Source organism: Mobula hypostoma, chromosome 22 (assembly GCF_963921235.1).
Source record: "Mobula hypostoma chromosome 22, sMobHyp1.1, whole genome shotgun sequence".
NCBI lineage: Eukaryota > Metazoa > Chordata > Chondrichthyes > Myliobatiformes > Myliobatidae > Mobula > Mobula hypostoma.
In genome coordinates this window covers 21,582,618-21,654,706 of record NC_086118.1, presented here as the reverse complement: position 1 = coordinate 21,654,706, position 72,089 = coordinate 21,582,618, and positions in this window count along the sequence as shown.

Here is a 72,089-nt window from a genome sequence, read left to right as displayed (position 1 = left end):
TAGCGGTGGCTGGCCCTGGCATTTTCCGGGAACTTGCAGGGCGGGTGACAACGGTGGGCTTCTGTGCCCCACCGCTGGTGGTAGAAACACCACTGTTCATTGGCCTCCTCATTCCTGCCTCTGGGTTGTGTTGCCGGGCCTGGTCTGGTCTGCTGTTGGGCGTGTGACTTGGTAATCTGTCCGACGGATGCCCCGCTCTCCCTCTTGGCTTTCCACAGCATGTCTGCCTGGGCCGCCACCTTCCGGGGGTCACTGAAATCTGTGTCGGCCAGCAGCAGATGTATGTCCTTGGGCAGTTGCTCTAGGAACGCCTGCTCAAACATAAGGCAGGGCTTGTGTCCTTCAACCAGGGCCAGCATCTCATTCATTAACGCTGACAGCATCTGTCTCCCAAACCGTCCAGGTGCAGCAAGCGGGCACCTCACTCACGCTGTGAGAGGCCAAAGGTCTCTATGAGCAGCGCTTTGAATGCTGCATATTTGCCTTCTTCCAGGGGTGACTGTACGAAATCCTCAACCTGGGCGGCTGTCTCCTGGTCAAGGGAGCTCACCACGTAATAGTAACGTGTGGAATCAGAAGATATCTGCTGAATCTGGAACTGGGCTTCTGCTTGGTCAAACCACACGCGTGGTCGCAGCGTCCAGAAAGTTGGCAGTTTTAGCAAAACTGCGTGAACTGATGAAGAGTCAATCATCTTTGGACCAAATCCCGTTTGGACCATCGGGGTCACCAATGTAGCGATGTGCTACACACAGAGCTAGAAATAACGACACGCAGTCTGTAAGTTGCACTCGAGACTAGTTTATTCATACTTCACGGCACTGGCTTTTACGCAGTTCTGTTCCCGTCCTCTCCGGGCAGAAATGACGTCAGAGATGCATTACAAAAGTCTCTTCCTGTGCACAGGCTTTCTCCCCTTGCTGGTGAAGAAGACGGCCCAGAGCCATTTTGGGGCAGGCCTCTCTGCCGACGCGCCCACCATTTTGTGAGCCGGTTCGCCTGCGTAGAAAGTGGGTCGTCACAATATATTATTTTCATTGCAGAGTCAACAGAGTTCGGTAGTATGAATATGATCTTATTCACAGGAAAATAATATTCCTAATTTCAAAATGAATATTACAGGTTTCTACCATTGTACATACAATGGAATTTTGTGTAATTTTTGAGGCACAGAAGTACAGGGAGTGAGAAATATCTTTCTATACAAAAGCTCTACCTTTCAAGTGTAGGACATGAAAATGACAAGAACATATAAAAATATCGAAACAATCCATGACAATTCAGGAACATCAATGCACAGGGGAAAATCTGCAATAAGTCTTCACTAAGTAAGTATGAGTTCATCAAATAATAGGGAAATCCATAGTACCATTCCTACAGCCTTATGATCACATCCTTTAGAATCCAGTATGAATCTTACAAGGATTTGCATTTACAGTGTCGTAGCGTAATACTGCACAGAAACAGGCCCTTTGGCTCAACTCATCCAGGCTCCCACCAAGCTGTCGCCATTTGCCTGTATCCCTCCAAACCCCTTCTATCCATGTACTTATCAAAATGTCTTTCAAATGTTGTTATTGTGTCTGCCTCAACCATTTCCTCGAACAGATCATTCTATATATGCACACCCCCTGCATGAAGCAGTCACCACTCAGGTCCCTTTTAAATCTTTCACCTATGCCCACTGCTTCTTAGTTCACCTCCCCTAAGAAAAGACAATGCATGTTGACCCCATCTGTACCTCTCATGAGTTTATATGTCTAAAGTCACCTCTCAATCTCCTGCATTCCAAGAAATAAAGTCGTAGCCTTCCTAACCTCTCCCTATAACTCAAGTGCTTGAATCCTGGAATATCCTCATAAACCTTCTCTGCACTCTTCTCAGTTTAATGGTGCCTTTCCTATAAAAGGATAAACAAAACTGGACACAGTATTCTAAGTGTGGTCTCACCACTTGTGAAGGAGGCCAGGTACCTCGGATTGAGGGGAGTGCTAAAGTATAATTGACTAAAGTCAAATGAAAAATACCTGTTTAGTTAGAGCCGCAGAATGCTGAAACAATCAGAAGCTGTGGAGTGAAGTTGCACAATATCCAGGATGACAGGGTGGTGCAGCTAGTAGGGTTGCAACCATACAATTCCAGAGATCCACGTTCAATCCCGACCTCAGGCCCGGTCATGTTCACTCTTCGACTGTCTGCATTTCCCCTGGGGGGCCCTGTTTCCTCCTGCATCCCAAAGGCATGCAGATTGGAAGATAAATAGTTAACTGTAAATTCAACCAAGTGCGTGGGTGAGTGATGGCTTGGGAAACTGATGAGAATGTGATGACAGTAAAATATGATATTGATGTAGGATTAGTGCAGAGTTAGTGGAGATTGATCGTCACTGTTGACTCAGGAAGCAAAAGGGCTGTTTCCATGCTGTTTCAATCTCTATAACCCTGGTCGATATCAGAGGGCATTTATAGTTCCCACAGGGGAAGGCACAAAGTTAACTAATCTTCATGGGTAGGTAGTGAGGAGAGAGTACAGACGGGCATTACTCAAGATAAGCAGCAATTCATTCAACATTTTTGTCAGAGTAGTTTTTCTCCAAAGGGGAGAAAAACAAGCTGTAACTTCTAAAACTGCAGCACAATAATATGAAGTGACCCATTTTGCACTGTCAATTCTTGGTGAGGATGCTACTCTTTGCATATGTTAGGTCAGCAATTCGAACAAGTTGATGTGGCAAAGTTAAAGCAACAATAATATCTATCTGTGTTGTAGTGATGCATGATTCTGGATGTGATGGGATCCCGTGAAGTTACTTGTTTTGTTCCACTCGGCAAAAGGTTCCCAGGGTGCTGTTGAAGTAATTCTGAGCTCTGAGTTAAGTGATTCCTTCCAAAAAGTACGCTCACTTTAATTCAGCCTTGTGACAAATCACACCCTCTTACTGAATCATGTGGAAGAAAGAAGAAATCTTGTCCATTAAGACTTTTCTTGCTTTATATCCAAACATGTGGCATGCCAAAAGACAGACTCGTAGGTCTGTGGTGAAGTTCAGTATTCAGTGCATGCAATAGACCTTCCATGTCTTGCTGACTCCAGGAAAATGCTTGGGAAGGAATAACTCAAGGAAGTCTCAATGGTGAGAGAATACAACTGTGAAGGGAATATTTAATTTGTGACTAAATTAAGTTTTTGGCAATGAAACAAAGTGATAATCAGTACAACTTCTCTGTTTGTGCAAGTTAAACAGAGAGGTGACACCATACTAAAATGAATGTTATATCCTCATTTGAGGGAATCCAGGACTTTTACTTGGGATGTAGTCCAAGTTCTAGTATTTCACACAATTTGCAGACTTTTTTCTACAGAATGAATATTTTTGCCTAAATTGGAGTTGAAAAGCTGATCACACACAGGACTGAAATGAACTAAATTAAATGGTGGTCCCAGAAGAACATTAGCAAAGTCAAAAGTTTGAATGGTTCAAATACTTGGCAAAACCAAACATAGTCATACGTTCTGCCTTATAATATATTTTTGTACTGGACCACTTGTAGAACTTTAAAATCCGCACTCACATCTTTGGAATTGTAAAATACAACCGAGAATTATTTTACGGAAAAAAATAAACTTCTCTTGCCAATGAGTAGTTAAGTTAAGAAAGTAAATAATCAGTTCAAACACAATTGATATCCTACAATCTTTTTACATCTCTACTCTTTTTTTGAGGTATCTCAGTGCCATGCATTCTTTCCTGCCGTGAAGTCAAGCAAGATACTCCACAAACTCCATCACACAAACATAGCCCTGACCCCAAGATGGAAATCTGCATCTCTTTTGATGTAGATATTAAATATCTCTCTTGAGTCATCAACTCATCCATATAAAGCTGTTTTGAGGGAGTGCATATTTTCCATCTCTTGCTCATGAACAAAACGAGAGCGAAGGAACCACCAAATACGAAAATGATTGGCTGAAGCTTTGGCATTTTAACCTGTTAAGGTACAGGACTTGTATGACAATAGTCCTCTTCTCCCCGGGATGATAACTAAGAAATTACAAGTACCTCTTTCTACTGTTCCAATGGCTTTTCTCTTTTGCACAGCTTGGCATAACTCCCACTGTGGCCTTCGCAAATACCCTGCGTGTTTCATCATTGGCTTCTTGTTCTTGTTCATTCTAGTTTCAATGGAATGTAACAAAAGATTCAATTTAATGACACTACACATATGAAACATCCATTAAGTTTTAAAATCCTTAATTAATCTGAAGTTTGCTGAGGTAAATGGTAAGACTTATTTAAGAACTTCTATTGAAAGATTACTAAGACTCAAGAAGCAGGTCAGTTACATATGTGGATAACAATTCCACATATTCATGCCAGAGTGCATTGGCTGAAAGCTTCAATGTGCTCCTTTCAGTCATCCACATGACATACAACTGAAACAATTACATTATAAAACAATGACTCATTTTGGTGTTCTGTCCTATCCAAAGGGTTGAATTTCTCAGTTTATGGACTGTATCAGGCCTGTTATTCAAGCCAGATGTCTGGGCTCAGAATCAATAAATACTGGGGAAAATACGGAGCATTCAAATGAACGAAGTGTTCTGTGTCATTTTCTGAGTATCTGAATAACAAACTATAACCAAAGGAATGGCTGTTTCAATGTTCTTACCTATGTTTTATGTTAGCCTTTCCTTTTCCCTTAGCTTGATATAAATCAGTCAATCATTTTACAATCACATACATCTCTTTCACTGAGGTCCAATAAAACACAGACCTCTCTTGTCCAATATTTTTTTCTGGAGGCCACAGCACTGAATTAATTTTCTTGCTGAAAATTAATAATTATGCCACATCTCATAAAATACAACTTCTATATGTCCCAGCTTGTGCATTTTTGAGGTAATGGAATGCACTACACTAAATCACCTTCCCCAAGACATGATGGAGGAGTTGAAGATGAGGCTGGAGAGAATTTTATACACTGAAGGGGAACTGATATGATTTTAAACAGCAAAGTTTGCAAGGAACCCTCCACAACACTTAAATATACTGTAGCTTTGGCTGCCCTAGTTCTGTCATGACTGTCTCAAACCTTTACCGTAACTGACGACTTTTCTCCTCATTCACACTCTCCAGTCTGACTGAAGACTACCCTGTGGCCACAGGGGAGCTCCAGAAGCTGATTCTCCTATACAATTCTAAATATGCATCCAACCACTCTCCAAATTTCACAAATGTCATCTGTAGTGGTAAAGCAAATACTCTGGGGAGATGGGGGTGGAAATGAATGTTACTTAAGATGAAAAATTTATGGAATCATTGGACTTCATAGCAGAGAAATCCATCTTATTCTTCAAACTAGCTACTTTATTGGTTCTCCTTTCAGCTCCTTGGCTTTTATTTTTGCTGTTTGATTTATTATGGCATGGTACTTAGATACACTAAAAAACTTGTATTGCATACTGCTCATACAGATCAAATCATTACGCTGTGCATTGAGCTAGAATAAAGTAAGTCAATAACAATGCAAAATAAAGTGTAAAAGCTACCAAAAAAGTGCAGTGCAGGCAAACAATAAAGTGCAAGATTATAATGAGGTAAACTGTAAAGCCAAGAGGCCATCTTATCGAAAAGAAGCCCATTCAAGAGTCTGCTAACAGTGGGATAGTTGCTGTCCTTAAGTCTGATGGTCCATGCTTTCAGGTTTCTGTATCTTCTGGCCAATGAGAGGAGGAGAAGGGAGAATGTTCGGAGCGGTTGAGGTCTTTGGATATGCTGACTGCTTTACTGCGGTAATGAGAGGTATGCACAGAGTCCATAAAGGGGACACTGGTGCCTGTGATGTACTGAGCTCTGTCCACAACTCTCTGCAATTTCTTGTGGTCACACAAAGAGAGGGCTATACAACCCATTCTGCATCCAGACAGAATGTTTTCCATGGTGCATCAATAAAAATTGGTACGAGTCAATGGGTGGGGGCTGAATTTCTTTAGCCTCCTGAGGAAGTAGAGGTGCTGGTGAACTTTCTTGGCCATGGCATCAATGTGATTGGGTCAGCACAGGCTATTGGTGATGTCCACACCTGGGAATTTGTAGCTCTCAAACAACATCGATGTAGATAGGAGCATGTGCACTACCTCCTTTCCAAAGTCAATAACCTTCTCTTTCATTTTGTTAACATTGAGTGAAACGTAGTTGTCATGACACCATATCAACATAACCTTGCAAATTATCCTTTTGCAAACATGTTTGCCAAGTCTGTTATCTGTGGTTATTGACCCTCCTGTCAGTGGAAACAGTTTTCCTTCTTAAGTCAAAATCCCTCATCTTTTCTAGCCTCTCTCTTAGGGCTCTTCAAACCTTCACTACTCTGAAGAGGACTCATCACCAATAACAAGCCTTGCACCCAGTGTTCCCTCTGAGGTGTGCACGTGTACATGCGCACACACCTTTTGCTACTAGCGCACAAAAGAATTTAATCTGCGCACAAAAGAGGTTGTCACCCTCTACCTCGTTGGCATGTTAAGTATATTTCACGTTCGTACACAATCACATTTCCTTTTCTGGTTTCTGATGCAGATGATGTTGATAACATAGAGTTTGCGATGATTTGTCTGCAGGTTTTAGAACTGTCTTATTTATAATGCTTTTATTGAAGAAAGTATTCAGTGTGCACCTGTCACTGGGCAAAAAATTGCTCAGTGCAGGACTTTTGCACACACTGGTCATTACAAATTAGAGGGAATACTGCTTGCACCCTCCCCATTCTCTTAACATGCTTTTTGAACATTTTATTCAGACTGAAGTCATTGGAAGTGGAAACTAGGAGAGATGTAAGGTGGATGCTGCTTCATAATCTGCCATCTTAAATGCAACATCAGATCCATCCTACTATGCTGGCAGCTTATAAAGGCATTAATTCCTTGCTTCTTATATTTATCAAGATATTACTTTTTTTTTAAAATTGTTTGCTCAATCAAAAGTTTACATCCCCAATTCTGTTTGCTTTTGAAGCCTCTTTAAAAATGTACTAATTACTTCTCTTTACTATTGTGTCCTCTTACATAATGTATTACATTATGATAGATATTATTCTGTCCTTTGGCAAATATCTCATTCTACATACATATGCTGTGATTGCCAGATTCCCACACTTCTCAAGCAATTATATGCATTTAGGATGAGAGCCAAACTAAACTGAATGAACACAGTGACCTATTGAATTGAGGTTGGATTGTTCCTTAAATGTCATGACTATACATAATGAATTGACCAAAAAGAAATTTGCATGAATTGCTTTGTTTCCAGCCTGAAGAAAGTGGAAAACGAAAGGTCACTGTACTAAAAATAACAACTTGCATATGCTAAGTACCTTTAACACTATAAAGCAACCCAAGGTACCTCTGAGGAACCTGATCAAACAAAATTTGACTAAGACTTGCACATGATGATATGAGGGCAAATGACTAAAAGAAATAAAAACAAAAAAATGCTGGGAATACTCAGCAGGGCAGGCAGCATCTATAGAAAGAGAAACCTTTCCCATGTAATATCCAGGACCCTTCATAAGAACTTCACCAGAGCAGATTAATTCTTTTTCCACAGCGGCCTGCTCTTCAATCATTTTCTGTTTTTATTTCAAATGTTCAGCATCTGCAGTTCTTTTGATGACCAAGGGAGGTCATTTTAATTGATATCTTGAGTCATGGACGGCACGTCCTCCACTGATGAACCTGGAGGAAGAATCTTAGAAGAGTACAGGGAGCAACAAAACATCTGCTGAAGAAATCACAGGTGTATTCCCGTGTGAAGCTGGAGACTCAATCCGGTGCACGGCAGCTGATGCAGAGTTTGCATAATGTGATACCTAAAAGTGTAAACAGCAGCACCGCACACTACCTCAGTGAGCTCAGTGCTTCTTATGCACACCTTGAAAGGGAGAATGACACTACACCATAGTCACCAAAGCATCCGGCAGCCCATGACCTCTGTCTAGGAGACCAATGTTAGAACATCCTTCAAGGGAGTGAACCCTCATGAGGCCTCCGTCTCCAGCGGTGCAGCTGACTGGGGTGTTCAAGACATCTTCAGCCTCTCACTACTGCAGTCAAAGGTTTTCACCTGCTTCAAAGTGATCATACTGATGCCCAAGAAGAGCAGGGTGAGCTGCCTCAGTGATAATTGCCTGGTGGCACTCACATCTACTGCGATGAAGTGCTTTGAGAGGTTGGTTATGGCTAGAATTAACTCCCAGCCTGAGCAAGGACCTGAACCCACTGCAATTCACCTGTGTCACAACAATTTCACTGCCTCTCTGCTCCGCTTTGGAACATCTAGACAACCACAAAATATACATCAAGCTGTTGGTTATCAACCACAGCTCATCATTCAACACCACCAGTCCCTCAGTATTTTTCATTAAGTTTCAAAACCCCTGTACCTCCCTCTGCAACTGGATCCAAAACATCCTTATTGCAAGACCACCTGATAGCATCTCCTCCAATTTGCAAGCAATCAACACAAGTGCACCTCAAGAATCCTTGCTTAGTCCACCGTTCTACTCTCTCTACACTCTTGACTGGGTGGCTAAGTGCAGCGCAAAAGTCATTTACGGTATAAACTTACCCGTGACGCCACTGCTCACAGAATCTCAGATGATGACGAGAGACAGATTGTCTAGTCAAGCAGCGTCACAGTGTCAACTTCACACCCAACATCAGCAAGATCACAGAATTGACTGCCTACTTCAGAAAGGGAGAAGCCGAGAGGACATGCACCAATCCTCACTGAGTGGTCAGCAGTGAAAAGGGTGAGCAGCTTCAGGTTCCCGGGTGACACCATCTCTGAGCATCTGTCCTGGGCCTAGCGCATTGACGCAATCATGAAGAGGTCCTGCTAGTACCGCAGCTCTACTTCAATAGACATTTGAGGAGATTTGATGAAATGAAATGAAGTATCTTTATGGTCATTGCTTAGTACAATTTGTCATGCACCAATACAGCGAAAACGAGTTTGCAACTCTTGCACTCAATGCTAAAAACAACAAATAAAATAAATAAACAATAAATAAAATCAAGTAACCAGCCAGTACAAGCAACGCCCAGCAGTACAAAAGCACAACTCAGATGCATGGCAGCCATAAAACCAGTATTAAAGTAGCAATATAACAATTTATGGATGATGCTTGATCGATTGGTTCAGAGCAATTATAGCTCTGGGGAAAAGACTATTTTTCAGTCTGGAAGTGCGGGCATAGAAAATCGTATAACGTCTGCCAGATGGAACAAATCAAACAGATGATTGTCCTTACAGATGCTTGTAGCTTTCCTTAGGCAGCGTGAGCTGTAGGTGGCCTCCAGGGCTGGGAGCTGTGTCCCGATGATCTTCTGTGCGCTACAGACGACCTGCTGAAGTGCTTTCCTATCAGCTGCTGAACTGAGATACCACGCAGAGATGCAGTATGCTAAGATGCTCTCAATGGTGCAGCAGTAAAAGGTCACCAGCATCTGTCCGGGTGATACGTCATCAAAGTCTTTTGTAAATGCCTACACATGTATGATGGAGGTAGTTCTGCGCGGCTGCGTTGCAATCCAGTACAGAGCTCCAGTGCACACATTTGCGAGAGGCTGCTGAGGGCTACAGACGCAGCCAACTCCATCATGGACACAATCCCTCCCCACTATCGAGGGCATCTCGAAGAGGCGGTGCCTCAAGAAGATACCATTCATTACAAAACGCCTGGGACACAATCTCTTCTCACTACTGCCATCAAGGAGGAGGTACAGTGGCCTAAAGACCCGCACTCAATAAATTAGGAACAACTTCTTCCCCTTCACCGTCAGATTTCTGAAAACTACCTCAGTACTCCTTTCATTCGCTCCATTTATTTATGTCTGCAATTTATTGTAACCTTTGCACGGTACTGCTGCCGTAAAACAACAATCCTCATCCTGATTCTGAAGAAATAGACAATCTGCGGGAGCTCAGGGGAATAGAGTTAGGAGTGAAACAGATTGTCTGGTCAAGCAGCGTCACAATGATAACCTCACACTCAACATCAGCAAGATCGCGGAAATGATTCAGGACAGAGATGAGAAGAATTACTTTTCCCAGAGATAGCGAATCTGTGGAATTCTCAGCCCAGGGAAGCAGTAGAGGCAACCTCATTAAATATATTTATGAAACAGTTAGGTGGATTTCTGCATAGCGGGGGAATTAAGGCCTATGGGGAAAAGACAGGAAGGTGGAGCTGATTCCTTGACTAGATCAGCCATGATCTTATTGAATGGCTGAGCAGCTTTGATGGGCCTCATGGACTACTCTTGCTCCTGCTTCTTATGCTCTTTTGCTGGAGTTTTTTGCTCCAGAATACAGCATCTGAAATCTCTTTGGTCTCCAGAAATACAGGGACGTTATCTCTTTTTCCCCTTAACTCCACAAATATTTGGTTGAGTATAACTGTGAACCTGTTGACCAAGGTAGCAGGGATTGAATCCAAGGCACTTCTCCAGTCCCAAGCTAAATAAACAGCTGAAAGCTAAATTTCAGCACATCTTCAAAACTAGATTAGCAATGTCACTCAAAGTAAACAATTTCTTCTGGATAGAAATATATCACAAATGCAAATGTAGCATTCAAATTTTGCATTATATGTTTATTTTGCAACAGATTCTAGGTAGTTAAGTTAGTCTAGTAAAAGATTTTGTCTATATTTGAATGGGACCAACTCCAGGAATGAAAGAGTCAAATATAGAGGAAAACTTTTCATAGAACTTTAAGTAAACAAGAGAGTTCTCAATAAAACATGCTGACATTATGTAAGAAATGCACTACCATGAGAATATTTTCAGGTGCTGGAAATCCATAGCAATACATACAAAATGCTGGAGAAACTCAGCAGGCCAGGCAGCATCTATGGAAAAGAGTAAACAGTTTATATTTTGGGCCAAGACTCTTCATCAGGACTGATGACCCTGAAACGCCAGGGATAGGGTGTTAAAGAATAAAGGGTTTTATGTGTGTTGCTTGTGTGTGGGTGTCTGAGAGAGAGAGAGAGAGAGGGAGAGAGGGATGAGAATATGACAAGTACATAGGTCAGCAGGGAGAACAAAGGAAAACCACATAGAGAGAACTTAGAGGAAATAGAGGTAACAAGTGCAATGCACAGTACTCAATGGAACTCCGCATTCAATATTAAACTGGAGTTGTTGTATCATAGAATCAGAGTCATTCAACACACAAAAAAAAAGCCTTTTGGGCCAATTCCTCAATACCAAGCAAGATGTCTGTCTGAGGTAGTCCCATTTACCTGTGTTAAGCCCATGTCATAGCAAAGCCATTTTCTGTCATGAATATAAACAACTCATGCCACAAGTGCAAATTTAACATTCAGATTTTGCATTTAGGTGTGTATTTTGTAACATGACAGTGGCCCTAAAATTTTAGCTCAGGGGGTGACTAGTTCCAGTACCGAGTAACAAAAAGTGTTCCCTTTCAGGATCATGGAACAAGCATTATATCAGATACTACTCAGCATGAGAAGCTGTAACGTTGACATTTAAAATTTGAGTTTAGAGTGGATTGATGGATCATATATCCAGATTATGCACAAATAAATGCAATCAGGCTTTTATCCTTTTATGTGTTACATAGAGCACTTCTCCAAGGGTAATATTTAGTAATTATTCCCACAACAATGTTCTTTTGACTGATTCCAGATGACAACATTACTGCAGCTGTATGGAGTGGACGCAGGTTGTGCCAAAGTACATCAGAATGGCAGTACTTGGATTGTCAACAATAAATAGATGTTAAATGTCATTCATGTCTATTGTATATTTAATATTTCATTAATACTTGAATAATATTGTAAATATATTGTTTGATTGAGCATCCTTTGTTGTTTCCATCATTCTTTCTGGGTTAAATGTAAAAGCATGTGATTGGCATACGTCATTACACCATTACTTCATACGTGTGGGCCTCACTAAAGCAAAAAAAGAAAAAATGAAGGAGACACATTTTTCCGGATTCCCGTGTTTTTCTTTTGATTAGACCTGGAGTTACAAAACTTAACAGTGTTGTGTCCCTCCAATTCAGAAATACAGGAATGAAACAATTGTGTGGCCCTTTTATCTTCCACTTTTCTAGTTCACGACGTGATTTTCTTGTTAATTGTGGCTCCTTTGAGGAATACGTAAATAGAACATTTCTAGCACAGAGGAGGGTGATTTGGTCCACCGTGTCCACACCTGTCAAAAGAGAGTCAGCCAGACTATTTGCTTCTTCCAGAGTGAGTCACACTCTTTTAGTATACTTCCAAGCATTATTTAAAGGTGAAAAGGTTTTCTGTCCTTACACTCTTTCCAGAGTTCTAGATGCTTACATCCCCTGAGGTTAAAAAAAACCTAAATTCTACTTTAATCCTTCTATAAAGTCCCTTGTTTATTGGCCCCTCTGAATCTTCCTTTTATTCTTTCTCGGACTCTAATAATTTTGAACAACTCAATTAAATCTCTCTTTAGTTTCTCTGTTTTGAACAAAAACATGCTCGACCTAATCAATCTTAACTCATTTCTAAAAATTTCCAGTTCTGGCAACATCCCTGTAAAAACCCTCCAGACCAATCAAATTACACACATCAAAATTGCTGGTGAACGCAGCAGGCCAGGCAGCATCTATAGGAAGAGGCGCAGTTGACGTTTCAGGCCGAGACCCTTCGTCAGGACTAACTGAAGGAAGAGTGAGTAAGGGATTTGAAAGTTGGAGGGGGAGGGGGAGATCCAAAATGATAGGAGAAGACAGGAGGGGGAGGGATGGAGCCAAGAGCTGGACAGGTGATTGGCAAAAGGGGTATGAGAGGATCATGGGACAGGAGGTTCAGGAAGAAAGACAAGGAAATTCCTCCTTTAAGGATATGACAAGACCTGTGGACAACACAAAAGCTGCCTCCTAACGAGTGCTGTAGTTCTAGCATCATGTCCCTGTTCTAATTTTTTCAAACCTCAACTAAGGAAAGCATTTTGTGTTTATTTTTAACTATCTTAATTACTGTTTTGCTACCTTTAAGAATCTGTGAATATATACTCCAAGCTGCCATTATTCCTACAGATCTCTCGGTATCCTTCCATTTTTTATGCATTGCCTTACCTTCTTACACCTACCCAAATGAAATACCTCATATCTCTCCAATTAAGTTCCATTTGCTACTTTTCTGACCAACTGACCAGACCATCTGTATATTCCTTCTCACCGTGAACATGACCAATTTCTGTACCAAACATTGGAACTTCTTATCAAGTCCTTGAAGTGTAATTCATTAAGATAACCCACAAAAAGTAAGGGCAGAATACTAGTCTCTAGCATTCCCACAAGTAACAGCCTTCCTGTTGCAAAACCACCCGGCACTCATCTTCCCACAGGCCAATCTGTACATTGAGACTATGTTAGTTCTCAGAACATGTCAGCGCCTCCAGCTGAATTCTGCCTTCTTGTGTGTTTTCCCCCCTAGCCGTCTGTCTGTGGTTTTGTATTGCCATGTGCTCTTGTTTGTTTTCATGCCCCATGTGCTCCTGTCCCTGCTCCTGCTCCTGCTCCTCCTCTACTCCGGCCCCGGTATTACTGAGTACTCAGCCTCTCACCTGTTTCTCATTATTACCTGTTTTGCTGCCACCTGTGTCTCATTGTGCTCCACCTATCATCCGCCTCTCTGTTTATTGCTCAGTGTATTTCAGTCCTGTGTTTTCACCTGTTTGTTGCCAGATTGTGCCAGTGAATTTTCCTGAGCTGTTCCAACATTTGTATCTGAACTCTGTCTGTCCAAATATCAACTCTGCCTGTTTCCCGATTCTGGTTTTTGGATTTCTCTGGAATTTTTGATCTCTGCTTGAACTTTGACACTGACTTTGTTGCCCCTCTGGATTTGCTACTCAGTAAATATCACAGTGTGTACAGTACTGGGTCTGCGATTGGGTTCCTGCTTCAGCATGCTGACAGAACAATCTGGCCAGAATGGATCCAGCAGACCCTGGTCATCTGAGAGCTGTCCTGGAACAACAGGGAGTGATGCTGGGGAGACACCAGAACCAGCTGGACTCTATGTTCAGGGCAGTGGAGTCACTTTCTGCCAATGTAGCCGATCTTGTGGCCCAGACTCAGTCACTCCAACTGTCCCAGAGCCCAGAGCGCCCATCAATATTCTGCGACTGCACCTTCTGCCCCGCCCTCTGTGTTCTCGCTCACCCCTCCTGTCCAAGAGCCCCATCTGCCTCCTCCAGAAAAGTATGCAGGTGAGCCCGGTACCTGCTGCTCTTTTCTTGCCCAGCGCACCCTCATTTTTGAATTACAATCGACAACATTTCCGACTGATTGAGCCAAGGTGGCATACATCATCACCCAACTGTCCGGTTGGGTGAAAGAATGGGGAACAGCCGTCTGGGAGGCAGGCTCCCCTTTCTGCATCAGTTTTCAGTTATTTTCTCAGGAGGTGAGAGAAGTGTTTGATTGCCCCAAACGTGGGAGAGAGGCTGCCCGTGAAATGCTACACATGCACCAGGGGTGCAGATCTGTGTCAGATTATGCCATAGAGTTCTGTACCCTAGCCACCTCTAGTGGCTGGAACTCAGAGGCACAGCACGACACCTTCCTGATTGGCCTCTCAGAAGACATTAAAGAAGAGCTGGTCACCCAGGACCTTCCTGCCACCTTTGAAGCCCTTGATGTTTACCTTCAGCAGTGCCACAGAGGGAGGGGTTCCAGAGGGTCCCTGGGGGCACTGGGTGAGTTTCAAGCTCCTCATCAGTCTACATTGTCCTGCCATTTGCCCCATCTACAAGTCCTGTACCAGAGGCCGAAGCTATGAAGGTTGACTGCACCCGACAGAAAGACAAAGGAGAATCAGCACCTATGCCTGTCTGTACTGTGGCCAACCAGCCCACTTCATCTCCACCTGCCCAGCAAAAGCCAAGAGCTCACCAGTAGGACGAAGATTACTGGTGAGCGTGACCCCTGTCCGGTCCTGCTGGATGCCACTCATTCTCATACCTGCTTCTCTGGAATGGCGAGCAGTCTCCGTCTTGGTCAATTCTGGTGCGGAAGGGTGTTTTATCAATTCCAGCTTGGCTGCCCAATGGGGATTACCCACTTCCGCTCTCCAGTCACCATTGGTGGCCAATGCCTTGAACAGTCAGAGACTGGCTAAAATCACCCATGTCACGGCCCTGGTGAGTCTCAGTTTATCCGGCAACAATCATGAACAGTTAACCCTTTATGTTATTGACGCTCCTCAAGCTCCGATTGTCCTGGGCCATCCATGGTTAGTTCAACACGACCTCCCACGTTGACTGGCTCAGTCACAAGATTGTGGGCTGGAGTACATTCTGTCACTCCCACTGCCCCGCCATGCTCAGATCCCCTTGTCTCCAAGCCCAGATCCGCCTGAGGAATTTCCAGACCTTAGTGTCATCCCTCCAGAATACATGGACCTCAAGGCTGTGTTCAGTAAGTCCAGGGCCACTTCCCTGCCGCCTCATCGTCCATATGATTGCGCCAGTGACCTCTTGCCTGGCACATCTCCCCCAAGGGGCCGCCTGTATTCCCTGTCCATACCTGAAACAGAAACCATGAGTAAGTACATTCAAGAGTCTCTGGCTGCAGGCATCATCCGGCTGTCTTCCTCCCCGACTGGTGTCAGTTTTTCTCTTTGTTGAAAAGAAGGACGGCTCCTTGCGTCCATGCATTGGTTACCGGGGACTGAATGAAGTCGCTGTTAAGAACGGTTACCCTCTTCCACTCGTGACCTTGGCATTTGAACTACTGCAAAGAGCCTTAGTTTTCACCAAGCTTAATGTCCGTAATGCCTACCATCTTGCCCGCATCCGTGAAGGGGACGAGTGGAAGACGGCCTTCAACACCACCTCAGGCCATTGCGAGTATCTGGTCATGCCATTCAGTCTCCCCAATGCCCCCACCGTCTTCCAAGCCCTGGTAAAAGACGTTCTCAGGGACATGCTGAACCAATTTGTTTTTGTGTATCTTGACGACATACTGATTTTTTTTTTAAGTCCCCTGCTGAACACACAGGTCACGTCCACAGAGTTCTCCAGCACCTTCTGGAGAACCAGCTCTTTGTGAAGGCTGAGAAATGAGTTTCATTGCAATACAGTCTCCTTCCTGGGGTATGTAATTTCAGGCAGTTCCATTCAGATGGACCAACAGAAGGTCAAGGCGGTGGTCGAATGGCCCCAACCTTCAACTCATTGAGAGTTGCAATGCTTCTTGGACTTTGCTAACTTCTATCACCGCTTCATCAGAAATTACAGTACATTGGCTGCACCACTCACTCCTCTTGCCTCATCTGCTATCAGATTCTCCTGGTCCCCTGCTGCTGAAAAAGCATTCTCTGATCTGAAGCAAGGTTTCACCTCTGCCCCCATTCTGATTCAACCCGACACCGATCGGCAGTTCATTGCGGAGGTGGATGCATCTGACATTGGCGTAGGAGCTGTTCTCTCTCAGCGCTCGGCCAAGAATGAGATGGTACACCCCTGCACCACCTTCTCTCACCACCTCACTCCCACAGAGCGGATTATGACGTCGGGAGCTACTGGCTGTGAAGCTAGCTCTGGAGGAGTGGAGGCATTGACTGGAGGGAGCCAAGGTGCCATTCTTAGTCTGGACTGATCACAAGAATCTAGAATATCCATACTGCCAAGCATCTCAACTCGCATCAAGCTCATTGGTCCCTGTTTTTCTCAAGATTCAATTTTACTCTGTCCTTCCGCCTCAGTTCCAAGAATGGAAAACCTGATGCCCTCTCCTGAAGATTCCCGTCCTCTGAGACCCCTGAGGTACCTGATGTCATCCTCCCTGCTCACTGTCTTGTGGGTGCAGCGCAATGGGACATTGAATCCGTCGTGCAAGCTGCTCAATAGAGCGAGGCAGCCCCTAGTCAATGCCCCGCTAACTGCGTTTATGTTCCCAGCTCTGTCCGCACACAGGTATTGCAGTGAGGTCATTCTTCCCAGTTATCCTGTCACCCTGGAACCAAGTGTACTCAGCCTTCATCAGTCGGTGGTTCTGGTGGCCCTCCATGGGAGATGACATCTGCAATTTTGTCTCAGCCTGCTTGGTCTGTGCTCAAGGCAAGAACTCTAACCAGTCACCCACTGGTTGGTTACAACCTCTGTCTATCCTCAAGAGGCCTTGGTCCCACATTGCCCTGGATTTTGTCACCGGTCTTCCCCATCAGATGGTAACATCACCATTCTCACAGTAGTTGATCGTTTCTTCAAGTCTGTACATTTCATTCTTTTACCTAAACTCCCCTCTGCCAAAGAAACAGCCAAATTACTAGTACTGCATGTTTTTAAATTGCATGGTTTACCTGTAGACGTTGTGTCAGACAGGGGCTCTCAATTCACATCCAACTTCTGGAGGGCATTCTGTAATCTTCTGGGTGCCTCTGTGAGTCTGTCTTCAGGATTCCACCCACAGACCAATGGCCGGACCGAGTGAGCCAACCAACAGCTAGAGACAGTATTGCAGTGTCTGGTCTCCCAGAACCCCTCTGTGTGGAGTCAGCAGCTACCCTGGGCCGAGTACGCCATGAACTCTTATCCGTCCTCATCCACCGGTCTGTCCCCCTTCGAGTGCTGCCTTGGCTACCAACCTCCACTGTTTCCTGCCCGGGAGGAGGAGGTTGGCGTTCCATCTGTCGATGCATTCATCCGCCATTGTCAGCGGACGTGGAGGCACACTCGCTCCACCCTTTTCCATTCTTCTGCGTCGAGCTGACCACCATCGTTCCGAAGCCCCAGTTACTGCCAGGGACAGCATGTGTGGCTTTCAACCTGAGACCTGCCCCTCAAGGTGGATTCCCGCAAGCTCACCCCCTGCTTCATCAGCCCCTTTCCCATTTCTAAATTCATCAGCCCTGCTGCCGTCCACCTCAAGCTCCCCTCCACTCTCTGCCGCATTCATCCCACCTTCCATGTGTCCTGCATCAAGCCTTTCATAAGCCCCCCCCCCGTGTCCTGTCCTCAAACCCCCCCTCCCCCCATGGCTCATCGATGGGTCAGAGGCCTTCATAGTGCGTCAACTGCTAGATGTTCATCGCCAGGGCCATGGCCTCCAGGACCTTGTGGACTGGGAGGGCCATGGTCCTGAGGAGAGGTGCTGGGTCCCCGCCCATAACATCGTGGACTCCTCCCTCATCAGGAACTTTCATCGCCAGCACCCAGCTCTACCTGCCGTGACGCCAGAAGGCGTCCGTAGAGGGTGTGGGGAGGGGTACTGTCAGTGCCTCCAGTTGAGCTCTGTCTTTTTGTGTGTTTTCCCCCTGGCCGTCAGTCTGTGGTTTTGTATTGCCATGTGTTCTTGTTTGTTTTCATGCCCCATGTGCTCCTGCTCCTGTCCTGCTCCTGCTCTACTCCGGCCCTGGTATTACTGAGTACTCAGCCTCTCACCTGTTTCTCATTATTACCTGTTTTGCTGTCACCTGTGTCTCATTGTGCTCCATCTATCATCTGCGCCTCTGTATATTGCTCAGTGTATTTCAGTCCTGTGTTTTCACCTGTTTGTTGCCAGATTGTGCCAGTGAGTTTTCCTGAGCCTTTCCAGCATTTGTATCTGTACTCTGTCTGTTTGAATATCGACTCTGCCTGTTTCCCGATTCTGGTTTTTAGATTTCTCCGGAATTTTTGATCTCCGCCTGAACTTTAATGCTGACCTTGTTGCCCCTCTGGATTTGCTGTTCAGTAAACACCACCGTGCACGCAGTCCTTGGTCTGCAATTGGGTCCCTGTTTCAGCGTCTTGACAGAACAATAACATCAGTCCAACTCCCCACATGTTTCCCAATCATCTACTCTCGCTCATGTACCTATCAGTTCTCTGCACTGCTGCTTTAGGGGTAATTTACCACTGCCAATTATCTTGTCAGCCAGAATATCTTTAGATTGCAGGAGGAAAGCAGAGCATCTAGGAGAAACTCATATGTAAAGCAATTACTCTTTCCTATCATTGAGGCAATAAAAGATCTCAGTCCTACTTGCTTTTGGATCCCATTGGCATTCATTCTTTCGATCAACCTGCTCTGGGGACTTTTTCAAAAGCCGAAGTTCCATGTTGAAAATGACAGCTCTTATCAACCCTTCTTGTTGCCTCCTCAGAAGTTTTTTTTTCCAAGCTGGGCAGACAAATTCCAAATTGCCAGTCCTGTCCCTTGAAATAGATCCCAATAATTAGCCCATCACCAGCTAACCTAATTGACCTGTAATTACAGTTTATCCATTCCTTCCTTTTTAGGCAATGTACAATGTGTGCAGTCCAGTAATTATCTGACACCACGCCTTTAGTCAGGGATCATGAGCCTTTGCAATTTTTTCACTTCCTTATTTGTTCTCATACATCTGTGATTTATTTCATCATGTCCTGACAACTTAAACTTTCAAAACATTTAAAACTGGAATTAGAATTGAAATTGGTTTATTAGTGTCATGTGTACTGAGATACAGTAAAAAAAAGTTGTCTTACATACTGTTCATACCAGATCAGATACAATATATTGAGGTAGAACAAGATAACACAATAATGATGCAGAATTAAATGTAACAGCTACAAGAGAAAGTTCAGTGCAGGTAAATGTCTCTTAGTTCATCCAGCATTCTCAATCAACATCAACACCCTCCATCTCTATTGTGAAGATATACATAGTATTCATTGAGAACTATCTGTGACCAATGCATCCACATTTTGATCCCTTATAGGCTCCAGTTTCCTTGACTATCCTCTTGACTTTAGCAAACTTGGAAAAGTTACAACAGCCAGGCTAACTTTTCTGTCAATTTTTGTAAGTTATTAATGTTTCAGGATGTGAACATTGTTAATAAACGCAACACCTATTGCCAATTCCTATTGGCCGTGCTGGGTCTCCCTACTGAAGTACTGCAATTGTTTGGATTAAGACAATTCCACAGGTTTTTGTGAGCAGGCAGCTCCTGGATTTAAGCCTAGCTATGATGAAGGAACATTGAAATACTTCCAAATCAGGATTGTGTGTGATTTGGAGGGAAAACGGTGGCTGGTGGTGTTTCCCTAGACGTGCTGCCCTTGTCCTGCTGGATGGCAGAGGTCCTTTAAACTAACCAGTTCCCAAAAGCAACAACGACTGACTTCTCACCTATAAATCCCAGAATTTAGACCCATCATTTCCAAAGAAAGCCTCAGCATCTCTAGCCAACCAATCAGAATCTGGGGCCTAAAGCCTTGAGTAAAATAAATTTAATCTGCAATCAACCAACTCAAGGAAAAGATCAAATGAAGAAGTTTGAGAAAGTGGGACAGAAATGAGAAAACAATTATAAGGTTGACGTGTTGTGGTGTATTAAATTTTGTTAAAATATTAGATGAAAGTCTGAACAATTTGAAGTGACAGTTTAGCTCTTTGTGAGTTTGCAGCATGCATGGTGTCTGTAGATTGGCTAAAGGGAAACAAAGCTGGAGACACGGAAGAAAGAAAGGGGGAGGGGAGCACCAGAGGAAGATGGAGAGCAGGCAAGGAATGATTGTGAGAGGGAAAGAGAGAGAGAAAAAAAAGGGGGAAATAAATGAATAAATAAAATAGGGGATGGGGTAAGAAGGGGAGGAGGGGCATTAGCAGAAGTTAGATAAATCAATGTTCATGCCATCAGGTTGGAGGCTACTCAGACAGAATATAAGGTGTTGTTCCTCCAACCTGAGTGTGGCTTCATCCCGACAGCAGAGGAGGCCATGGATTGACATATCAGAATGAGAATGGGACGTGGATTTAAAATGTGTGGCCACTGGGAGATCCTGCTTTCTCTGGCAGACAGAGCGTAGGTGTTCAGCGAAACGTTCTCCCAGTCTGCGTCAGGGCTCACCAATATACAGAAGGGAGCACCGGACACAGTAAACAACAGGAATTCTGCAGATGCTGGAAATTCAAGCAACACACATCAAAGTTGCTGGTGAACGCAGCAGGCCAGGCAGCATCTATAGGAAGAGGCGCAGTCGACGTTTCAGGCCGAGACCCTTCGTCAGGACTAACTGAAGGAAGAGTGAGTGAGGGATTTGAAAGCTGGAGGGGGAGGGGGAGATGCAAAATGATAGGAGAAGACAGGAGGGGGAGGGATAGAGCCGAGAGCTGGACAGGTGATAGGCAAAAGGGGATACGAGAGGATCATGGGACAGGAGGTCCAGGAAGAAAGACGGGGGGGGGGGTGACCCAGAGGATGGGAAAGAGGTATATTCAGAGGGACAGAGGGAGAAAAAGGAGAGTGAGAGAAAGAATGTGTGCATAAAAAAGAGTAACAGATGGGGTACGAGGGGGAGGTGGGGCCTAGCGGAAGTTAGAGAAGTCAATGTTCATGCCATCAGGTTGGAGGCTACCCATACGGAATATAAGGTGTTGTTCCTCCAACCTGAGTGTGGCTTCATCTTTACAGTACAGGAGGCCGTGGATAGACATGTCAGAATGGGAATGGGATGTGGAATTAAAATGTGTGGCCACTGGGAGATCCTGCTTTCTCTGGCGGACAGAGCGTAGATGTTCAGCAAAGCGGTCTCCCAGTCTGCGTCGGGTCTCACCAATATATAAAAGGCCACATCGGGAGCACCGGACGCAGTATATCACCCCAGTCGACTCACAGGTGAAGTGATGCCTCACCTGGAAGGACTGTTTGGGGCCCTGAATGGTGGTAAGGGAGGAAGTGTAAGGGCATGTGTAGCACTTGTTCCGCTTACACGGATAAGTGCCAGGAGGGAGATCAGTGGGGAGGGATGGGGGGGACGAATGGACAAGGGAGTTGTGTAGGGAGCGATCCCTGCGGAATGCAGAGAGGGGGGGGAGGGAAAGATATGCTTAGTGGTGGGATCCCGTTGGAGGTGGCGGAAGTTACGGAGAATAATATGTTGGACCCGGAGGCTGGTGGGGTGGTAGGTGAGGATCAGGGGAACCCTATTCCTAGTGGGGTGGTGGGAGGATGGAGTGAGAGCAGATGTACGTGAAATGGGGGAGATGCGTTTAAGAGCAGAGTTGATAGTGGAGGAAGGGAAGCCCCTTTCTTTAAAAAATGAAGACATCTCCCTCGTCCTAGAATGAAAAGCCTCATCCTGAGAGCAGATGCGGTGGAGACGGAGGAATTGCGAGAAGGGGATGGCATTTTTGCAAGAGACAGGGTGAGAAGAGGAATAGTCCAGATAGCTGTGAGAGTCTGTGGGCTTATAGTAGACATCAGTAGATAAGCTGTCTCCAGAGATAGAGATAGAAAGAGCAAGAAAGGGGAGGGAGGTGTCAGAATTGGACCAGGTAAATTTGAGGGCAGAGTGAAAGTTGGAGGCAAAGTTAATGGTCAATTAGCTCAGCATGCATGCAGGAAGCAGCTCCAATGCAGTTGTTGATGTAGCGAAGGAGAAGTGTGGGGACGGATACCGGTATAGCTTGGAACATGGACTGTTCCACTTAACCAACGAAAAGGCAGGCATATCTGGGACCCATACGAGTGCCCATGGCTTCACCTTTGTTTTGGAGGAAGTGGGAGGAGCCAAAGGAGAAATTATTAAGAGTAAGGACTAATTCCGCTAGACGGAGCAGAGTGGTGGTAGAGGGGAACTGGTTAGGTCTGGAATCCAAAAAGAAGCGGAGAGCTTTGAGACCTTCCTGATGGGGGATGGAAGTATATAGGGACTGGACATCCATGGTGAAAATAAGACGGTGGGGGCCAGAATTTATCTGTCTCTTTGTGTCTCTCAATGCTTGTGAACCCCTATTGATTGAGGCACCTTTCACTGAGTCCTTAAGACTTCACCGAGACCAAGGCTCGTGATTAATAGGTGCCTAGAATGGACCCAGGGTGATTTCTCAAGTTGGAATTCAGAGATCCCCCTGACAATCAAGTGGCAGCTGAGAACTGTGGATTCTGAAACCCTTGTGTAAATCTTTTTTAACTTATTACGTAGTATTTAGTGTGGTTTATTTGTGCTTTTTTTTGTTAATAAATTAGGTTTAATTTACTTTGTTATGCTTGTATGCTTATTACCACATTTCCTGGACACTCGAACTGGTTTGGGTCCTATGGATCTGATCAAGTTGGCCCGTTGTAGTTTGTCAAAAAGAAACAATAAAAAAAATCAAGAGGGAAAAGGAAACAAGAAAATAGAGCAGGAGAAAGAGCAAAAGGAAATGGAGAAAACAACAAGCAACCTATCTGAGATAGCCATGGTGTTCCACTCACTCTTCCTTCAGTTGGCGCTGACGAAGGGTCTCGGCCTGGGACGTGGACTGCACCTCTTCCTACAGATGCTGCCTGGCCTGCTGCATTCACCAGCAACTTTGATGTGTGTTGCTTTACCCTAGAGGGAGTTTTGTGCTGTGAATGCTTCCTTACAGCAGGGGTCCCCAACTTTTTTTGCACTGTGGACTGGTTTCATATTGACAATATTCTTGCGGACCGGCCGACCGGGGTGGGCGGGGGGAGGGGTGGTTGCCAACGGACAAGAGTAGCAGTCAAATACGTTGCGTTTACCCAAAAAAGACTACAATGACCACGAAGCCTTGCGCGGGCACCAGTGCACATGCGTGACTTGCACGTGCCGTTTTTTTACAAATCGTTTTTCGCGATTCTGTTCGCGCAGGGTGGGGTAGTTAATCACGACTGGAATATTGGTGATAAGTAGCTAATACACTCAATTTTTGTTTCTAAAGGGGTTCATCTAACGAATTTAATATTAAACACACAGTGCATATTTTCCTTGCATAAATGTAGTGATAAGTCAGTTATCAGGGGAGGACAGGGGAGCTTGAAGTAAGTGTTGAATGAACTTCCAGTAGAAGTGGCAGAAGCAGGTTAGATATTATGATTTAAAGTTAAATTGGATAGGTATATGGACAGGAAAGGAATGGAGGGTTATGGGCTGAGTGCAGGTCGGTGGGACGAGGTGAGAGTAGCGTTCGGTACGGACTAAAAGGGCCGAGATCGCCTGTTTCCGTGCTGTAATTGTTACATGGTTATATAAGTAAGTCAATAGCATCATAACATTTTAAGTAACGTTTGGATATTCAGTACACAGCACATATTTTCCCTGTATGAACATACAAAATCATTGCAACACACCAATATCGCTGAATCAGTGGGAGCCCTGGGCTTGTTTTCCTGCAACAGGACGGTCCTATCGAGGGGAGACAGGAGACAGCGATACTCGAACGGGGTTCCTTATGTCCAGTCTATTCCGCAATTTAGTTTTTGTTGCATTCATTGCAGAGATATGTTGGAAATGGAAGCAACGTTTTCAGTGCTTTCGTGGCTATCTCAGGATATTCACCCTTGACTTTCATCCGGAATGCGGACAGACATGTTATGTCAAACATACTTTTCAGCCCGCCGTCATTTGCAAGCTTGAGGAGTTGATCTCCTTCCCACGCTGACATGGATGACGCGCGCGTAATGATCTCGCATGCGTTCCAGCTCAGCAGTGCATGACAGGGAATGAGGAAAGATGCAGCTGACTCATATCGCCAAATCATATCGTTTCCTCGCGGCCCGGTAGCACATGCCTTGCAGCCCGGTGGTTGGGGACCGCTGCCTTACAGTGACTAAGTCCCCTCTTTGTGAATCGAAACCTAGACACTAGAAGTGGAAGATTAGTATTGTTACTACCTTTGCTATACCTATTCGTGGTTGTGACATTCTTCTTTAGGGCAAGTCTTCATATGTCCAACTCTTTTAGCTTTTCCCTCATATCCAGCAATCCACTGGTTCCTATCAGATGAGCTGATCAACACAGTTGGGCAGATTAATGTACAGCTCGAGATTTTCAAACCATAGCTCAATGTATGCTCGTAATTAATTGCATTCAAGGATCAAAACATCACATTTGTGCAACATGGAACAGATGTAGGAGGTGGATCAACTTCAACAAATGCTGGCAGAGAGAGGAGACGAGAAGAGCTCCGATCTGTAAATAATGGAGATACTTTCCCTCAGTCTGATTTACTATTGTTTACCATTTAAAGATTCTGTGAATGGTAAGTTCATTACTTTAATGTTAGAAAAGTTCAGGAGTTTCCATCTGAGACTGATTTATGTGAAGTGGATTAAGGAGATTCCACCAGCTGCCCAGCCCCCCATCTGTCCCTCGCCTCACCATCCTTTCTCCATTTCATTCAGTCGATAGCAGTAAATGTACTAATCCAGGTCAAACAAATGAGACACAAACCAGGCCAGAACAAGTCATTCATTAGCCTTTCATGAGGCAAGTTTCCAGAACCTCAGGAGAAAGCAATTATACACTGCCAAAGAACAATGTTAATCCAGATATGAAATGCAAACTGAACAACTATATATATATAATCAAACATTAAATAACTGTGGGTTCTTCATTCAAATGTTTAGAAGTTAACCTGTCAGCATTATCCAAACTTTCCCAGCATTATATTCTGTGTAGGAAACTCCAGAGTTTGTAACTTTAAGGAATCTCCACTATTGGCAAACGTTCCCACGTGTATCATACCCTGTTTCACCACCACTGATCCACAGCCAATTCTTTCATACTTCTATCCCAGAGTGTGGGAAGCTTCAAATTATTGTGAGCAGGCAGATTACCTCAGAGATTCAATGGGAGGACATCAACTTTAATGGCCAAACCTTGATTATGTGACTGCTGGCTATTATATTGGTCAAGGTAGCCAGGAAGAAGCTACTCAGCAATAGGAACCTGAGTTAGAGACTGCTGGCTCTCAAAGAGGCGTCATGGGTTCAAGAGTGCTTCAAGTTTAGAAAGAGAGTGAAGTTGCTGCCTCACCCTTTTCAAAAGACTGCTCTGCTCATTAGCACTGTACGCTAAAACAGACCCAATTCATTTTCACTGTGGAGCATGCAAACTAAAATAATTAGTGAGTGGGTTTGGGACTGAAACCTGGTAGCAAATCGTACTCTGGATTGTCTCCGCACACAACCTCCAACAGGCAGGTGGGGATAAATTCCTTCACAATCCCCACCATGTGTCTGGATGAGCATTCAAAGTTCAAAGTAAATTTATTATCAAAGTGCATATACGTCATCATATGCAACCCTGAGATTTATTTTCTTGCAGGCATATACAGTAAACGAAAGACCATGCTCAACAGGACAGACAACCAACCAACCAATGTGCAAAAGACAACAAACTGTACCCACAAAGGAGAAAATAAAAATAATGATGAATTAATTATTTAGTAAGCAATAGACATGAAGAACATGGGAGGAAGAGTCCTTGAAAGTGAGTTCATAGTTTGTGGGAACAGTTCAGCGATAGGGTGAGTGAAATTGAGTGAAGTTATCACCTCTGGTTCGAGAGCCTGATGGTTGAGGGATAATAGTTGTTCCTGAACCTTGTGTGTGGGTCCTGAGGCTCCCATACCTTCTTCTTGATGGCAGCATGACCTGGGTGGTTGGGATCCTTGAGGATGGATGTTGCTTACCAACTATAGGATCCCGCCGGCATTCAACAAGAGCAAACCTAACGAAGGCTGGAGAATGAAATTGAAATGTGGACTTGAGTTATGCAGCTCAAGAAGAAGAAGCACATTCCGTGTAGATGTGTTTAATGGTGGGGAGGCCTTTACTCACGATGGACCGGGCTGTATCCACTACTTTTTGTCGGATTTTCAATTCAAGTGCATTGACGTTTCCTTACCAGACCCTGTATCTGTCAATAAACTGAATTTTTGCCAGATGGAATGATTCATTATACTGAAAGTTCAACACATCAGAAGCCCAAAACCACTTGAGACAAAAGATCAGAGAACAACATTCCAACTGACTGTTACACCATACAGGGTTGTTCTTTTGTGAGCTGACTTTTCTTTCAGTCAGGGTTTTCCCTTGCTTTTCACTCTAGTTGGCCTTGGGGAAAAGTTTTGAAACTTAGTAGCTTTTCACATTGCAGCCTACGTCTGAAATTGAGTCTCGTTAGCTTAACCACAAACATATTTGAGGTTCACAAGACAATACTGCTAATGTTAGATGATGTAGCCAAGGACAAAGTTCTACCACCATGACTTTTTGCCGCAGTGTGTACTGTAGATGATCTTGAATCAGGTAGTTTGGGACTTCAGGCTTCTGTACCACCTGCCCGAAGGTAGCTGCAAGAAGATGGCATGGCCTAGATGTTAGGGATCTTTGATGATGGATGTACTTCCCTGAGGCAATGCCTCCTGTAGATACCTCTGATGTTGGGGATGGGTGTGTCCATATTGTGCTGAGTCTTCCACTTCGATCTGCCTAACACTATAACAGCAGATAGAGTCATAGAAAAGTACAGCACAGAAACAGGCCCTTTGGCCCATCTAGTCCATACCAAACCATTTAAACTGCCTACTCCCATCGATCAGCACCCAGAGCTTAGTCATTCATACCCCTACCATCCATGTACCTACTCAAACTTCTCTTAAACATTGAAATCGAGCTTGCATGCTCCACTTCTGCCAGCAGCTCGTTCCACACTCTCACGAGTGAAGAAGTTTCCCCACATGTTCCCCTTAAACTTTTCACCTTTCACCCTTAACTTGTGACCTCTGGTTGTAGTCCCACCCATCCTCAGTGGGAAAAAGCCTGCTTGCATTTACCCTTTGCTGAGTTCTGTTCATTTCAGCAATGGAAGCATTTAGGTGAGATGGGCATATGCGCAAGGGGGTTAGGGGAATTGTGGGTAAGAAAATGGCAGCCCTTGTGTACCTAACGTGAAAAGAGAAAGTAAAGTTGTTCAAATGAAAGAAAATCTCGTCTTTGTTGTTTTAGTATTAATAGCAGTAGCAGAGAATGGTTATCAACTATAAATCCAACAGGCAATCAACAAGAGCAAGTTTTACAAAAGTTGGAAAACGGACATTGGAATATGGACTTGGGTTATGCAGTTCAAGGCAAAGAAGCGAGCCCTTGCAGTTGTACTGTCGTTTTTGGGAAGAGTGAGAGAGACCACAATGGGAATTTCGGTGGAAGAATTGAACAAAGATCATGATATGGATGTGCTAATCAATGCACTTGACTCAGTTTTTTTGAAGGAAAAGGATTGGATTTATGAGGCATATTCAGACTTTGACAAAATTTCCAGAGACAGTTCCAGAAATCTAGCTGATTATATTTTTAGTTTTGAATAAAAGTATGATTGCATGTGTAGAAACAAACTGGAATTTCCTGATGCAGTGTTAGTCTCATCCTTTATGTGTCTAGACATAAAGAACTGACAGCTAGCATTAGCTGTATGTGCAGAACCTACATTCACATCGATGAAATCAGCACTGAAGAAGAGAAAGGGCCACCAAGAATTAGTTTGAATCAGGAAACAGCATAATTCATTGAGCAGAAATGAGAGTGTAGCAAGCGTAAGTCCCAAAGTACGCAGATGATGGTAACATTACCTGGCATAAATCCACTAAACAAGTATGGCATGAGATCAAAATGTGTGGCATGTCAAAGTACTCACCATTGAGCAAAATACTGTCCACACAGAACCAAACTAGTTAAGCTAACTGAAGCAAATAAGAATTCTGAAGATGTAAATCTGCTGTTATTGATACAGCATGCACATGCACAGCGTGTGGGGGAAAAAATGGCTTGAAAGCTATGTAAGTGAACGAAACCAGAATGAAATGCATAAACTGGTGAACACAGATACACACAGCTACAAAGCATTCACATTTGGAGATGGAAAGATTGCACATTCTACCAAAAGAGTGAAAATTCCTGCAAAAATAGGGCAGACAAAATGTTACATTGATACGGAGGTGGTACTAGTGAACATTCCATTACTCTCGAGTAAAACTTTCCTAAAGAAAGTGGGAGCAGTATGTACTGGAGATGGAGAATGACCAAACAACAATGTTTCAGCAGCCTGTGTCCCTTGAGCTCACCAGCTCTGGAGATTCTATATAAATTCATTATTGAGAATCAGTGTGAGAATGATTAGAAGATTAGAAGTGCAAAACGTTGCTCTCACTTCACTAGCAGTTTGAACACACTTTGAATGATAAGCTTCAGGAGCTCAGGGAACAGAGATGCAGACTGTTTTTCCAATCTAAAGCCGATAATTGACAGCTGTCAGACATGCTGGAAGTTTGGATGCCACTAGCATCTGAATACAATGAAACAGTAGCCATAGACCTATAGAAACTGGAGCAAGGAGTGTGGTATCTCCATATCATTGACATGTTCACATGTTCAGTGCCAGTAGCACTGTAAACACAAAGAGATCCTCGGGAACTGTAAACATCTTCATCCATCCCTGATAAGTGTGCATGGCCTACCTCAGAAAGTATTCAGTGATAATGATGGCAAATTTAACAATGATGAATTCAGGGCCGGCTGGTGGCGCAATGACATCAGCACTAGACCCGGGGGTTCCCGGGTTCGAAACCAGTCGGGTCCACTCCCGAGTACGCCTTCCATCCACACTGGGTTGAGTGTCGAGCCTCGTAAAACAAAGGGAAAATACTGTGAGTGTCTCTCTCTCATTCCACACACCTTGTAAAAAGCCATGAAGAAGATATCATCACGCACGCATGCACATGCACGGACGTGCACGCACAGACTCGCACGTAGGCACACGCCAAAAAAAAATGATGAATGCAGAGATATGGCAGAGAACTTTAACACTGTATCAAAGACAACAGCAGCATACATCTTTGGTGTAATGGACTTCTGGAGTGACACAATCAAACGCTTACTGAAATAATGCTGAAGGTAAAGAAAAGCAATGGCTGCAATTGGAACCCAGCCCTGCGCTGAGCCCCTGTGGTGAAGGATACCATGCACAGTGTACATGCCTATAGCTCATCTCAACTTGTGTTCAGCCAGAATCCAAACCTCCCCTCTGTACTGGTTGTGGTGCCCACCTGCTCTAGATGGCACTACATGGAGTGAGTGGGTTGGGAAACATATTTCAGCACTGCATGCAACAACGAAGGCTTTTATTGAAACAGTGTTCAGAGGGAATTTGAAGAGCAGTGAGGGCAAGCTCCATCCTACAGATGAGAAACATGAGCCAAGGGACAACGTGTATTACAAAGGAGCAGGCTGTACAGACTTGAAAGGTCCTGGAGTTGTCATTGGTCAGGACAGAGATCTGATATTCATGAGACTTGGAGATACATTTGTGAGAGAGCATCATTCCAAACTACATAAAGCACGATCTAAAGACAATCAGAACTCCATGCAGAATGACACAAAAAATTAATAGCACTTAACTGATACAGTGTCACATAGCACAGACAGTGCTGAGGAGAGTACAGCTGAGGACCCAGCAGAATTGCTAAACAGTGGCACAGACTGTGCTGAAGAGAGTGCAGTTGGGGACTCAATAGACTTGCTTGAACAGAAATCATCACAAGTGCAAAGACAACATGCAAGTTTCAGTCTTAAAACAGGACAAGCTGTAAGATCTGTAGACCAGGACACTGATATCTCATACTAAGCTGAAGTCTTAGGAGGAGAAGGCAAAGCCACTGGGAGAAACGAAAGTTGGCACAACTTGAATTACCTCGAACCAGCCATGGTTGCTGGCACTGCAGGGTCAGTTAATATGTCATGTGTAGACAGACTTCACATTGAACCAAGTATAGATCAGGCTGAATCATCTGAGAAATGTCAAGATGAAGATGTCCTAGTAACTAAGGAGGTGTGGTTTGAATCTACCAAACAGGATGAAATCAATAGTTGGAGAATTAATAGAGTTTTGAGAAAGTCACTCGGAGGGAGGAGAGAAAGCGCGGCCCTCCGGTGAAAAATGATATCGTATCCGTTAAATAGGGGCCGTGGACAATTCTGATTTGATGGTGTGGGACATGAAAGCACAGAGGAACATCTGGAAAAATTTCTGTAACGCTCGTTTGCTGCTGTCGTTACTGCGCGGTGGGGAATCTTTCGGAGGGAAGGCCTCAAAATCCCCGGCTTTGCCTGCTGTTGGCAACCGAGACGGAGGTCGAATCGCTGGGATAGAGATGGCGCTCAGTACTTGGTGTCGGAGAGCTGATCAGAGCTCGAAGTTTTCGGATGACTCAGAGTCGGACTGTGGTCGGGTATGGCAGGGAGAGTTTTTCTTCCTTCTCCCGTCTGCGTGAGATGTGGGACATATGAGTGACTTTGAACTTTTACTGTGCTCATGGACTTCTTCATCAAGTTATGGTATTGTTGCCCTGTTGTAACTATATGTTATAATTATGTGGTTTTGTTAGTTTTTTTCAGTCTTGGTCTGTCCTGTGTTTTGTGATATCACACCGGAGGAAATATTGTATCATTTCTTAATGCATGCATTACTAAATGACAATAAAAGAGGACTGCATGTCTTCATAATCTAAAAAAAAGTCAGAGACATTGGTCAAAATACAAGGTATATGTGCAGACTGAAAGAAACCCCAACAGGAATTACACCAAAAGCACACCTGGTCGCTAGAGGTTTTGAGGAACTGAACATAAAAGAACTCCAAAAGGACTCACCAACATGAGCATCAGAGTCTCTCCGACTATTTCTCACAGTGGTGTTAAAGGCATTGGCAACCCCATTGCAGAGCCATAAAATCTGCATTCTTACAGGGAATCGAGCTGTCACGTGACACTTACATTAAAACCCCACCTGAAGCCAGAAGTGAAGGAACACAGGAAACTCAAAAGGTGTGTGTATGGTCTAGCAAATGCATTACTCCTCTGCTATAAAAATTCAAGGAAATAATATTGAAAACTGGTGGAAAGATGTCAGAAGTGGATCCAGCTGTTTTTTACTGGCAAGATTTAAAATGTCAAGTGATTGAAGTACTTGCCTGTCATGTAGATGAATTCATAAGGGGAGGCTCACAATACTTTGCCACAACTATCATCCTTCAGCTAAAGTTAGCCCTTCAGGTTGGGTGCAAGAAACATGACAGATTCTGCTACATAGAGATAGACATCCTTGCTGTTGACAGTACAGTATAACTTGGGGTGTATGGGGTGTCAGGGAGGGGTAGCACCTCTGGTGGGGGAACATGTCGTGTCCTTTTCAAGAGGGTTAGCTCACCTTTGGTCCCCACCTGGCATTCAGCTCTCACCTGTGCCTCCGCGTAGCTGTTTGCATGCGACAGCGGTCACACCCCGGGCAATGGCTTCGACAAGCCGGCTAAACCAGATGAGGGTAGCCGACGGGTCTCAAACCCTCGGTGTGATAGGGAGTTGTCTATCCCAGCACATGAAGACAGACTCCGGCGGATTGAGCCGATGAGACCAATGGAAGGTCCAACGGTCAAGAAGGTGGTTTCTGCAGGCGTCGTGGAACGTGTAGAGCAGGACAAGACACAGAAGATGTCCTGGTCATCCACTGCGTCTAGTCCCATCTCCAGCCGTCTCGACTCTGTCTTGCCACTGGATCCAGATGGGAATTGGGAAGAGAGAGTGAGGCTGACGCTGCGCAACTCTCCCTCACTTAAATCCAAATCACACGCTAGTCTTGACACCATCTGGTGTTGAAGTCCTCATCGATGTTGACGATGGACGAAAAACAACAACAGTATAACTGCACCAAAAAAGCTACACCAGGAATCTTTAGACAATCATCATGGAATCCTCACGTGCCAGACAGCAGGATGCACCCCTCAGTGAGGCTGAAGCCGAGCAACTTATATCAAAGACAGGTCAGATTCTATAGGTGGTACGACAGAGCAGACCTGATGCCTGCAACTTGGCATCCAGCAGAAAACGTGCCACAGAACAAACTTTACATGAGGCAAACAAGATCGTGCGTAGAATTCAATCTGAAAAAAGTAGTTTTGAAGTTTCAACTACTTGGAAAAGATGGCTCGCTGAGGCTTGATGCCTCACTTGGATATTTCCCTGATGGAGGGACTCGAGGGGATATTTTATTGTTCTGAAGGGAGAGGAGGGAAGATTTCACCTTTCTGTTGGCAATCAAAATCTGAAGAGTTGTAGATAGTACACTGGCCAGAGAAACCAATGCAATGTCTGATGGTACTGACAACGCTGTTTATCTGACGCACTCTTATACTGAGCTAGTTCATGGTGAACCAAAGATGAAGATTCTACAAATAACTTGTGTCACAGACAGCTAAGCTTTGGTTGATGCCAACAAATACACTAAGTCAATTACAGAGAAGGAATAAACAGCATCAAGGAATTCGTCCAAGCATAGAAAATTCAACAAGTGCTATGGTCAACTACAAAGGAGTAACTAGCCGACTGTCTCACAAAGAAGGAGGCACCAGCTCTTGTGCTGCTGAAGTCACTTAGTGAAGGCATTTGGTACCTTAACAACTGTGTCCCCATCAAGGGTTGGAACAAATCCTCATATCCTAAAGTACATTTCAGTTTATATATATATATATATATATATATATATATATATAAAATTACTTTTTTAGTACTGTGAAGCACTAAGTGAGGGAATAGGATATCATACGAAATTTATTAGGTCTAACGACTAGAGATAAAAGTAATACATCTAAACCAATGGACTTTTTTTTGCATACATACATAAAAAAGATGGGAGCTTGTTGAGTCCTGTTCATTCGGGCTATGTAAGCATTTAGTTGGGTTGTGAACTTGCCCTGTTATGGGCATGCATGTGAGGGGTTAAGGGGAATTGTGGGTAAGAAGACGGCAGCCCTTGTCTACTGAATGTAAACAGAGAAAGTCAAGTTGTTTAAACGAAAGAAAATCTTGTCTTTGTTATTTGAGCATTAACAATCTATGCCCTCATAATGTTGTATGCCTGCATCAAATCTCCCCTCAATCTTCTGCTTTCCAAGGAATAAAGTCCTAACCCATTGGATCTTTCCTTATAATTCAGGTCCTCCAGACACTGCAACATCCTTGTAAACTTTCTCTGTACTCTTTCAACCTTATTTACATCTTTCTTGTAGGTAGGTGACCAAAACTGCACACAATACTCCAAATTACATCTCACCAATGTCTTATACAACTTCAACATAACATCCCAACTCCTGTACTCAATACTTTGATCAATCAGGCCAATGTGCCGAACACTTTATGACCCTATCTACCTGCGCCACCCCTTTCAATGAATTAAGGGCTTGATTTCCCAAATCACTTGGTTCTACTACCCTCCTGAGTGCCCCACTCTGTAAGACCTACCCTGGTTGATACTACCAAAGTACACTACCTCGCAATTGTCTGCATTAAATTCCATCTGCCATTTTTCAGTCCGTTTTTCCAGCTGATGCCTTCATCTACTTTCCTGCTAACTTCCTCAAAAAAACTCCATAAGACGGGTCAAACATGACCTACCATGCACGAATCCATACTTACTCTCCTTAATCAGTCCATGTCTATCTAAATACTTATATATCGGTCCCATAGAGTACTTTCCAATAACTTTCCCGCAACTGGTGTCAGACTCACCGGCCTATACTTTCCTAGTTTCTGATTAGAGCCTTTTTTTAAACAGTGGAACAACATTGGCTAACCTTCAATCCTCTGGTACCACTCTTGTCGCTAAGAATGTTTCAAATATCTCTGCTAGGGCCCCAATAATTTCTGCACTTGCCTCCCATAGGGTCTGAGGGAACATATTGTCGGGCCCTGGGGATTTAATCACCCTGATTTTCCTCAGGGTAGCAAACACCTCCTCCTCTACATTCTGTACAAGGTGCATGAAGTTGATGCCACTTTGCCTCACTTCTATTGACTCATTATCCATCTCCAAAGTAAATACTGATGCAAAAGATACATTTAAGATCTCCCCCATCTGTTTTGACTCCACACATGAATTACCGTTCTGGTCTTCCAGAGGACCAATTTTGTCCGTAGCAATCCTTTTGCTCTTAACGTACCTGTAGAATCCCTTAGGATTCTCCTTCACCTTGTCTGCTAGAGTGACTTCATGCCTTCTTTTAGCCTTCTTGATTTCTTTCTTAAGTGTTGTCTAGCATTTCTTATACTCCATAAGCACCTCAATAGTTCCTGCCTACCTTTACCTGCTGTACACCTCCTATTTTTCCTTAACAAGATCTCAATATCTCTTGAAAACTATGGTTCCCTAAACCTGTTATCCTTGCTTCTTATTCTGACAGGCACATATAAGCTTTGTACTCTCAAAATTTCACTTTTGAAGGCCTCCCACTTGCCAAGTACACCTTTGCTAGAGGACAGCCTGTCCCAATCCACACCTGCCAGATCCTTTCTGATGCCATCAAAATTGGCCTTTCTCCAGCCCGCCGACCATATCAATCTTTTTGCATATTTACTTTGAAACTACTGCCATTATGATCACCAGATGCAAAGTGTTCCCCTACACAGACGTCAGTCACCTGCCCCATCTCATTCCCTAATACCAGATCCAGTATCCCACACTCTCTCATTGAGACTTCGTTGTACTTATTAAGGAAATTTTCCTGGACACGTCCGATAAGCTCTGTCCTATCTAGTCCGTTAACAGTATGGGAGTCCCAGTCAATATGTGGAAAGTTAAAATCACCTACAATAACAATCTTATGTTTCTTGCAACAGTCTGCAATCTCTCTACAAATCTGTACCTCTAAATCCCTTGGACATTTGGACGGTCTGTAATACAACCCCATTAACGTAGGGTTTCTTATTTCCCATTTCTATCTATAACGCCTCAATACATGAGTTCTCCACACTGTCCTGACTGAGTACTGCTATGAAATGATGCCATTTCAGATGCTATTTCTCTGGCTTTTCTATCTATCCTGGGTTAGTTGGACGATAGGAAATCATACATCCAGCTTCTGTTCATTAACTACAGTTTGACATTCAACACAATCATCCCATCCAAAAAAAAAATCAAGCTTCAAAGCCTGGGTCATTGTACTTCCATCTGCAACTGGATACTCTACTTCCTCATCAGCATACCTCCATCACTGAGGATTGGTAAGAACAGCTCTTCGCTGAACATCAACACACGTGCTCCTCAAGGCTGAATTCTTAGTTCCTGCTCTAATCTCTATGCACATGTAACAATCTCAACAGGGCTTGTATAGAAACTTGGCTCATTAGCTAACTCTGCCAACAGCCACGTGACTCAGCGGTGAGAAGGTCACCTTTCATAAACAATGTCCCCACATGGTGGGGTTAGTATGACTTGGAGTTCAACCAAACAGGAAAGTTGGGATGTTCTGATTAAGGAACATTGATTGTAGTGAATATTGTGGAAATATCCATGCAAAGTTATCATTCACTGGAAAATTAACAGATCGTACATTGGCATAAAATTATAAAAACATTTATTTACCAGTTTACAGTTACAGAAAAAAAGAATAGAGAAGTAAAAAGGGCATATTTCAGTTAAACCAGCCCAATGTGCACATAGACATTGGAGCTCATTTCTGGAGTAGTCGGGGGTGTATTACTTTACGCAAGCGTGGAACCCACAGTCTATGTGAAAGCACCTACCACAGTCTGAACTTCCCTCAAAGAACATCTCGAATGAACTGGTTCTCTCAGAAACATTAGCTCTTCCTCCTAGGAGCCATTCATCAGCTCAAAGCTCTCCTTAAAATGGGGACTCTCCCTCAACTGGCATTCTACAGCATCTTCCCTTGTATCCCACTCTGCATCCTGCCAAAAAGACCCCAAACCAAACTACTGTCCTTCAGAAATCTGCTCCCACCCAACACTCTCCAATGTTCTACTAGGCAGAAAGTTACAAAATGTACCATAACAACCCCGATTAGTTGACACCACATTCCTAAGTTGGACAACATGGCTCCTTAACTTTAGCCTAAGCAAAAACATTTCTGCTAGCAGGACACATTACTTTTACAGGAAGCTACTGAAATAAAAATACCTCACAGCATAGCAATAAAAATCTTACCTAGGGCGTTAGACGCAAATAATTGTGCAGATAACACAGCTCAAACGCCTCGTACAAATTCACCAATGACACCACAGCAGGATGAGTCAGCTTACCGGAGCAAGATAGGTCACTTGGTTGAGAGGTGTTGCAACAATAACCTCTCACTCTGCAGTAGAACAAAAGAGCTCAAGTTCAAGGTTATTCTGATTCAACTGTATACGTGTGCACCATCAAACGAAACAACATTTTTTCAATCCAAGGTGCACAACACTGTACATAGAATTCACACACAACTTATGAAGTAATTTAACCACTAATAAATTAACAAATAATAAAATATATTCTAGAAGATTGATGTTCAGCATAAGGTGCATTTGCGACACAAGTTAAAAAGCAAACAGTATAACAGTACTGGTTTTTCATAAGTGATGAGATCTAGATGGTGACAGGGAGTTCAGTAGTCTCACTGGTCTGGTGGAAGAAGCTGTTTCTCATCCAGTAGTCCCTGTCCTAATGCAAAAGTGCCTCCTACCTTATGACAGGGGCTCAAAGAGATTGTGGGACAGCTAGGAGGGATTCTCAACAATGTTACGTGCCCTATTTATGAGGCAGTCTTCATAAATATCACAGGTGGTTGGAAGAGAGATCCTGATGAATCTCTGAGCAGTCCTATTAATCCTTTGCAGGTCAGATGCCTTGCAATTCCTGTCTGAGACGGTGATGCATCTGGTCAGGACACTCTCAACGGTGTTCCCCTAAAAACTGTTAAAATGGTGTTGGGGAGACTCACTTGTCTCAACTCCTCAGAAAGTGGAGTCATTAATGTGTTTTCTTGACTATAGCAGTGGTGATTATTGACTTCAAGAAAGGGAAGGAGAATGAACATGCACACTACGTTGAGGATTGGCATGAAGAGAATGGGCAGCTTTAAATTCATGGGTGCTAACATAACATGTCCTGGGCCCAGCAGGTAGTTGTAATCATAAGGAAAGTGCACCAACGCCTTTATTTTCTTAGACGATGAAAGAGGTTCAGCTTGTCACTGAATACTCTTAAAAACTTTTACAGATGTGCTTTTGAAAGTATCCTGACTGGTTGCATCATATATGGTACAACAATTTAAATGCACGAGACAGAAGAAGCTGCAGAGTGCAGTGGGCTCCACCAAATACATCAGGGGCACATCTCTCATCTACCACAGGCAAAAGGTGCAGAAAGCTGAAATCTCACATGACTAGGTTCAAGGACAACTATTTCCCTTCAGCCATTCCAATCTTGAACTAACCAGCAAAACCTAGGGTTTAGTATCACTATGATGACTTTGATCACTTTGCAATAAAACAGACTTCGTTGTTTTTGTTCAAACTGTGCTCTTTCTTGTAATATTTATAAACATAAATTTATATTTATGTTTCACTTGTTTATGCTAATTATATGATGTCATGTGACCATGATGCTGCTGCAAATTCATTTTTCATTGCGCTTGTGCATACAATAAACTTGACTTTGAGTTTGAGTCTATTGTTCTCTACAGCTTCTTACAGGCCTACGCATTCAAATTGACGTACTAGACACACAATGAAACCAGTCAGAATTCATCTGTAAAAGACTGTTCAGTGACATGCCAAACTTCCTTAAGCTCCTAAGAAAGTGAGGATGCTGGCATGTTTTGCCATGTGTTGAGCCCAGGACAAGTCATCAGACATCTTAATGCCCAGGAATTTAAACTTGCTGACTTTCTCCACAGCTGATCTCCCATATTTACCCTCCTTCCTTTTCCTGAAGTCAATAATCAGCTCTTCATTTTCAAAGGTCCTGAGTAAGAAATTCTTTCTGTGGCACCATTCGATCGAGTGTCCTATCTCAATCATATACGCTGACTCAACACCACCTGTGATTCATCCACAACCAGTGGTGTCATTACATGCTTAGCCACACAGTCACGTGTATATAAAGAGCAGTGCAGAAGACTAAGCATGTGTTACTTGAGGTACACCTGTGCTGACAGTCAGCAAGCTGGAGATATTGCCTTGCCTTAAGCAGGTAATAACAGATTGTAACATACATAACTGGTGATTATTGTTTTTCTTATTTTCCATAAAACACAATGGCTAAACTTCAAACACTCTGCTATTGGTTCTCAAGTCCTTTGAGAGATCCAGTTATAAAGACCATTATATAAATGCATATTCTTTCTTTTGTCTTGAAAAAAATCAAGACAAACTAATTGGTTGGCTGCAGTAAGTACAGGCCTGGCAGTAAGGTGGATATTTAGAGCAGAAATGATCAAAGCCTCAAATGAGAAATTATAACTTCAAACAAAGGCAACTTCAAAATACTTGGGTTCAGATTGTATGACTGAAATCTACTAATTACTGTGGCATTTCAAAATCAGTCATTATAGTTATATTAAACCTATTTATTTTGTCTTCCGGATTGTCAACCAAGCTGTAAACCAAGATGGGGTATCAAAGATCAAGGATCAACTTTAAACTACCATATATATTTACATGTAATAGAATTAAAATGTGCATATAAAGTAGAACAAAATATGCATAAATAAATCATGCATTTACAATGTAAGTAGCACTATAAAAAGTGGCTTAAACTGTTTACAGTGCAGTGACTGAGGTAAAAGGTAGAGAGGGTGGGAATGGCTAACTAGAATGGTTGATCAGATTAACTACCGGTGGAAGAAACTTTTATTATGGCATGAAGTTTTCATTTTAATAGCTATGTAGTGCTTTCCAGAAGGGAGCTTTTGGAAAGGAAAGTGGGTAGTGTCTGCAATGATTCTTCCTGCCCTCATCTTTGATCTAGACACATACAAGTCCTGCAGTGATGGTCAACTGCAGAAAATGATCTTTTCAGCTGACCTGACAGCTCACTGTAGTTTTCGTATATTGTGAGAGGATGCTGCATCAAGCCAGATATTGGTGGCTGATGTAAGGATGCTGTTTATGACTGCAATGTAGAATTGCACTAGTATGTGCTGGGAAAGATGGAATTTTAACAAATCCTGCAGGAAGTACAGTATAGCCTCTGCCATTTTTGTTAACAAAGGAATTTTAGTTCTCCCATCTGAAAGAAGGAGTATGCACACTTCCAAATTATGTCGTAATATTGTACAGTTATAGCATACCATTGTTTTTCTCAAGACCCTCATTAATGAGTGTTGAGAGATTCCACCAGACTAGTCTCAATGCACAAAATACACCATCAGTATTTTAATACATCACCTTGTGATACTACAGTGGCAGCCTCCTCAGCCTAATTTTTTTTTGAGGTTTCTCAGAGGTGTTGTCAGTCAAGTATGAAGATTCCACTGAAACAGCCATCTTGGAAAAGGTATTTCCAGAATATTGAGCTACATCATGATAACATATAGGAAATCTGGAGCATATCTGCTAGAACTTCACACCAGCTGTCTTTAAGATGAACAAACATCTCATATAATTTATATAACTGGTTGCTATATTGATGCTCAGTGATTGAACGCTGAAAATGGTTGAAAGATTATAATTTTAGGGTGCTGGTGACCATATAATTTTTATAAGACCTGCTCTTCTTCAAAACATTTGAAGGGTCACTTGAAAGAGGCAACTTTACTTTTTCACCATGGGTACCACTCAGAGGCTATACTGCATATACCGTAATGAAATCTAACTAAAATTGATGTGCATCTTTTACTAAGGTTGTTGGACCTCAGTTTCAGCATTTAGGAGATCCTATCATCTAAAGCAATCAGGAATATTGAACAGATGTGGACCCTCTCCAAAAACAGCTGGTCACTGAAGCATCAAAGGTGTTTGAGCTAGTCCCATGACAAGGTGACAAGCTGGGATCCTTGAAGTCATCAGCATCTGTGTAGTGCCAATTTGATCTTAATATTTACAAAAGGCTCACATTTAATAGCTGCTGATCAGTAATAAAATCATAAGACTGCTGACTATATCAAAAGTCAATAGATTCTGGCATGATTCCAGAGGACTGGAAGATTGCAAATGTTACTCCGCTATTTAAGAAGGGGGCAAGGAAGTGAAAAGGAAATTATAGACCAGTTAGCTTGATATCGGTGGTTGGGAAGTTGTTGGAGTCGATTGTCAAGGATGAGGTTACGGAGTACCTGGAGGCATATGACAAGATAGACAGAAGTCAGTATGGTTTCCTTAAAGGAAAATCCTGCCTGACAATCCTACTGCAATTTTTTGAGGAAATTACAAGTAGGCTAGACAAGGGAGATGCAGTGAATGTTGTATATTTGGATTTACAGAAGGCCTTTAACAAGGTGCCACATATGAGGCTGCTTAACAAGATAAGAGCCCATGGAATTACGGGAAAGTTACATGTGTGGATAGAGCGTTGGCTGATTGGCAGGAAACGGAGAGTGGGAATAAAGGGATCCTATTCTGGTTGGCTGCCAGTAACCAGTGGTGTTCCACAGGGGTCCGTGTTGGGGCCGCTTCTTTTTACGTTGTACATCAATGATTTGGATTATAGAATAGATGGCTTTGTGGCTCAGTTTACTGATGGTACAAAGATAGGTGGAGGGGCCGGTAGTACTGAGGAAACGGAGAGTCTGCAGAGAGACTTGGATAGATTGGGAGAATGGGCAAAGAAGTGGCAAATGAATTACAATGTTGGAAAGTGTATGGTTATGTACTTTGGCAGAAGAAATAAACGGGCAGATTATTTAAATGGGGAGAGAATTCAAAGTTCTGAGAAGCAACGGGACTTGGGAGTCCTCGTGCAGGATACCCTTAAGGTGAACCTCCAGGTTGAGTTGGTAGTGAAGAAGGCAAATGCAATGTTGGCATTCATTTCTAGAGGAATGGAGTATCGGAGCAGGGATGTGACCTTGAGGCTCTATAAGGCACTGGTAAGTCCTCACTTGGAGTACTGTGGGCAGTTTTGGGCTCCTCATTAAAGAAAGGATATGCTGACGTTGGAGAGGGTTCAGAGAAGATTCACTAGAATGATTCCAGGAATGAGAGGTTTAACATATGAGGAACACTTCTCTGCTCTTGGACTGTATTCCTTGGAGTTTAGAAGAATGAGGGTGGACCTCATAGAAACATTTTGAATGTTGAAAGGCATGGACAGAGTGGATGTGGGAAAATTGTTTCCCATGATGAGGGAGTCTAGTACGAGAGGGCATAACTTGAGGATTGAAGGGCGCCCATTCAGAACAGAGATGCAAAGAAATTTTTTCAGCCAGAGGGTGGTGAATCTGTGGAATTTGTTGCCCTGGGCAGCAGTGGAGGTCAATTCATTGGGTGTATTTAAGGCAGAGATTGATAGGTATCTGAGTAGCCAGGGCATCAAAGGTTATGGTGAGAAGGCGGGGGAGTGGGACTAAATGGGAGAATGGATCAGCTTATGATAAAATGGTGGAGCAGACTCGATGGGCCTACCTGCTCCTTTGTCTTATTGTCTTATGGTCTTATATTTTAAAGTCAAAAATAATGTAAGCAGTCCATTTTCTGTTTTCAAAGGCTGTATGTAACTTCTAATATTTGACAATTTTGCTTTAAGAATACTGATGAAAATATTGAGCCTCAAAACCAGTTATGTATTATCATTAATTATATAACTAGTGAGAATAAAATAAAGCTACTACATCTAAAGTGAATGACAGAAAGCAAGGAGCAAAGTACAATCAGTGGCCACTTTATCAGGGACACATGAACATCTGCACATCAATGCAAATATCCAATCTGTCAATCATGAGGCAGCCGTTCAATGCATAAAAGCATGCAGATATGGTCAAGAGTTTCAGTTGTCATTCAGACCAAATTCAGAATGGGGAAGAAATGTGATCAAAGTGACTTTGACCATGGAATGTTTGTTGGTGCCAATGGGGTGATTTGAGTATCTCAGAACCACTGATCTCTTGAAATTTTCATCCACGACAGTCTCTAAAGTGTACAGAGAATGATGTGAAAAACTAAAGAACAAGACTTGGTTGAGGGATTGGAATGGGTGCTTAATGTCATAGTGTTTCTGTCATGGTCCATTATTAAGTCCGCATTCCGGTTCACAGTCCGGTCTATTGTTCCTTATTCCAGGTTTTCCAGTTTTCCCTTGTCCTGTTGGTGCCTTTATTGAGGCACATGATTTCTCATTTTCGGCTGGCTACATAAACAGCTCCTGGGTTCAGCTTCAGTGGCTGGACTGTTCCCTTCCCTTCCCTTCCCCTCCCCTTCCCCTCCCCTTCCCCTCCCCTTCCCCTCCCCTTCCTTCTGAAGCCTCGCCTGCTACCTTCGCCTGTAACGCCGTCAGGTTCAAACGCCAGGGTAAGATCGGGGCTTTGCTGTGTCTAGATAAGGAACTGTCTTTCATTGTTTGGAACTGTCTCTTTGTGTCCCTGTCTTCGCTAGGTAGGTCCGGTCATTTGCCGCTACCTTGAGTTGGGAACTGTCTGTGTGTCCATGCCTTTGCTAGGTAGGTCCAGCCGTTTGCCGCTACCTTGAGTTGGAAACTGTCTCTGTATCCACGCCTTCGCTAGGTAGGTCTAGCTGTTTGCCGCTACCTTGTGTTGGGAACTGTCTTTTTGTACCCTCGCCTCCGCTGGGTAGGTCCGGCCGTTTGCCGCTACCTTGAGTGGAGATCTGTCTCTCAGTGTTCTGTGTATGAGTCCCAGCCCTACGTCCTGCTCCCTAGGAGAGGTCCTGACTCTGTGTAGAGCCCCGGCCCCAAGTCCTGTTCCCAAGGAGGGGTCCTGGCTCTGCGTTCCTGTTCTCCCTCAACCAAGTCTCTGCGTTCCTGTTCTCCTGTTCTCGTCCTGTCCCGGTGCCTCACCCAGCCTGGTGCTAGGGTTCCCTCATCCTGTCCAGGAGTCTCACGTCCAGTCCTGTTGCCACTCCTCGTCCTGTCCTCGCCTAGATCCAGGGTCTGAGCCCAAGTCAAGACCCAGGTTCCAGGTCCCTGTCCAGTCTCTGGTTCGGAGTCCTTGTCCTGGTTCCAAGTTCCTAGTTCCTTGTCCAGGTCTCGCTTTCCTAGTCTAGTCCTAGCCCAGGCCCTATATCCTAGCCTCGTCCAGGGCCTGTGTCTTGTCCAGCGTCATTTCTTCCCCACTTCCCTTACTTGCTTGACACACCTAGTCCTGTTCCTAGTACTTCAGTGTCTGTATCTTGCATTTGGGCCTGCCACCAGCACCACCCTTATGACAGTTTCAATGTTTTAGAAAATATAGAGAGGGAGGTAAAAGAGGTGGGAGAATTGCACTACTAATCAGAGACAATATCACAGCTACACTCAGAGGGGACTCCATGGAGGGCTCGTCCACTGAGTCTGCATGGGTAGAACTCAGAAATAGGAAAGGTGCAATCACTCTGATGGGATTGTACTATAGGCTCCCCCAGTAGCTACTGAGACATTGAGGAACAGATGTACAGGCAGATGAAGGAAAGATGTACAGACAATAGGGTTGTAATGTAAAGACTTTATAAAGCACTGGTAAGGCCTCACTTGGAGTATTGTGAGCAGTTTTGGGCCCTTTACCTTAAAAAGGATGTGCTGAAAATAGAGAAGGTTCGAAAGAGGTTCAGGAAAATGATTCTAGGATTGAATGGCTTGTCATAAGAAGAGCATCTGATGGCTCTTGGGCCTGTATTCACTAGAATTCAGAGGAATGAGAGGTGACCTCATTGAAACCTATCGAATGATGGAAGGTCTTCATAGAGTGGGTGTGAGTGAGGATGTTTCCTATAGTGGGAGAGTCTATGACCAGAGGACAAAGCCTTAGAATAGAGGGGCATCCTTTTAGAATGGAGATGAGGAGGAATTTCTTCAGCTAGAGAGTGGTGAATCTGTGGAATTCTTTGCCACAAGCAGCTGTGGAGACCAATTCTCTATGTATCTTTAAGGCAGAGGTTGATAGACTCTTGATTGGTCAGGGCATGAAGGGATATGGGGAGAAGGCAGGAGCTTGGGGCGGAGAGGAAAATTGGATCAGCTATGACAAAATGGCAGAGAAGACTCAATGGGCAAAATAGCCTAATTCTACTCCAATATCTTATGGTCTTATGGTCTGGAGACTTCAACTTCCCTATTATACACTGGGACCTTCTGAGTTCAAGAGTTTAGATGGGGCAGAATTTGTTAGGTGCATACATTTGGGTTATTTTAATCAATATGTAGATAGTCCATCAAGAAGATGGGCTGTACTGGACCCGGTGTTGAGGAATGAGCCTGGCCAGGCGACTGACCTTTCAGTGGTGAACAGATGGAGAACAGTGACTACAATACATTAAGGTTTAAGATAGCTATAGATAAGGATAAATATGGGCTTTGCAGGAGAGTATTAAATTGGAGCAGAGCAAATTATGAGAGCATTAGGCAGGAACTAGAGTTGATTGGGAACAGCTGCTTTTGGGCAAATCCACATCCGAGGCTAATGGTTGACGGCACTTACTCTAGCTGGAGGTCAATGATTAGTGATGTTCCACAGGAACTTTTCTTGGGATCTCTGCTGTTTGTGATGTATATAAATGACCTGAATGAAAATAAAGAATGTGGGTTAGTATGAATGTAGATGTTACAAACATTGGTGGTGTTGTGGATAGTATACGCAGACCCTTCACCAGGCTGGTATGGAAACTTGGCTCGTTGCCAGCCCCATCGACAGCCATGGGACTCCGCGGTGAGCAGGCCACACTTCATAAACAATAGGTGTCCAGGATCGGTATCATCTGGGCATCAACCAAACAGGAACATTGTGATGTTCTAATTTAAGAAATCTCGATTTGAGTGAATGCTAAGTAAATACCGCCCATAAATGATTGTCGGTCAGCAGGAAATAACAAATCATATACCACAAAAAATTATAAAACTCATACTGAAGTCTTCTTTTCCTCACGTGCTGGACCAATGCTCTGCGTGGAAGTACATACCACATTCCAACCACTGCTTGAAACACATCTTGAACACACTAACTTTTCCTTGGAAGTATTGACCCTTCTTCCTTGGAGCCATTCATCTTCACAAATTACCTTCTGCAACAGGGATGCTCCTTCCAACGGCATCCTCAGCGATCTTCTCTCCTGTCCTCGCTGCGGCTCCAGGCAAAAAAAGACCGTGAAGCACGCAGTCCATAACAAATCTCTCTCCGCCCTGCTCTCTCGTGGGGGCCACAAGTAAAAACCAAGAAATTGGGGTTTCTGAATGAGCCATGATAAGTTTACTGATTTAATGATATATTACTAAAATATATACTGTAAATAAAAAATAAATGAATATATGTAATTTAATTACAACCCTGAATGAAATGAATGGAAAAATATGCTAGATTATGCAAATGTGGCAGCAGAACAGCTTAGCCTGTGTGGCTGGGGGGGGTTTGCAGCACGTCATTCATTATCATATCAAAATAGACACCATCTAAGAGCCAAAGAAATGCAAGCCAATAGAATTCAAAGGTCAACTGAAGCAGTAGCCAATCAGGATCGAGGCAAGTGAATGGGGGCCTATATAAACACAAGCACTCCCAGACAGAAATACCAACAACTGCACACTGAGGTTGTCACCTTGATTGGTGACGAAACGTCTGCAAGCTACTTTCCAAGCTCAGTGAACACCACAACATCAAATACTTCAACTCAAGCTACCAATATTCACCGTCACCCTAAATTCCATTGAGTACCTTGTCCGTGGTTTTATTTCATCCTCATTGGACAAAAGGATGTCACTGTGTCTGATTTGTATGAGTGCACTTTCAAATGAAAGCATGTGGCCATGTAAGCTGAGGAAGCACATGTCAAGAAAGACAACTTCAAAAAACTACCTGATAATTTTCATTCAATGCTGAAACTAAAGCAAAGTACGGTGAAAAAGCAGCCAAGATAGACAAAGGTTTACTTGCATCCGATGAGATTTCAAACTGAATTGCAAAAGCTGGCAATCCACATGATACAAGTGATTCTGCCTGCAGCCTCTGTCGTAATTTCTACTGTTATGAATCAGGGTGTAAATGAAACTATTTAAGCCATCCCTTTGAGCGACTCATCAGTATCGAGGAGTATTGATGAAATGTCAGATGATGTGGAGAAACTACTGGTTGCACAACGGTAAGAAGTTTGCCTTGCAAATTGACAAAATCACATTACATGATACTGAAGCCTGTCTGATGACATATGTTAGGCTTCTGAATGCTGATCAGGCCAGCAAGGAAATGCTTTTTGCACAAAAACTTAAGACAGATACCTAAAGTGAAACTTTCTTTGAAGAAGTCAAGAGCTATTTCTTGTAAAACAATATTCCGCTGGAAAATATAATGGCTTGTGCAACTGATGGTGTTGTTTCACTAGTAGGAGAATACAGAGGATACATTGCTCATTGTATGCAGGCTCAAAGGGCCGAATGGCCTACTCCTGCACCTATTTTCTATGTTTCATTTAAAAAATGCTGACCTGACATTTTTTTGCCTACTCTGTGTGATCCACTGTCAGCAATTGGTTGCAAAAAAATTGGGAGAAAATTTACATGACACCCTTGCTACTGTATTAATGGCTGTCAACGATCAAATCAAATCCACTTCAAGATTGTCTTTTTCGACCACTATGTGAGGAAAACAACGAGGATCTTGCACAGCTATATCTGATTGTAACATTATTGTGATCAAATTGTGTTCTTCATGGATGGGGGTGGGTGGGGTTCTCACTCTTTGGAACTCGCCAATCAGCCTGAATTTCAGGATCTCCAGGAGTGGCTTGGAAGATGAGCACCTTTGGGGTGCAGCCCCGTGGACAATGCCCTCCCTCGCTGATGTCACCGACTGAGGTGTCACGGAAGAACGGTACATCGAGACAGTAGGCATGGCTTTCAGATGCCTCTGCACTCAAGTGGTCGCTGCTTGTGTATGGGAGGGGGACTTGGGTTTTTTCTCTCTCTCTCCCTGTTTCGTGGATGTCTGCAAAGCGTATATTAGAATAATTAGTACAGTGGATCAAAAAAAAGCCTTAGCAGCTAACAGAGACTATAGAGGGTGGGAGCTACAGAAGTAAATGAAAGTCACAATGGGCCATGAACAGAAAAAGGCTGAGAATGTCTGACAAAGAATATAAAGGGATATAGATCAGATGCAGGTCTGGGCGGAGAAATGGCAGATGGAGTTTAACCTGGCCAAATGTGAAGTGTTGCAACTTGGTAGGTCAAATGTGAAGAAACAGTATACTGTTATAAGCAAGACCTCTAACAGTGCTGATGAGAAGAGGGATCTTGTGAACTAATTTCAGAACTCCAGAAAGTGGCTGCACAGGTAAATAGGGTGGTATATGGCATGCTTGCCTTTGTTAGTCGAGGCATAGAGTTCAAACGTCAGAAAATTATGTTGCAGCTTTATAAAACTCCAGTTAGGCAGCATCTGGAGTACTGCAGACATGTAGGGTTCTCAGTAATATTAATTGAAATGTTAATTGTAAAGGCTGACAAAATGGCTTCTCTGCAATGTTAACTGCTGAGGTAAGGGGTTCTCTGTCGCAGCATGTTTGGGTTATAATTAGTGATAACGGGACTTGTATTCATTTGCCAGCCAATGGAAGTCATGTTATTCTATCTGTATGTGTGGGAACCGGAGGGAATGCGCGGGCTTTTCGTTGAGGAGAAGCGAAGAGGTCGGATGTGAGTCAAGCGCTCTGGTAGATCACTAGGAGTGGTCCCAGCTGAGGGTCGATGGAGTTCAGAGGAGATCGATGGGAGGAAAGGATACTGAATTTCGTGAGCTCCAACGAATTATTAGTGCACAGAATTGATAAATTTACAGACTTGGCGCCTTTATTGTTTCTACTAACCCATCACCAAGAAATAATTATAAAGTGTAATCATTTAAATTGTATATTGTCTACTGTCTGATATTTTATGTTGTGGGCTTGTACCAGGGTGTATCACACGTATCCACACCAGTGCGATTACAGTGTTGGCGGGGTCAACGCCAGTTTACCCTAGACGAACGGGAGCAAATTGGGCAAAGGCGCTACATACAGTTCCAGTCACCCCATAAGCGGAAGGATGTCAAGGCTTTAGAGAAGGTGGAGAAGAGGATTACCATGATGTTGCATGGATTAGAGGGCATGTGTGACAACAAGAGGTTGGACAAACTTGGGATGATTTCTCTGGAGTGGCGAGGCTGAGGGGAGACCTGATAAAGGTTTATAAGATTATGAGAGGCATAGACAAAGTAGACAGAAAGTATCTCTTTCCAAGGGTTGAAATGTCTAATACCTGAGAGCATGTTCTTAAGGTGAGGGGAAGCAATTTCAAACAAGATGTGAGGAGCAAGAGGGTGCCTGGAATGCACTGCCTGGAGTGCTGCTAGAGGCAGAAACTTGATAGAGACTTTTAAGAGCTTTTTTAGATAGACACATAAATGTGAGGAATATGGAAGGATATGGATATTGCGTATGCAGAACATTAGAGTATGGGGACACTCAGTCCTCGTTTATTGTCATTTAGAAATGCATGCATTAAAATTGATACAATGTTCCTCCAGTATGATATTACAGAAACACAAGATAGACGAAGACTAAAACTGACAAAAACCACATAATTATAACATAATTATAGCAACAGTGCAAAGCAATACCGTAATTTGATAAGAGCAGACCATGGGCACGGTAAAAAAAAGCTTCAAAGTCCCAATAGCCCCATCATCTCATGTAGACGGTAGAAGGGAGAAAACTCTCCCTGCCATGAGCTTCCAGTGCTGCAAACTTGCCGATGCAGCATCCTGGAAGCACCCGACCACAGTCTGACTCTGAGTCTGTCCGAAAACTTTGAGCCTCCAACCAGCCCTCCGAAACCAAGCACCGAGCACCATCTCTGCCAAGCGCTTCGATCCCAGCCCCGACCTCCAAGCAACAAGCAAAGCCGAGGATTCGCGGCCTTCCCCTCCAGAGATTTCGGATCGCACAGTAGCAGCGGCAGCAAAACAGGCATTTCAGAAGTTTCACCAGATGTTCCTCCGTGCTCTCACATCTGCCTCCATCAAATCAGAATTATGCACGGCATCCTACTTGACAGATAACAGATATTCATCACCGGAGAGGCTGCGCGTGCTGCATCGCACCGCCAACTCTCCTCCTCCTAAGAGGTTAGTTTAGTTGGCTATTTGGTTACTAATTAATTGGTACGGCACTACATTTGTGAGCCAAAGGGCCTGTTTCTGTACTGTACTGTTCTATGTTCTATACTCTTAACAAAATTGTTTAGTAGTTCCATTTGATTTTAGCAGCACACACGCACAGAGGAATCTTATTTGACAAAGAATGCTTCAATCTACTTTCTAGGCACACATGGACCTAGAATGTGATCTGCTGGCAGCAAAGCTTTATTGCCAGCCAAATCAGAGGTATGTCAGGAGCAAAGGCCTGTAATATCCTAAATAACAAAGGTATTAACCAGGACCCTTTGTAAATATCAAGATCAAATTAACACTATACAGATGCTGATGGGTCAAAAAAAAATCACTTTGAGGTTCCTAGCCATGGGAGGAAGACCTGTGTGCCGGTCAAGTTATCATGGGAAAAGCTCACAGGAACACAATCAATAATATGGGCGACTTGGAAAAGAAAATATTTGCGCAAGTCAACAGGCGTGATAGGCAAATCAGCAATGAGCAATGTAAACATTCACCAGCTGACACTATTTCTGAGTTTCCAGTCAAGCAAATATTGATAATAATTAAAATGTTCCCTTTTAGCAAGGAGTGATTTGGAATTAATATCGTGTTTCAAAAGGTTATGGTATCTGTACACTTTTAGAATTGGAGCTACTAATGTTCTTCAATTCAGGTCACCTTCAGTTCAGTTTCCCTGGTCCACAGTAAACATTGATTTATCAAGAGTAGCTCGTCTCCATTGCAATCAAAGCCACATCAGTTTCATAAATGAAGATCATGGTAATTATTGTTGGTAACTTTAATAACAGAGTGTCAGTTCTCTTTGTATGAAATTCCTCTGTCTTCGATTTTAATGTAGGAGGCAGCCATTTGTTGTTCAAAGGGAGAATATTGGTAAGTGTTACTTTAAAAAAGTAATATTTAACTGTTTTGTTAAAGAATGCTCATTTGCTTCAAGTTTAAGTGCCATTATTCACCTGAGAATCTTTTCTTTCCTTTGCTGCCCTGGCAAGTTCATTAAAGGTCTTCTGACATTCAAGGCTCTTATTTCACATTCACATCTACATTCACTTTCTGACAAACAATCTCAATATCTATTACTGCACTTTAATAGTATTTAAAAACCATCCCTAAATACCCTTGAGGTAGAGGTTGGTCTACTTTTTAAAAATCCCATATGAAGTCATTTTTCTAGGTATGTCAATCATTACATTACCCTTTGACAGCAACTAATTTGGTAAAATATTAGATGCTCAGTTTTTCCTTTCAGTGTCTTCATCTACCACGGGGCAGCACAGGCGTTTAACTTTCTTTACATATGGAAATTTGTATCTTTGTACCTCACGCTTTTTTAAAAAATATTATCCCTCCCCCAGCACTACCATTAATGTACCTGCCTTCTAATAGCGAAACTCTCAATCTTGTCCAAATAACTATGTGAAGTCAGTTGTCCTTGAGATTTTGGAGAAATTGGCCTCCTTTGTTTTCAATGCAATTAACTCAAGTTCTGTCCCATATACACTGAAATGTTGTGATATCCAAGGCACTCTCACAATCTCAAAATAATGAATAATCTCATGATCATTCTTTACAGAAATCAAAACTTTTTTTTTCTACAAATGAGTTGGGAAAGGTAGTCTGTATTTAATTATACATTTCCTTAGAGGATCGTCGCCTTGTCATGGTGAAGAGGCTTGTGAGTTCCTGAGATCCCCAGAGTGATGCCATCTGGGGTTTAACCATCTGGCACTAAGATCCTGGTAGGATCACGCATGGTGGTAAGGTCAAGGGAGTGGTTCAGATAAAGAGCCATCCAACCAAGACCTCACAGGTGGAGCTGGCAGAAGATGATGACAGTGAGGTGTCCCCATACGTCTTGCAATCCATACCACTGGACCCAGATCCCGACCTGTCAACAATTGTGTGGTGGCTGCCCATGTATCAGCCTCCCCACGTTAGGCAAAGTTACACACAGGCATTCTCCATTAAGGTAATTCACCCTAACAACCCAGGTGAAGTGCGGTGGTGATCATCAAGTGGTGGAGGGGGCAGGATTGTCAGTCTGAAAGCCCCTAGTCAGGAGTTGGTACATAGCGCAGTGGGTGTTTGATTCAGTCGCCAGGCTCTTGAACTGAAGCAGAAGGAGACCTTCGGCAGCTGCACCAATGACTGAGCAGCCCTATTTAGGATAAACTCTGCTCTCCCCACTTGGGGAATGGGATGAAAAAGGTGTCCTAGAAATAGCCTGCCTTGAAACCCCCTGACAGGATCACCACAGCCAAAGGGATCACCATAAGTAGTCAGGAACAAAGAAACATGACTTTTAGAGCCTATAAAGTGTGCACTCGAAAGGTAGATTGGGCAGAGAGGAAAGCTGTGACCACTGCCAGAGAAATAAGGAGGTGCTAGATTGACCTAGCTGCTCTTTCTCAACCCACCTGGCAGATGAATGGCAATTAAAGGGGTTGAAGGGTGTTTACACCTTCTTCTGAAAAGGAAAGGCAGCTGATGAGCCCAGAATCCACGATGTCGGGTCTGCAATAAAGAACCACCTTGTCAACCAACTCTCTGAACCTCCGTGGGGATCAGTGAACATCTTATGATGATCTGTTTGGTATTTGTCAGTAACCATATGGCAACAGTTTTGGGTGCTTGTGCACCAACTCTGGACTTGCGTGAGTATGAAAAAGAGGCTTTCTACACTTGCTTAGACGTGACACTGTCAAGGATCCCCAAGGAGATCTGTAAGGAGCATTTGCCCTGTTACCACGTGTGTTTCTTCTGGGTGTGCTCTGGTTTCCTCCCACATTTCAAAGACATATGGGTTAGGTTAGGGTTAGTATGTTGCGGCCACGCTATGTTGGCACGTGAACCATGGCGACACTTGCAAGCTGTCCCTCGCACATCATCGGATGATGTTGGTCATTGACACAAACAACACATTTCAATGTACATGTGACAAAATAAAGACAATTTCTAGATATTTATATGCACCAAGAGTTGTGAGTAGTCAGATGATTGACATAATTTATGTTTAAATACATATCTAGGTTGGATATTCCTCAATGCCACATTATTTCAGAGCTTGAATTTACCATGACAATAGACAGCTAATTTTAAACAGGAAAAATTAAAAGGAAGTTAGGACATTTCTGGATAACATTAAGAAAAACATTCAGAGCCAGGTTATAAAGAGTAATCAGCAGGCTCAGAGCAGATAATGGTTGGATGAAGGTAGGCTGTACATGAAACGCCTGAAAGTTTTTGACAGCAGCAAACCTTTGCCCCAGTTTTGCCAAATGTCAGAAGTGCCAATATTTTTCAATATTTCTGAATGTCAGTACATTCAGGAAAGCTATTTGAAGGTGAAATAAATAATTAAAAGTTAAAATTGTTTAAAGGGATTTCCAACACTTAAAAGCGTTAAAACAAAAAAAAACTTCCCACTGCCCTATAATCACTGTATAGATGAATAAACTTGAAGACCTACATTAATCTGGTAAAGGATTTGAACGCAAGTTCCCTAGCTGGGGAAGCTCAGCTGAATTCTGCACAACCTTTTCACCCTGCAGGGAGTCCAGTAACAGACCGCACCAGGAAATGGCTGGTAGATTTTGGTCAGGAAGTTTGGGACTACTACATTTGCATGTGAGAGCTGAAACTGTATGGGACTTGCACTGAAAAATACCAGGAACTGTGAATACTCAATGGGATTCCACCCATTAATATTGCATTTTTAATAAATTAAAAGCTGACTGTCCATGAGGCCAATGTGCAATTCATCTTGAGCAATAAGTCAGCTTAACAACAATACATCACAATTATTGAAGTAAATGTGATGCACAAACAGTGGTTCTGATTAAAAAAAGTATCCACCATGAAATGATGAAGAAAATTTAATAGTAGAATGTAAACTACAAAATAGGCAAGGCCTTTTAGTTGATCCTGATGCAACAAAAGCATATATTTAAAAAGTGTGAGCAACCAGGATGAGTAAAAACAGAACATCAGCAGAGAAAGACATAACAGAATCAGTTTAAGGTAGTAAAGTAATTTCAAGGATCAGATAATAGCATTACATAGACAGCGAGACTGTGGGAGTACCAATGCTTTAACATCCTAAAGGCAGGCCATATCTATTTCAGTATGAAGACATTGAAGTTGACAAAACTGAATGTGAACATTGTGACAAGCTATTTTTTATCACCAAGTACAGACTGCACACAACATTTCAATAAGTAGAGAGTTCTAGAATTAAGCTGCTGGATGCTGATTGCACAGCCATCTGTACAAATGAAGCCCCCAGGCCATTTGTGCTTCAGACCAAATAATTTATTAAGCATGACTTTCAGTTGCTTTTCTTCTACCTCAAAGTTTAAAACATCCTCAGGCACTCCAGATAGCCTGTTCCACAGGTGACCAGCTTTATTTGCGGTCGCTTTAGTGGCTGCTGTCTAATTGTGTGGAGGGTGTCTCCAGACAGGGATCAGGGAATGCAATGCTTGCGTGAAACTCGGAAAGAAAAATGAACCATTCTGAATACCATACATCCCTGACTCCACATGTCTTTATGGCTGTTAACAGTATCCATGTAAAACCATAAAGTTAGAACAATGAAATCCATAAGGTACAAGGTATGGCTTTGGACAAAGGAGTGGGAGAAGTTGGCAGTAACTTGGATGCTTGTTCTGAAGAAACGCTGAAACACATTTTCACACAAAATACCCCATTACTTTGGAACAAATTCATTATTGACAGATGCACAGTAGCTGCACTGTATTTTATATGGAAAAAAACATTGCATAACTTGCCCAGGGACTCTAGCAGCACCGCCCAAACCCACAATCTCTGTTACTAATAAGGGCAGAGGCAGCAGGCACATGGGAGTTCCACCACGCGCAGCTTCCCTCTGAGTTCCACAGCATTTTGACTTGAAAATATATCAGCAGTCCTTATTACTCGATCTAAATCCTGGAACCACCTCTTCAAAAGTATTGTGAAAATACCCTCACCAGTAGGATTGGACCATTTTTATAAGGCATCTCATCACCACCTTCTCAAAAGCAGTTGGGGATGGCCAATAAATGCTGATCTTGCCAACACTCTTTTTTTAAAATCAGCATCAATAAATTCTGATTCACATGTACAATTACTTACAATCTACATACATGCATCTCTAATAATTCAGGGGAATGAGTACTGCCACAGTGTTAATGATGGACATCTCACTGAAATAGAGAATGTCTTGGTTTTGTAGATGACTTGAAATAGGTATTGTTAATGTTATGTAAACCAGCTTGTCTTCTGCTGAGCGAACACTGTAGGACAGCACTAATTCCAGCATGGACACCATGCCACACCGCCTCCAGCGCCAACACTGACGCCTCTCTCCTGGGCAGCTACAAACAGGCCAGACCACGGCTTGAGGCCTAATCTACCTCTGAGCAAACACTGGAGCACAGCACCACCGCCAGCAATGTTCCCTCTGATTTTTTTTTTACAGCTTGCGTGGAGCAACCATTGCTCTGAGCGGGAAATTTTTGCACAGCCTGAAAACTGTGCAGCAGTTTAAATGGCTTTTTTCTTGTAATATGCACATCAAACAAACACAATCCACAACTCACAACAGAAGTAAATGATATCATGCCGTCAAAACATTCGACTGGCACAATGGCTAAAATAAATTGTTTTGACTAGATGGCATCAGCGTTCAGCAGGCTGGCGATTTACTAACATGGAGCTACCAAATTCCATTTTGTGTTTATTGTTATAATTTGTAACAGTGTTGTAACTTGAAGCACTGAAAATGTAAATATGTTGAAACTCTAAAATGTTTCAAAGTAAAGATTATGTTATGTTTATTACTTAGAAAATTTATGGATTATATTCATGAACATAATTAACTACAAGGTATTTGATAATTATATCAACATAAATTTCAAAATGATATTAGCATAACTTCAAATTTTATAAACACTATATAAAAGAAAGTCCCAGCTGCGCAGCGACAAAGGCTATGTGCATTGGAGCATCTCAATCATTAAGCAGCAGTGCTTAGAGAGAACAGTGGCCTCCAGCCTGGACGCCGCACCACTCAGCCTCCAGTACTAACTCCGATGCCTCTCTCCTGGACAGCTGCAAACAGGCGACTCCACGGCTTGAGGCCTATAGGTTTCACTGTGACCGAGGCCACACATCTCTCCCACTGTCAGTCTCGTGGGTAAACCAATGAACTGGACTTGCAGCATTCCGCATTACCAATGCCCAACGAGGGACTTGCAATCACAAGAAATGCAAATAAAACCATCACTATCAGACTGCACTTCGACTTCATGCACCGACTCTGATGCCTCTCTGTAGCAGGCAACAACATGGTCTGCAACAAGACCAGCTCCTTCAACTTCTCCACCAAAGAGCAACTTGCTGATGGGGTAGACTTGCAGTACTCAAAGTTCTTAATGTCCAGCCGGGTCCTGCAATCATCCAAAATACATTTTAAAAAGACAATAACGCCTTTGGTTAGTTTCGTAGCATCTGAGCATGCTGCCATCTTACCAGTTTCACTGGGCAGAAAGATTTATGAAAAAAAGAATCAGATGCTAGATAACTGAAAATGAACTACAGTAGTATAAGGATTCTTAGGGTAGGATTTATAAGCATTCGGAAAACCATGACTTAATTATGGACAGTCAGCATGGCTTTGTGCGAGGCAAGTTATATCTTATTAACTTAATGAAGTTTTTTGAAGAGGTGACAAAGGTCATTGATGAGGTAGAGCTGTAGATATTGTATACATGGATTTTAGAAGCATGTTTGACAAGGATCTTCATGGAATGCTCATCCAAAGGATTAATAGGCATGGCATTCATGGTGAACTAGCCACTTGGATTCAGAACTGACTTGCCCAAACAAGGTGGAGTGTTGTGGTCAAAGGGACGTACTATGGCTGGAGGTCTATGACTAGTAGTGTTCCACAGGGATCTGTGCTAGGATTTCTGTTGTTTGTGATATATATAAATGTATGTAAATATAGATGGGTGGATTAGAGAGTTTGCAGACTAGTGGTATTGCAGATAGCAGAGAAGACTAGCAAAGTATACAGCAGGATATAGATCAGTCCAGATATGAGCAGACAAATGACAGATGGGGGTTAACCCAGCCAAATGTGAAGTGTTGTGGTTTGGGAGATCAAATATAAAGCCACAGCACACTCCCAATAGCAAGACACTTGACAATGTTGATGAGCAGAGGATCTTGAGATGCAAGTTCAGAGCTCCCTGAAATGGCTACAAGAGTTGATAGGGTAGTGAACAAAGGATTTTGCCTTTATTCATTGAGGAATTAGATCAACAGTTGGGAGGTTATGTTGCAGCTTTATAAAACTTTGGTTAGGCTGCATCTCCAGTACTGCATTCTGGTTGCCCTATTACACTGGACAACGAATTTTTTCGAAAGTGTTGCTTCCTCAGAAATTTTTTTGTTCATGATAAACCACTTGAATCTGAACACAGACTACTTGTATCATGTAGGAATTTGGAGAAATAAGAAATTAACTTTTATTGAATATAATCTGTTTAATTGCATAACGGTGCTGACACTTTGCAATAGTCCAACTAAGCTAAAAATACTTTGTTCATGACTTTCATTTGTACTCAGTGTCTGAGGCTTTTCACTTAAATGTCCAACAATAATCAGCTAGCATTGATGGAATTCAGTTGCCCTGATACCGTTTCTCCATGACCGCAATATCCCGGTGAAAAGTTTCACCGTGCTCATCACTGCAGCACCAAGATTTTCAGGGAGGGAGTCTAAATAGGAATGCAGAAAATGAATCTTTAGTGACATGTTACACTTCATGATTTTGTATGCTTGAAGCATGTCGTCAACCAACTGCACATAGTTTGGTGCTCTGTAGATGCCAAGAAAACTTTCAGCAACATCCTTGAGTGCCTTCCATGCCATTTTCTCCAGTCCACAAGAAGTTCTTTGAATTGCCTGGCATTGATGACCTGTTTGATTTGTACACCAGCAAAAATGCTTTCCTTCATCTTGGCATCAACTATTCTGACTTGAATTGTGAGTTGAAACAACAAATGTAGGTGATTTCAAAAAATGGTACATCACAGGGAAATTTCTTGGTGATTTTCATGATCAGCAGCTCACAATTCATAAGATACACCCAAAAGTATTCAGGAAACAAAATCTTTATTGTCCAGTGTTATAGGAAGGATATTGAAGCTTTGGAGAGTGTCAATAAGAGGTTTATCAGCATTCTGCCTTGTCCAGAAGGTATGTGCTATAAGGAGAGGCTGGACAAACTTCGGTTGTTTTCTCTGGAATAGTAGAGACTAAGTGGAAACTTGTTAGAGGTTTATAAGATTATGAGAGACACAGATAGAGTAGACAGCCAGTATTTTTCCTGGGGTCAAAGTGTCTAATACCAAAGGGAGTGCATTTAAAGTAAGAGGAGGGAAGGTCAAGGAAGGTGTGTGGATCAAGACTTTTTTTACACACTGAGAGTTGTCTGGAATGCGCTGCTTAAAGTGGTGATAGAGGCAAATACATATGAGGTAAATATGATGGAGGCTCTTAGGCACATGAATGTGCAGTAGATGGGAGTAGTTTATTTGGATATTTGATTATGCAGTAGTTCAGCGCAACAATGTGGGCTGAAGGATTTGTCCCTATCTGTACTATTTTATGATCTATGGTCCACATTCCTTCATGGGTTTCATATAACACAATTATGCCTCATCTTGTAGGAGGATTTCTCAGTTCATTCTCTGCAATGAATTGATATTGCCTATGATTTTCACAGTGGGACTGACTTTTTTAAAAGTATGCCATTATTTACAGAAATTACAAAACAATTTAATTATGTTGGATTGCAGAAATGCATCCCAGATTGTGCATCATGTGGGGTCTGCTTTTAGGACTGAATGTCTGTTAGTTGTCAGGGATGGCAAAGTGAGGGAAGTGACACATACAAAATGTTGGGGGAACTCAGCAGGCCAGACAGCATCTATGAGAAAGAGTACAGTCAACCTCTCGGCTTGAAACGTCAACTGTACTCTTTTCTATAGACGCTGCCTGGCCTGCTGAAATCCTCCAGCATTTTTATGTGTTGCTTGGATTTCCAGCATCTGCAGATATTCTCTTGTTTGTGATGAAAGTGACATATTGTCCTTCAAAGTTCAAAGTAAATTTATTATCCAAGTACGTATATATCAACATATACAAATCTGTGATTCATTGCCTTGCGGCCATACTCAGTAAATCAGTAGAATAATAACCATAACAGAATCAATGCAAGACCGCACCACTGGGCATTCAACCAGTGTACAAAAGACAACAAACTGTGCAAGCACAAAATGAAAGAAATAATAATATTAAATAAATGTACAATAAATATCAAGGACGTCAGATGAAGAGTCCTTGAACATGAGTTCAAAGGATGCAGGAACATTACAATGATGGGGCAAGTGAAGTTTAGTGAAGTTATCTCCTTTGGTTCAAGAGCCTGATAGTTGAGGGGTAATAACTGTTTCTGAAACTACTGATGGGAGTCCTGAAGCTCCTGTGCCTTCTACCTGACGGCAGCAGCCAAAAGAGCGCATATCCAGGGTGGTGGGTGTGTCCCTGATGATGGATGCTGCTCTCCTGTGACAGTGTTTCATGTAGATGTGCTCGCTGGAGTGTTCGCGCGTGGCCAAGTGGTTAAGGCGTTTGTCTAGTGATTTGAAGGTTGCTAGTTCGAGCCTTGGCTGAGGCAGTGTGTGTACCCTTGCTCTGCATTGTACATTGTACATTGTACACTGTACATTGCTCTGCAACGACACCGGTGCCAAGCTGTATGGGTCCTAATGCCCTTCCCTTGGACAACATCGGTGGCGTGGAGAGGGAAGACTTGCAGCAAGGGCAACTGCTGGTCTTCCATACAATCTTGCCCAGGCCTGCACCATGGAAACCTTCCAAGGCGCAAATCCATGGTCTCATGAGACTAATGGATGCTCACTGGTGGGGAGGGCTCTATCTGAGATGGTCTGGGCCGTATCCACTAATTTTTATAGGAATTTCCATTCAAGGGCATTGATGTTTCCATACCAGGCTGTGATGCAGCCAGTCAATATGCTCTCCATTAAACATCTATAGAAGTTTGACAGCATTTTAGATGTCATACTGAATCTTCACAAATGCCTAAGGAAGTAGAGGTTCTCCCGTGCTTTCTTCATAATTGCACTTACGTGCAGGTGCTCCAAAATGATAACACTGAGGAATTTAAAGTTGTCGACCCTCTCCACTCTGGTCCTCTGGCTTGTGGACCCCTGGTTTCCTTCTCCTGAATCAATAATCAGCTCCTTGGTCTTGCAGACATTGAGCAAGAGGGTGTTGTTACGGCAGCACTTAATCAGATTTTCAATCACCCTCATATACGCTGATTCATCATCACTTTTGATTTAGCTTACGACAATGGTGTTGTCAGCAAACTTGAACATCTTGCACCTCTATCACCTCATGCCCCAAAATGAAAAGCTTTGAGATGTTTTCTTACATCAGTAGTGCTCTATAAATTAACTACATTAAATATAAAACACGGGTGAGCGGTATCATGGGTAGAAAAGCACCAGCACTATAACCTTTAAGCTCACTGCCAAAGCTAATAAGTTCATTCGAATGCTGGAACAAGGCATGTTCTAAGTGCCCCTGAAAAAACTTTGATTACCCAACTGCTGCAGTGACCTGATGAAAGGTCTCGGCCTGAAACATTAGCTGTTTATTTGCCTTCCACAGATATTGCCTGACTTGCTGAATTCCTCCAGCATTTTGTGCGTGGTTTCCAAGATTTCTAGCATCTGCAGAAACGTAGAGTCGGAGTGTACTCCAATACAGAAATTGGCCCTTCAGCCTATCTAGCCTATGCTGACCTGGTCTTTTGCCTACTCCTATTTACCTGTACCAGGACCCTATCCCTCCATACCTCTCTCACCCATGTACCTATCCAAGATGTGGGGAATTAATAGTTCCTGCTTCTCTGAGAGTCTGTCATAAACTGGGGGACTACATTGTCAAGCACCTGTGTCCATCTGACAAAATTGATACTTCCCGGTGGCCAAACGTTTTAATTCCGATTCCCATTCCCATTCTGACATGTCAGTCCATGGCCTCCTCTTGTGCCAAGATGATGCCATCCTCAGGGTGGAGGAGTAACATTTTACATTCCAAGGACTTTCCAACCTAATGTCATGACTATTGATTTCTTCTTCAGGTAAAAAATCACTCTCCTCTTCCTCTAATTCCCACACTGACCTTTTACCTCTTCTCACTTGCCTATTACTTCTCCATTGGTTCCCTCCTCCTTCCCTTTCTCTTATAGTCCACTCTCCTCTCCTGTCAGATTTCTTCTTCTCTAGCTCTCGACCTTTCCCACCCACCTGGCTTCACCTATCACTTTCCATCTAGCCTCCTTCCCCTTCCTCCCCCCCACCTTTTTATTCCGGCATTATCCCCCTTCCTTCTCAGTCCCGAAGAAGGGCCTCGGCCCAAAATATCGACTGCTTTATTCATTTCCATAGACGTTGCCTGACCTGCTGAGTTCCTCCACCATTTTGTGTGTGATGCTTTGGATTTTCAGCATCTGCAGACTTCCTCATGTTTATGGTCTGAGAGTATTTTTTTTATTGTTGTGTCCTTTATCTGGCTGTGGGTTTTTTTGTACAGCATCAGATCTGAAATTACAATTATTTTATCCTACATTCTACTTCTGTACTGGAAATTACTTTGCACAATCTTGATCTTGATCTTGATTGTTAGGGGCAATTTACTTCCGCCAATAACCTAGCAAAAAGTAGAGATACAGAAGTAAACTGGAGCAAACCCACAGTCACAGGGAGAACATACGAACTCCATGCAGGTGCCACTGAAGGTCAGGATTAAAGTCAGTCACTGGAGTTATGAGGCAGCAACACCACTGCTGTAAACGTTCAGCTACGTTTAATTAGGTCCAACGCGCTAACCGCAAAGTCTAATTGCAGCACATTGCACATGATAAAGACACTCATCAGTTAATTACTGATGGTGAGAGGAATATGACTTCTTAGCCCCAGATCGGAAGTAGTATCAAACAACTACAAATGCTGGAGATCAGAAAGAATGACAGAAATTGTCTGAAGTGATCAGCAGGTCAGGAAGAACTGTGGAAAGAAAAAAATAGTTAATATTGCAGATTGGAGACTGTTAAAGTCACAGACATTTAAGACTTATACAGCTCAGAAACAGGTCTGTCAGCCCAACTTTGCCATAAACCAATGCCGTCTAGCTTCAGACGCCTCTACACTGGGAAAAAGATAGTGACCAGTCATGATTTTATGATTTTACGTATCTCTGGAAGCTCACCTCTCAGCTTCCACTGTCCAGACAAAAAAATTCCAGCCTATCCAGCTTTTCTATAGAACTCAAGACTTCCAGTCCCAGTAACTTCTTTGTGATTCTTTGTCTGCATGCTTTCAGCTTAGTAACATCCTTTCCATGCCTAGAAGACCCGAACTGCACATAAAACTCCATATGTGGCCTCACAGATGACTTAATCAGAACTGCTTTGAAAACTGTCATTATTTGTCAATAAGATTCATTGATAGGAATCATGAACGAACGAGGGGCCACAGTTTGAGGATAGAGGGGGAGCCTTTTAGGACCGAGATTAGGAAAAACTTCTTCACACAGAGAGTGGTGAATCTGTGGAATTCTCTGCCACAGGAAACAGTTGAGGCCAGTTCATTGGCTGTATTTAAGAGGGAGTTAGATATGGCCCTTGTGGCTACGGGGGTCAGGGGGTATGGAGGGAAGGCTGGGGCGGGGTTCTGAGTTGGATGATCAGCCATGATCATAATAGCGGTGCAGGCTCGAAGGGCCGAATGGCCTACTCCTGCACCTATTTTTCTATGTTTCTATGATTCCAACAGTGGGAATCGTTGATCCAGCTGATTGCCTTTAAATGGCAAATTTGAGACCGTTTTCTAGTCAGTCAAAACCTTTACATTTCTTTTTCCTCCTTTGAAATCCTAATGAAATTCAGACTTTTTTTTCTGAAAATTCCCAAAATATTACTTAGCCACATAACGTTTGCTTGTTTTTGACCATTCCAACGCAAGTGAAAAAGAGCTCTGGAAAGATATTTTGATGTCTATTGGCTAATTTTTTCAGTATGGATCATTCTTTTTTGGCGAAAAACTCCAGTTACATAATACAGGGAGCTTTTTCTCCATTCTGAAAGCAGGACATCAACCCGAAGCATTAACCATTTCTCTCTCCACAGGGGCCAGCTGCAAAGAATTTCCAGAATTTTCTGCTTCTATCTTATCATTTATATCTACAGGTTCTGGATTCCTTCACTACCAGTAATTGTTACTCTGAGAGCATCTTGGTATTCCCAGCTCTCCTAATATACTTCCTCTCAATCTTCTCTCTTTGAAAAACAGCAAGCCCTCCTTCTCCACTCTCTCCCATAACATCACGTATGTCTTTCACTTTCAGAACTGGACTATTTTTTTCTGCACTCTTTACAAATTGTTCAAACGTGTGGTAACCAAACCTAAGTGCAGTTCTCTCATTGTTGTACGTGCACTATTTCAGATACTTACTCCACCTCATCCACCCATAGGAGTCCATGTTCTTCAGAATTTTAAACACTACAGTATATTTAGAAGCTCATTTGCTAGTGAGTGAGAAGCAACATCTCAACCCTTGGTCACCTGTTTTTTTTTTCCCACATAGGAGGCTAGCTGTGGAGTTCGAGTTCAACTGCCTGCCAATATGTTTCTGCAATAGCTCGGCTACCTGTGAATTTTGTACTCCACTGTTTCTGTTAGTGAGGTGAGAGGAATCTGCACTAATGGATTGAAGCACAAGAGGTTCTGCAGATGATGGAAATCCAGAGCAACACACACACACACACACACACACACACACAATGCTGGAGGGACACAGCAAGTCAGGCAACATCTATGGAAATGAATAAACGTTTGATGTTTTCGACCTGGACCCTTCATCAGGAATGGAAAGGAAGGGGGAAGATGCCAAAATAAAAATTTGGGGGAAGAGGAAGGAGGACAAGCTAGAAGGTAATGTGAAACCAGGTGGATGGAAGAGGGGGATGATGTAAGAAGCTGGGAGATGATACGTGGAAAAGGAAGATTGGAGATGAAAAAATCTGATAGGAGAGGAGTGTGGACCATGAGAGAAAGGGAAGAAGGAAGGGCACTGGGGGAGGTAGTAGGCAGGTGAGGTGAAAAGTTTAGAAGCCAGAGTGAAGAATAGAAGGGAAGAGGGGAGGGGGAAATTACCAGAGGGTGAAGTCAATGTTCATGCCATCAGGTTAGTGGCTACCTAGAAGGAAAATGAGGTGTTGCTTCTCCACCCTAAGAATGGCCTCCTCATGGAAGAAGAGGAGACCATGGACTGACATGTTGGAAAGGGAATGGGGATAGGAATTAAAATCACTGGCCACTGGGAAATTTCATCTTTTGCAGATAAACCGGAGGTGCTCGACAAAGCGGTCCTTTAATTTATGTTGGGTCTCTCCAATGTAAAGGACAACGCTTTGGTAACACTGGATGACCCAACAGATTTGCAGGTGAAGTGTCTCCTCACCCAGTAGAACTGTTTGGTGTCCTGAATGGAGATGAGGGAGAAGGTGAATGGGCAAGTGTAGGGTTTCAGTCACTTGCAAGGATAGGTGTCAGGAGGAAGATTAGTGGGGAGGGACGAATGGACAAGGGAATCCTGGTGGAAAGCGGGGGCAGGGGGTGGAATATGTTTGATGGTAGGATCCCTTTGGAGATGGTGGAAATTGTGAAGAATTATGCATTGGATGTAGAGACTCATGGGGTGATAGGTGAGGACAAAAATGACTCTTTTTCTGTTAAGGCAGGGGAAGAAAGGGTGAGCACAGATGTCCAGGAAGTGGAGGAGATATGGGTGAGGGCAGCATCAGTGGTGAAGGAGGGGAAATCCCGTTCCTTGAAGAAGGAGGAGATCTCTGATATCCTGGAAAGGTAAGGCTCATCCTGGGAACAGATGTGACGGAGACAAAGGAACGAAGAAAAGGGAGTAGCATTTTTACAGGAGACTGGGTGGGAAAAGAACTAGTCAAGGTTGGTTTAACGGAAGGGCTAGAAGCAGTCAGACCATATTCAGCCTGACCAATTGAATAGCTGATCCACCTCAGCTTTCTCTTGAGATACCGATTATTACTGAAGCCAATTTTAGAGCAATTTAATTAATTCCGCATGACATAGAAACATAGAAAACCTACAGCACAATACAGGCCCTTCGGCCTACAAAGCTGTGCCAAACATATCCTTCCTTTAGAAATTACGTAGGGTTGCCCATAGCCCTCTATTTTTCTAAGCTCCATTAAAAGACCCTATCATATCTGCCTTCACCACCGTCGCCAGCAGCCCATTCCATGCACTCACCACTCTCTGTGTAAAAAACTTACCCTGACACCTCCTCTGTACCTGACATCTCCTCTGTACCTAACAAAGACAAGAGAGCATGGAATCCAAATATCATCTTAGCTGTAACACAGGACACAAGTGCTCGAGAACTAGCTGTATCTTTGGCCAGTCTATTCTGGTACAGTTACGGCACCGGCATCTACCCGTCAAGAGGGAAGGTTGTCCAGGTATATCCTGTTCAAAGGAAGTGTTCGAATGTGAAAGTGAGATCCAACCTTACTAATTCCTGCCCATATTTCCAGCGGCAAAACGATAGAAGCTGTCAGTGTAATCAAATGTTGCGAATAGCCTACTAACTGAAGCCCAGTTTAGACTTTACCAGGACCCTCATATTTGCTCCTCATTACAACCTTGATATAAACATGGACAAAGGGTCAAACTTTAGAGGTGAGCTAAGAGGCACTGCACTTGGCATTGAGGTAACATTTGACAGAATGCAACATGGAGGCGCTGATAAAACTGAAATCGATGGGCATCATGGGTAAATGCTCCAGTGGTTGGAGTCAGGCATTACACAAATGAAGATGATTGTGTCTGCTGGAGGTCAGTCACCGTATCACCAGCATTCCTCAGAGCAGTGTCCTAGGCCCAACTATCTTCAATTGCTTCATCAATGAACTTCTTTCCACTCGGGCAGCCGTGGAAAAGTTGGTTGACTATTTCAGATGGGTCAATTCCATTCCCAATGTCTGGAGTAGCCCATAACAGCAGGCAGCAACACCTGGACAACATTCAGACATGAGTTGATGCATGATAGGTAATGCTCACAAGAGTGCCAAGCAATGAGCATCTCCAACAGGAGGAGGCCTAACCACATACCTTTGACATTCAGTGGTATTGCTATCACTGTACCTCCACCATCATTACCCTGACATTCATCATGATCAAAAACTTTAACAGACAAGCTACATAAATATCATCATATCAACAATAGGTCAGTGGCTAGCTATCCTACACTGAGTGAGTTACCTCCTAACATTTCAAAGCATTTCATCCATCTATCATTCGGAATATCTTGAAATACTTTCAACTTGCCTGAATGAGTTCCCAGGAAGCTTGAATCAATCCAGAACAAAGCAGTCCACTTTATGACCACTCTAATAATCGCTCTAAATATTAATTCCTGTCACCATCCGTACACAGTGGCTCTAGTGTGTACCGTCAGCAAGGTTCGCTGCAGTTACTTATCCAGGTTACTCCACCACTCCTCCATGACCCGCGAAGCCTACCACCAAGAAAGACAAAGCCAGCAAGCACTTGGGGACACCACTATCACAATGTTTACTTACTTATTTATTGAGATACAGCACAGAGTAGACCCTGCAGGACCTTCATGCTGCTCCGCGCAGCAATCCCCCAAATCAAGGGACAAGTTACAATGACAAATTACCCTACCAGCTGGTATGTCCTTGGAATGTGGAGGAAAGCAGAGCACCCCAAAGAAACCCACTCAGTCACAGGGAGAACGTACAGCCAGCGGCAGGTAATGAACCCGAGTCACCGGTATGGTTAAGTGTTGTGCTAATCATTATGCTACCATGCCACCCCACGAAGAACAAAGCCAGCAAGCACTTGGGAACACCATTACAACAATGTTGCTAACCAAGTCACATACCAATCTGAAATGTACCACAAATCCGTCAGGGTCGATGAGCTTAAATCATAGAACTCTGCCCCCAGTAGTGCCACGGTAATATCGTCAACAAGTGTAACGCAGCATTTGAAGAAAGTGACTCATCATCACCTTCTCAAGGACAATTTGGAAAGAGCAAGAAATACCAGACTTCCAGTACCATCCAAATCCAATGAATGAAAAAAAAAGATCCCAGTGAATATATGGAAATCAAGTTGAATAGCATAAATTGCAGGACCCTGTTCACAGAATCTTAATTATCAAACCATTTTGAAAGAGCTTTGTTTTTTTCTGTTTTCCATTTTAATTGCCTTTGATTTACCCCAAATGTTTCCTGAACTAAACTTCTATTAAAGTTTTTGAATTTTTCTTCTCACCAATGTCTGTTCTCCATGTGCTCTTCATCATTTCTATTTGTGTCATTTGATCTTACTTTATTGATCTTCCATGCGCCAAAATTTGAGGTTTGCTTTTTCATTGCAATTAATGTTTCATGTACGTCAAGATGGTCCTTCTCATGTGGCAGCCTTCTTAACAGAAGAGCTTTTTTTTCCCCTTCTATTTTCCACTGCTATGGCCTTCATGCTGAAACCACCAACTCCCATCACTGGTAACATATAGTAAATTCAGTTCTTCCTCACTTGGCCACTTGGCCACCTAATACCTAATGTCAGGTATTAGGTGAGGAAGAACTGAATTTACTATATGTTACCAGTGATGTAGAGGATGAACAATCACTGCTTCTATTTTTATGTTTCATATGGGAGGGTTTAAATAGAGTTGCAGAGGGATCGGAGCCAGAGTAGGTAAAATTTTTGTTTGGGGGGGTGGGGTTATGAGTTTGGGGCAGTGAGGGACCATTGAGGGGAAATAATGGGCTAATGAGGAGATTTCAAAGAACAGCAAGTGTCTTTAAAATCACTAAAATGTTTGGTATGGTTAAAAGAAAACATGATGTCTCATGTGGCCTTCAGAAGAGTTTTTATTGTAAATCCAATTCTTCCTGATGAAATTCTGTACGCTACTGTTCAATGGCCTTGCACTTTGATACATTGGTGAAGGAACGATTACAATTATTCTCTGCGGAGTTCCAGGTGCTAAATTAACCACTCCCGGGCAGTGTCATTAATGCTTCACCACAGCAAAAAGCAAAATCCACTTTAGAGCGCTATCCTTCTCCTTACAATCTGCAGCTAAATTTAATTAAGGCATAGGTTAAAATGTTTTCCGGCAGTATTTTGTGGCAAAGACGTGTTTGTCTCCACTGGTAAGGATTAATCTGTCATTAAATATTTCATTTCTGGCCATCAAATGAACAAGATTGCTTTAACGACAGCTTGCAATTAATCTGATTTTAGTTAGTTTGTTTATGCCCAAGTTTTCTCGTGCCTTTCCTGAAAGCATTAACTCCATTCAAATGTTGTTATTTTATCTTCACAATATCAGTAAATCAATATCAGGTAAAGTAAAGGCATCCGTTAGTCTTGCGAGACCATTGATCTGCGCCTGAAAAGTCTTCACTCTCCAGGGCGCAGGCCTGGGCAAGGTTGTATGGAAGACCAGCAGTTGCCCATGCTGTAAGTCTCCCCTCTCCACGCCACCGATGTTGTCCAAGGGAAGGGCATTAGGACCCATACAGCTTGGCACCAGTGTCGTCGCAGAGCAATGTGTGATTAAGTGCCTTGCTCAAGGACACAACACGTTCCCACGGCTGGGGCTCGAACTCGCGACCTTCAAGTAGCTAGTCCAATGCCTTAACCACTTGGCCACCTAATACCTAATGTCAGGTATTAGGTGAGGAAGAACTGAATTTACTATATGTTACCAGTGATGTAGAGGATGAACAATCACTGCTTCTATTTTCATGTTTCATATGGGAGGGTTTAAACAGAGTTGCAGAGGGATCGGAGCCAGAGTGTCAGAACAGCTAGTGGAAAGGCTGAGGAGACAGATGTAGGTAGAGCTCAGACAAAGTCAGGAACCTTAAGTTTGAGCATGGTGCGACTAATGTCCTGAGCTGCACGTATCTCAATGCAAGAAGTGTTGTAGGAAAGGCAGATGAGCTCAGGGCATGGATCAACACCTGGAATTATGGTATTGTAGCCATCAGTAAGACTTGGTTGCAGGAGGGGCAGGACTGGCAGCTCAGTATTCCAGGATTCCGTTGTTTCAGACATGACAGAGCAGGAGGAATTAAAAGAGGAGGGGTGATGTTAGTAGTCAAGGAAAATGTCACTGCAGTGCTCACTCAGGACAGGCTGGAGAACTCATCTAGTGAGGCGTTGTGGGTGGCACTGAGAAAGAAGAAAGTTATGACCACGTTAATGAGACTATATTACAGACTACCCAACAGTCCGGGGGATGAGGAACAAATCTGCAGAAAGATTGCTGGCTGTTTCAAGAAACATAAAGTTGTTATAGTAGGTAATTTTAACTTTCCACATATTGACTGCAAATCCAATATTGTAAAAGGACTAGATGGGATAGAGTTTGTCAAATATGTTTAGGAAAGTTTTCTTCATCTGAACATTGAAGTCCCAAAGAGAGAATGTGTGTTACTTGATCTGCTATTCGGGAATGAGACAGGGCAGGTGACAGAGGTTTGTGTAGGAGAACACTTTGCATCCAGTGACCACATTGCTATTAATTTCAAACTAAATATGCAAAGTGATGGGCCTGGTCCATGGCTGTGATTCTTAATTAGAGAAAGGCCAACTTTTATGGTATCAGAAAGGATCTGGCAAGTGTAGATTGGGACGGGTTTTTTGGCAAAAGTGTACTTGGTAAGTGGGAGACCTTCAAAAATGAAATTTGGAGAGTACAAGCTTATCATTGTCTGGTCCGTGAAGTCTGCATTCCGGTTCATGGTCCAGCCCGTGGGCTCAGGACTCCAGGTCTTCCAGCTGTCCCTTGTTTGAGTTAATCATAGGCACCTGATTCCCAACTTTGGGCTTGCAATATAAGTAGCCTTGGGGTTGAGTGTGGGCTGCTGGTTTGCCTTGTCAGTCCCCCTTGGAGCAACCTGCTGATGGAAGGCTGGTGAAACCATTTGTGATCTCTAGGCCTGGTTGGAGGACCACTGCTTCATGAAGCCTTGTAGCCACTTGTTGGAGCAGTCTTTGCAGAATGGATTCGGCTGTTTCCCGGGCCAGCTGAGTGGCTGTCAGCCACTCTGAGCTAGGTAGGGATCTGGCTGTTTCTGTAGCCAGTGGAGGTTGCTGGCTGAACTGAGACTTGGAGCTACCCTGGAGCAGAGATGGAACTGTCTGTTGTTCTTTGGTGTTTGTCTCTTTTTGTCCTCGCCTCTGTGGGGTAAGTCAGGCTGTTTTGCCGTTGCCCTGTGGGGGGTCATATCTTGACTGCGTTTTGCTGTTGACCCGCAGGGGATTATGTCTTGTCTAGTCTTGTCCTTGCCTCTGGGGTAAGTCAGGCTGTCTTGCCATTGCCCTGTGGGGGCGACATGTCCTGTCTTTGCCTCTGTTGGGTAAGTCTGGCCGTCCTGCTGTTACCCAACAGGTGGACCTGTCCCACCTTGGTGTGGAGATAAAGTTGAGTCCTGGCTTGTTGTAGGATAAGTCCTGGCTCTATGTCTATGTTCTGTCCTGTCTCATGTTAGTGTTGTGTTAAAGATGAGTCCTGGCTTGTCGAAGGATAAGTCCCGGCTCTATGTTGATGTTCAGTTCCCAGTCCGTCTCTCAGCTCCAGTCTCTGAGTTATCAGCCTCTGCATTTCAAGATGAAGACCCCAAGCCTCAAGGATCCCAAGCCAAGCTCCAAGAACCCAAGCCTTGAGGATCCCTAGTCAAGCTCAAGACCCAAGACTCCAGCCTACAGTCAAGCTCAAAACCCAAGACCCCAAGCCTCGAGGATCCCAAGCCAAGCTCCAAGAACCCAAGACCCCAAGCCTCGAGGATCCTAAGCCAAGCTCAAGACCCAAGACCCCAGCCTCAAGCCATGTTATGTTCTTGCCTGGTTCTGGGGTCTGAGCCCGAGGCAAGACCCAGGTTCTGGGTCCTTGTCCAGTCTTGGGCTCGGAGTCCGAGCCTTGTCTTGTCTCCAAGCTCAGGCCTCTAGAGCCCAGCCACATCCTGTCCTGAAGAAGCCATGTCATGTCCTTGCCTGGTTCCGGGGTCCGAGCCCGAGGCAAGACCCAGGTTCTGGGTCCTTATCCAGTCTCGGGCTTGGAGTCCAAGCCTTGTCTCCTAGCCCATGGTTCCTAGTCCTGGTCCCGCTTTCCCTAGCCCAAGTCTGCGCTCTCATCCCTGCTCTTGGTCTGAATCCTGTCACGTCCCTGCTTTAGTTAAGTCCTGTTCCTTGTACTTTAGTGTCTGTGTCTTGCATTTAGGTCTGTTTCCAGCACCCTATTGTGACAGAGCTTGTATGTGCCTGTCAGAATAAAAAAGTGAAGATAAAGGTGTAGGGAAACTTGGTTTTCAGGAGATATCGAGAACTTAGTTAAGAAAAACAAGGAGGTGCATTGTAGGTATAGGCAGATAGGAACAAACGAGGTTCTTATGGAGTATAAGAAATGCAAGAGAAACTTAAGAATAAAATCAGGAGGGATAAAAGACGGCATGAGGTTGCTTTAGCAGTCAAGGTGAAGGGGAATCTTAAGGAATTCTACAGATATGTTAAGAACAAAATGATTGCAAGGAACAATTTGGTAATTGGTAATCCAAGCATAGCGTCAAAAAAGATAGGTGAGATCTTAAATGCAATTTTTAATGGAGATGGATACAGAGTATATCAAAGTAAGGCAAAATGGCATCACCTTCATAGACTCTATACTGATTATATATTCCTTGGAACATAAAGATTAAGAGGAGATTTGACAGAGGTATACAAAATTATGAGGCATATACATCGGATAAATGCAAGCAGACTTTTTCCACTGAGGTTGGGTGGGACTACAACCAGAGGTCATGGCTTAAGGGTGTGGGGTGAAAAGCTTCAGTGGAACATGAGGGGAAAATTCTTCGCTCAGAAGGTCATGAGAGTGTGGGGTGAGCTGC